The sequence below is a fragment of the Macaca nemestrina genome, chromosome 12 (genome assembly GCF_043159975.1).
Source record: "Macaca nemestrina isolate mMacNem1 chromosome 12, mMacNem.hap1, whole genome shotgun sequence".
NCBI lineage: Eukaryota > Metazoa > Chordata > Mammalia > Primates > Cercopithecidae > Macaca > Macaca nemestrina.
The window spans coordinates 103611302-103683390 of record NC_092136.1 but is presented as its reverse complement, the minus strand read 5'-3'; the positions used below and the strand labels follow the sequence as shown (position 1 = coordinate 103683390).

The 72089-nt window shown below is 38.7% G+C and overlaps 1 long non-coding RNA gene across 1 annotated transcript; it reads right to left on the bottom strand.

Annotated features, from left to right (window-relative positions):
• Positions 1-13826: 13826 nt before the first annotated feature.
• Positions 13827-49409, bottom strand: LOC139357371 (uncharacterized). The gene is made up of 3 exons (XR_011610356.1): positions 49321-49409; positions 24773-24828; positions 13827-13896 (listed from the first exon to the last, which is right to left on the bottom strand). It is a non-coding gene; the product is annotated as an uncharacterized lncRNA (long non-coding RNA).
• Between the last annotated feature and the right edge of the window lie 22680 nt (positions 49410-72089).

Genomic DNA, 72089 nt, shown 5'->3' with positions numbered 1-72089 from the left:
TAGATAGGAACTTGTAAGAACTCTATAAACTTCTAGCAACATCTACATCTAACTGTGTGTCCTTGGTGAATTTACTATTTTTTGGAGTTCTTGTTTCTTTATGAATGAAACAAAAGAAACAGGCTGATTCTAAGATTTCTGCTACTCTGACTATATGATGAGTGTGTGTATGTGTCTGTATCCATATGTGTGTTTGTGTCTATATCTATGCAGTATGTGTATTTACAATACATATTTCTACATAAATGAAACAAGTATAAAACAGAAAAGTGTCTATAATAAAAATACATACTTAAATATGTATATATTTGTATCATATATTCATATATGATACATATGTAAAATTTGTCACATACACATCCTTTAGGATTTACAATTTACTATGTGGCCAAACTAAGAACAAAGGCCCTAATTCTAGAGCTGCTATCTAGGTCACAAAGCTATTTCCTGTGACTCTCCAGTTCATGTCCCTTCCTTCCTTTGGATGACTAGTAGATAGCTGAACTGAGTCTGGTTTGTCTATGGGGGTGAATTTAATTGTTGGCCATTTGAGGCAAGCGTTGTGTTCCCTGTATCGTTTTTCAGCTCTTGGAAACTGAATAATGCAAGCACATTGAGAGACATTAACCAGCTTCATTAGTCCTCTCGCCAGGTCTCCCCTCATAAGGGTGTTTTTCTGTCACTCACTGAACTATGTCCAGCTGCCTTTAGCAACTTTGTCATGCGTCTGCTGGGGTCAACTTGACTTTGACCTTCTCATGACATTGATCCTGGAAGTCCAGTGATATTTGGAATTATAGGAAGAGAAGAATTCCATGATGCCAAGGAATACATGAAGAAAATTTTCAGGAGTCCCAGCCTGTGGCTTGTGAGAAGAAGCTTTGAAACCATTTGTTTAGGTATCTGGAATCTAAACTAACATGAGCCTCATGTTAGTTTACCTATTTGAAAACAGAACAAAACAAAGAAAAGAACTCTAGGAAGGAAGTTAGCAGACCTGAATTCCCATGCTTCTTTTGGCTGGTGCAATGTAATCTTGAGCAAGGCAGGAATAGTGATCATGAGGGAGGACTTAGGAGCCTAACAAATTGTAGTTTTAATTCTGGTTTGACCATTTCCTAGTTTTGTGATCTTAGGTGAGTTACTCAATATCTCTGAGCCTATCTTCAGAGAAAGTTTAATACATACCCTACAACATTACTGTGATAATTCTATGTGGTAATAGAATATTATAATGATATTGTGAACATTCAAAGGAAGCATTTTTAATAAAATATTAAAATTAACTCTTGAACCATAATAAGTATTTAAAATCTATATGTTCAGTTCCATTTCACCTCAACCACTGGATCAGTCTTATAGAACACTTTGTATAAAAAGTCCATGGTAATTTTACATAAAACTATATACCATCATATAAAATTTATTCCACATGTATGTGTGTATCTCTGTGTGTATTACATTTCTGAAATATATAAACAGATATAGTTTTGTAACCAGTAATTTATTGTGATACTATCATCAAAAAGTAAGATGTAGAAAAAAGTTTTGATTTTAAAAAGATAATATAAAAAAGTTATAATTCATAGTGTGCTTCAAAATCATTTGTTAAGATATTACTTTCTTCCTCTTAATAAACATTTTTGACCAGTTTACCATTGGCATGAAGACTTTCATTGTCATCAAAGATATTTGAACATCATGCAACTCTTCTTCTTCAGACAACCCCAAGGCTGCAGTGGTTTTTCAGTCAACACCTGCATGGCTTCTAATGAGAGGCAAGCCACACCCTAGCATCCTGACTAAGCCAAGGTTTTATTTGTTTGTTTCTTACTACAATATTGTTTCGGGGTAAAAAAAATAACTTTATATGCACCGCTGATTCCAATTAGCCATTTACTTTATGTGGTTACCATATGTTAATCAATAGAGGATGCCCTTGATGTAGCCTCAAGGACAAAAGTACAGTTAACAGCAGTGGTAGCATCTAAACGAAGAGGTGCCAATCTTCTCTCTAACCAAGGAAGAAATTAACATATATTATTAGTAAGTTTCTAGCTGATGAGAGGACTGAACTATTATATATTTTTCTGTTTTTTAGTTAGCAAATAATAATTGTGTATATTTATGTGGTACAATGTGATGTTTTGATATATAAATATGTTATAGAATAATTAAATCATGCTAATTAACAGATCCGTCACCTCACATGCTTACCATTTGATATGGTTTGGCTGCATCCGCACCCAAATGTTATCTTGAATTCTCACATGTTGTGTGAAGGACCTGGTGGGAGGTAACTGAATCATGGTGGCAGGTCTTTCCTGTGCTGTTCTCATGATAGTAAATAAGTCTTACAAGATCTGCTGGTATTAAAAAAGGGGAGTTTCCCCGCACAAGCTCTCTTCTGTTTTCTACCGCCACGTGAGACGTGCCTTTCACCTTCCGCCATGATTGTGAGGCCTCCCTGGCCACAAGGAACTGTAATTTCAATAAACATCTTTCTTTTGTAAATTGCCCAGTCTTGGGTATGTCTTTATCAGCAGTAAGAAAACAGACTAACATGTCATTATTTTGTGGTGCAAATATTTAAAATCTATCATCATATTAACTTTAAATATACATTACATATTATTAACTATAAGCATCATGCTGTGCAATTGATATTTAAAATGTATTCCTTTTGCCTAATTGAAACTTTGAAACCTTGACTAATATCTTCTCTTCCCATCCCCTTGCCCCACACCCTGCCTCCAGCTCCTGGCAGCCACGAATCTACCCTCTTCTACTTTTATGAGTTCAATGTTTTTAGATTCCACATATAAATGAGATCATGTGGGCCATTATATCTGATCTGAAAGAAATAAAACATCTAACTTAGCCTGCACATATGGATGACCTGTTAACAGTTTAGAGACAAGAACTGAAAGTAGGGAAAACAGCCTGGAGTTTAGTATCTAAAATCCCAGGTTGGACAATATTCTAACTATGAGACCTTAGGAAAAATTACTGTGAGGCTCTGCTGCCTCATCTGTAAAATGAGAGTAAAAACAATGCCTCCCTAAGGTGGTGATTTTGAAAAACAAAGGAGACAATTGATGAGAAATCATCATGTGAACAAAAAAAAATCACTATATATAAATATAAATTTTTGATGTACTTGAGCTTTCAGGAGACAGTTACAGGATGTGAGATCTACACCACAAGCAGAAAATAATGATGAACAAATCATAAGTATTGAGGTTCTGGGCAGTTTATTATTGTTGCAAAAAGTAGTATCCAGTCACTCAGGAGTTCTGGATGGCTACTGTGGCTATTTGGACAGTGATGCCACCCTTGTGCCCTTCCTGGCAGAGCTGGGTGGAGCTTAGAGCCATTACTAGCAAGATTCAGGGCCTAGGCAATCCCTGGAGATTTTGAAGCAGCTCATCATTCATAGCAAAGGAAATTTTAAAGAGAAAAATAAATATGGCCAAGGGTCAGGAGGTGGGGGTGGAGGGGTGTCCTAAGTGTCCATAAAGATGTCCTACCATCATTTCCTTTTACACCCATGCTTTACATGATCACCAGTCTTTTATACCTGGTTTCTTTTCTTCTTCACACTGTACCTACTATTTGGTCTATTTCATGCATTGCCATAATTACAATTGCTATCTGCATAGAGATGCTTCCAAAATCCACATCTCTGCCCTGACCTTGCCTTTCAGCCTGATATGATTTGGCTCTGTGTCCCCACCCAAATCTCATGTCGAACTGTAATCCCCACACGTTGAAGCAGAGGCTGGGTGGGAGGTGACTGAATCATGGGAGGGGACTTCCCTCTTGCTGTTGTCATGATAGTGAATGAGTTCTCACGGTATCTGATGGTTTAAATGTCTGCGGCACTTCCCTTCTCTCTCTCTCTCTCTCTCTCTCTCTCTCTCTCTCTCTCTCTCTCGCTCTCTGCCCCACCCCCACCCCCCGCTCTGCCATAGTAAGACATGTTTGCTTCCCCTTCACTTTCTGCCATGATTGTAAGTTTCCTGAGGTCTAGCAGTCATGCTTTCTGTTAAGCCTGTGGATCTTGAGTCAATTAAACCTATTTTCTTTATAAATTATCCAGTCTCAGGTAGTTCTTTACAGCAGTGTGAGATCAGACTAATACAAAGCCCAGACTATCTTTTTGCGCATCTCCATATGGATGTCCCTAGACACCGCAAGCCAGATCTGTTCAAGAACTCACTAGGTATCTTCCTTTTAATCCAACCCCTTCTCTGTGATCCAGTCTTAGTTGATCTCTTGCTCTGCTACTCAGTCACCTCAGCTGTAAACATAAGTCATCTTTGATTCCATGCTAGTGCCACTCACACACTCCCTGAGTTTTCACCTCAGAAATGTCTCTTGATGCTGCATTTTCTTTCTTTTTAGTCCCTATATTGTAAACTCTCTTCATTCAACAGGTTCTTATAAGAGTTGCCTAGATAGTCCCTCTTCCACTTGTCCTTTAGACTCCAATCAATCATCCCTGTATCTCCCCATGTGCTATCTAAATAAACCATGATGACATCACTCTGCCCTAAAATATCTGAGGTCTCATTTTATATTTTAATAGGATATTCATCCTTTGTAACATGGCATTGATGCCATGTCACCATTTGTTGCCAACCAAACTTTTGAGCCTCATCTATCACTTTATCCCATATTCTCTATAATCCAGTTTATGAGCTACTAATGCTTTCTCTCTAAACATCATACATGTTTATGGAGAAACAAAATTTCATACCACCATGCCTTTGTTCTTACTATTTCCTCAGCCTAGAATGTTCTTTCCATCCTTCTTTGAAACCTCAATCATCCTGAAAGACCCAATGTAAACTAAACTTCATCAGCAAGTCCTTCAATCCCCCCCACCACCACAAATAATTACCAACATAGAACTTTGTTTGAAATATTTCAGACTATTGCTTCTCAAACTTCTATGTGCCTATCAACTAAATAGGTATGTTGTTGAAATACAGATTCTCACCCAGAAGGCTGGGATGGGACTTGAGAGTCTGATTTTTCACCAGCTCCCAGATGATATTGATGCCACTGATCCACAGAGCATACTTTAACCAGCAAGGAATTAGACCACTTAATTGTGTCCTGATTAGCAATGTAGCTAAGTACAAGTATGTTGCTCTTGCACACAATATTTTAGGCTTTTTTTTCAGGTCAGAAATATGTCTTATTCAATTTTCAAGACCTTTTTCCTATGTTTTTTAAAAAAACGGATTGAACTGAATTGATTGGCATCACCTGAATGCTGACTAGGACATTGAAGATCCCATTTTGTCATTCATCTTTGTGAGAAAGACACTAATATGATAATGATATAACAGCCTTCATTTTTGTATGCTTAGCATATACTACGCACTCAGCAACATCATTAGTATTATCTCATTTATGATTTTTAACAACTGGAGGGTATAGGTAATTTTATCATCCCTACTTAACACGGATTGAAAAACTTCCCTAAGAGCCCAAGCTAGTAAGTTGTGGAGCTGAGCTAGATTTCAAATCCAGATCTGTCTGACTCCAAGTCAGTGTTCTGTCCTATAAGGTTCTACAGTCGCTCTCGATTAGATGGCGAGACGTTAGAAGTTACAGATGAAAATGGCTAGTCCCCAAAGTTCTATTAACTCAATAAGTGCACATAATTAGTAGGGACTTAGTTAGGAATAAAATAATGTTCACAGTCTAACAATTTCAAAGTGTGTCATCTGAAACTTACCTAGGCACTGACCTTTCCTTGCTGATGGCATTACTCCCAAGACCAGTAATTCAGGAACCCAGATAATCAATCACCCACAGCACAGCTTCCTTGTTGCCATCACCATGGCTTTTCAGAGCATCTGTCACCATGCTTTATCACACAAATAGAGAGTACAGTCTTCAACTCCATGAAAGATTATTTCTCTGCTCTTTGCTAAAAGCAGGGCTCTGTCTACTATAAAAACTCAAACAGGATTTGGATATGGTCTTGCAAAATTAAAAATAATGAGCTCAGATGAAAAGAGACAACATACAGACACATTTGATACTTCTTTGGAAACCTAGAAAGATCTAAAAAGGCTAGTCCTAATAGTTTCTGTAGTATACAGAGTCACTTAAAAGGTCACAAAAAGGTACATTTCAATCATTAGGAGATTATTCTGAGACATCTTGTTTATAGGGAAACAAACAATGCGGCCAACCTTAGTTTTTCTCCAATTGACATAAAGTCAAATCATCACCCAAAGTCTTGGCTGAATGAATGTTAAGCTTATAAAATCAGGAAAACATGATTTCCTTTCTGGTTTTTTTTTCTTTCTACTTATTTTGGATGAAGCCATTTTGTATCACAGCCATTCACTCCACAATATAGGGGTAAAATACAAAGTTAGAACACCTCTCTTTTGTTACTGATCAGATTTTTCCAAATGCCAAAGTTCAATAAGCCATGAGCAATAGTCCACTGTCAATCACTAACTCATATTTTTGGAAAGCAGTGACTCTAACATAGGCTTAGATTTCTTAAAATTATTATCATAACGTTTGAAAACTACTTTCTCTTTATGAAGTTCAATAAATGCCTACACATTCTATTTACTAAAAGAAAGAATTCTTTTTTATTTTAAAGCTGGAGTTACATTTTGACAACTCTGGCTTTAGGTCTGACTGAGAATTCATATCTCATGATCCTGTTGCTAGAAGCATTGTTCTACACGGCCCAACACTGAGAAAAGATACAGGTAATGTCTCAGTGTTTTTCACTTTAGAATGGGGACTACAGACTAGATGCTACAAATACGCATCCAAAAGCACATCTGTAGCATCCTGTCAAAAGCAAGAAATTTTTATAAAGTCAACCAATACTTGCATTCCTTACAGAGATATCAAAAGACTAAATGTATTCAATGACAACAAAGCACACAAGTTACTATTTTTTAATTTACTGGGATAATTCCAAGATGTGAATGAACCTATTAATAACAATTATATCTGGCATTCAATAAATATCTTCTGATGAATAAGTAAATAAATAAATTTAGTATGTTGTTATAAACTATCTTATTTTCTAATTGTTCATATGTATATGTCACTTCTAACCAACTATACAGTAAGCTCCTTGAGGGCATAAATTTTATTTTTCATTCATTTATTCAACAAATACTTATTGAACACACAATATTCCAAGCACGATTTCTCAGCACTGGAGACAAAGCAGATATAAACAGTCAAAAATAACTGCCTTTGACAGTTGTACAGCCCTGTAGATACATTAAAATGTATTGATTCATACACTGGCAATGGAGAATGTTATGATACTTAAATTATATTTCCATAAAGCTGTTAAAACAAAACACTACTATCATGGAGTCCGCTTTCTTGGAAATCTGTTTTAAAAGAATTTTTTTGTAGCTAGCACAGTGTGGGTATAAAATCAGGACTCAACAAACATTAGCCAATTGATTTCTTAGTTCATTCGAGATATTGGTAAATCACCATATGATTGATGTGCACCTTAGGGGCTTCTGCTGATGAGCAGCATAGGCTGAGACTCTGATGGAATTCAGGCTTTTGCTCATATCTTGGCTTTGCTATGTATTGACCTTAAAATGGGGATCATCATTCAATCTCTCAGATTCTCATTATCCCATTCTCAATGGGCCATTGATAATAACTCTCACAGAGAATTAAATAAGAGAATGTGAAGGAAAAATAACAGCAATATTGATGAAACAAGATTGACCATATTTTGCTAATTGTTGGTGATTAGTGATGGATGCGTGAAAGTTCATTGTCAGACTCTCTCTACTTTTGTGTATATTTGAATGATCTAATAAAAAGTTAAACTGTAAAAATTATATATATGATACTGTAGGTTAAACTCTGTTACACAGAAGGCATTGAACAGAAGGTAAGAATTATTATTGACCTAAGTGAATATGTAATTTTGAAAGAAGCCTTTCATTTTCCTCCTGAAAGTCAAGCCCTAGAAATTGCTTACTGCTTAAGTCTCTGCACTTTGCAGGTATTACAAATATTTTTATCACATATGATTTTCTTGTAAGATAGATGCAGAAGTGGAATCCAGTGGGTCTTTGTTCTCACAATACCATTCCAATAACTCCATTTCACCTCTCCTAGAGTGAACTCATATAAAATGGAGAGCAGTCCTTCACATTATGTCACTAAATTTGTCTCACAGTCTGTCACAGTGCTGCCACCTTTTAATTTCTTATGTGTAACAGAAAGATCCATGATAACTTCTGGTTTTTGTTTTTGTGTTTTCAAATACGTCTTCACCTTTGCCATTTGGGCTACATGTACAAAAAATACCACCGTTCCTTGATAAAATATTCAAAGAACTCCCCAGCCCCTGGAATCTGAGCCTTGCTGACCTCATTAGTTCATTGTCCATCCATTAGGTTTCAAGGAAGAAGTAAAACGCCCACATACATTTTGTTGTTTATTTCATATTTTGCAAATATTTCAGAAGAATGAAATGTAGCAATTGCCTTGGCCCTTATATGGGGGTTGGAAAATGAAAACCAGTGAAGGCTGAAACGGGCCAGGGAAGGAAGGGAACCAAAAGCAGGATGGGCTGCAGGCTGACCAGCTGTTACAGGGAAGATTAGAAGGTAAGGAAAGTAGTTCCATAGCCTGGGAACCTAGAAGGACTAGCTGGATGGATGGAGTGGAGGGTGCCAGAAACCAAAATGGATTAAACTGAAAGGGCAAGCAACATTGTCATAACCAACTGGAGGAAGGAACCAAACAGTGAAGGTGAGCAGAGCTTGCGTGGATATATGTGAGGATACAGTATGTCATCCAACAAGGCCTTGGAGCCTCTCTCAGCAAAACTGTATTAAGCACCTACTCTGTGGCTGACACTGGGACAGTGATATGCTACTGTAAAAGAATCAAATAGCTCCTGCCCTTTGGGAATTATATTCAAGCAGTTCAATTACACTATTACCCAAGCAAAGACAAAGTGTCTTAAGGACTATGAGAGCAGAGTACAAGGTAACTAACCCATACTCAGGCAATCCCCAAAAAATTACACCTAAACTCAATTCAGAAGTCAGAGTCATCATGAGAGGAGACAGTGGTGGGAATACGGTAGTCAGATGCCTTCAGTTGTAAGGAATAGAAAACCCAAACTGGCTTGAACAAGTACATTTGTCGGATGACATAAAGTCAATCCGAAGGCAGGGTGCGCCTCAGAGTTGAATGAGCTGCAGGTTGAGTGATGCCACTGAAGACACGGGTCTTCGCCTTCTCTGCTTCACTATCTACGGCATTGGTTTCTTCTTATCTCTGGCTTCCTTCATGGCTGCAGGATGGTGGCCAGAGCATTTACTACTATGTGCTTCTTTGTTCAAATTAAAGAGAGAGAAATAATAGCTTCCCATCATTCTCTCTTAACAGCAAGAAAGACCTTTCCCAGAAGCTTCAGACAAGCCTCCCCCGTATTGCATTTCTCAGAATTGTGTCATACAAACCAACCACAGGCAGTATAGATTGAATTACCCTTAGGTCAGTTCTCCCATCACACTGCTGCTTCTCATTGAGGAACAAATAGAATCTATATTGGAGAATCCAACACAAAGTCTGCCACAAAGTAGGGGGTGAAATAAAACATGCCAGGAAAAGGAATCAATATCTTCGAGCCCCTGGAGGTAAAGGAGAGCATGAGAAAGACAAACAGAAGCAAATGGTGTATGAGGAAGAGGAAGCAGTTAGCATATTATCATTCCACAGTGCAGGAAACAGGAAGAGCAAGAGCATAATGTGTGAGTGGACAATGGCCCCTATGAAATGTCCAGTTGTTTTTTGTTCCCAATAGTTCTACTGCAGATGTGTACGCAAAGTTTCTGGGACTGAATTTGAGCCAATACAGTTAGAAGGGTGAAGGTCAGAAGCTGGCAAATATGTTCCCATGAAAGGCTCTGTGGAACTGGGGACATAATTAGAGGTGGCCCTGGGCCTGGTGGCAATAACAGAGCCCTAGAAGATGGATCTCCCATCTTTCTCTGGCGCCCAGCCCCAACCTGGTGCCCCGAGACACTGCAGTGTTAGAGGCACTGCCACCCAGCATCCAAACACTTGGTGTTCTCAGGACAGGCACTGGCAGAGTAGCTGGGGTGAGGTGTTTTCAGATGACTCTGGGACAGTGTAGATCAGCAAGTGGGAGTTGCAGGAAAAGAGGAAAAGAATCTGATGAGGGCTGCCTGGTGTCCACAGTGACTCATTTGTTTGTGGACTCAGGTGGGAATAAGTATAAATGCTCCTACGGGAGCTCAGTTCTTCAACAGAGGCCTGGGGGCATTATAATTTCAGCATAAATGTGAAGCCAGGTGGCAGTATATTAGATTAGTTTAGAACAGAGGAAAGTTCATGGTGTAGAGAGCAGCAGCAAGCAATCAGACTGCCCAAAGTATGTAACTTAAAAAATGTAGCAACGCAAATGTGTAGTGATAGAATGTATTTTTGTTCCCAATTATTCACTACCCTATTCTCTCCAGGAAGATTATCCACCCCTGCTAGGATCACCAGATTTAGCAAACAAAGAGTCAGGGTGCTTATATTTCCGATATACAACAAATAACATTTGTGCTCCATGCAATATTTGAGGCATACTTATACTAAAAACTCATTTGTTGGTTACTGAAATTCAAATTCAGCTGGAGGTCCAGCATTTTATCTGGCAATCCTAACCCATGCCCCCAGCCCTGAGACTTACTGTTCCTGACATGGGAGCAGTATATGTTGCTGCCTCATTGACTTTGGACTTAAATATATGACACCCTTTGGACAAAGGAATGGAAGTGGATGTAACATACATACACCAATTCTGAGCAGAAGGTTTAAGAGGCACTAGCAGCTCTCTCCCTGTTGCTATCTGCCACAAAATAGAATGTCTCCAATAAGGACTGCTCCTTCAGTCTCAATCCTCAATACACAAAGGCACATGGACCTGCAACCAGTGGCACTTACGATGAGAGAAAAGAACGCTGAGGACTGAAAGGTTTTGGAGTCATGTGTTATCACAGCAAAATTACTGATACAGATGCCAAGAATGACTTCTAAGAAAATATATATGCTGTGAGTACATGAATGTAAAAGTAGGTTTTCCTTAACTCACAAAGTCTGTAGGTTTTTCTACTTATAATATTTTACCTATAGGACAATTATTTTTTTCTTTCAATTTTAGGGTAAACATTTCGTTCAATTCTTTTCTTGGAGAGGAGGCGTCAGTGGGAGCATATTCCTTTAAAGTTTTGTATAGGTAATCATCGCAGGAATAATTTATGTGTTGCATAATATACAGTTTAATCAAAAATATGTATTCTGTAGATACTTTCTTTATGACAGGCCTTATGTTACGTGTGAATCATTAGCCTAAGTGGCTAGTTATTTATTTTTAGCTCAGACCACAAGAAAAAATCTACATCTTTCTATTTTGAAAACACATGTTTAATTAAGACCATCACCTAAAATATGATTTTTAAAAGTAAAGGTGAGGTTATATTCAAACTGATCTTTAAACATTCTATGTAAGTATGCCCTCAGCTTTGAACATTTGCCATCTCCTCAGCAGCCACCTAGATCTCTCAGCACACAGGTGATGAAATTTCGTGCAATGGATAGAGATGCACGCACACACACATACACTCAGGTTTCTGCTTCCAAACCTTTTTTCTCTACTTCTAATACTCTACCTTCTTCTTGGTTACATCTATGGCATTTCGTTGTTGACATACAATTGCCACAATTTCCCTCAATGCATTCATTCATTCTTCACCCATCTCTGCTTCCAGGAGGTGGCATGGCTGGACCAGGTACTCAGATTAATACTAAATAATGTTCCACTGATCCTTGCAGACTTAATTTTATCATCGTTTGCCATAGCTCTGAGTGGCCTAGCCAAGAACTGGGTGTGACGTGTAAATGTGCAGTCTCAACGATTTACAACATCAAATAATAAACCTCAACCTTTTCACTCCTACCCTTGTCTGCATGGTAGCTATGTGAATGTGCAATTGCAAAGACATTTGGGAGAAAAAAAAATCATGGAAACATTTGCATCCCTTCAGTCAGAGCCATTTCTACAGTTCTTACTGGAACATTCCTCAGGCTGAGCTCGCTGAATTTTGACAACAAGAAAATGTCAGTCAGAGACTGGTATTTAACTCATTTGCACTGTACAGTTTGCAGTGCACAAGGTGCCAATTAAAAAGCCAGAGGAGAGGCAGAAGAGCATGTCTCTCAGCTTGGTTGGAGTGAGATATGATATTAATTATTAAAGGGACTCAAAATTAACAACAGCTAAGACAGAAAAATCCCTACTTTCAAGTACAACAGGAGCTGAAACGCTGCGCTGAGAATTGAGTTAAGCTGAAATGGTTTCTAGCTGCAACAAAAGGGAGTTAGAAAGCTGTCAAGAAATGTTCCCCAGCAGGATTATTAAATGCCTAAATGATTACTGATGGAGGTTGTGAAATCTTGATTTCTGGAGGTTTAAGAAACAAAAAGAATAGCCAAATACTTCATAAGGCATTTATTGTGTGTGACAGTCCTGCATTAGACACTGTGACTCAGTCATGAACTAGAAGGCAAAGGTCTGGCCAACAGAAAGCTCACATTCCAGGAGTAGCAACTTCAGTCTTTCCTCAATCACAGAGGCGTTCTTGTCCTCAGTCTGCCCACTATGCACCTATTAACTCATCAGATCTGCATCTCTAGATACATCTCCTCTATGCCAGGTACTACACCAGCCAACACTTTATATATTTCATCCTCATGACAACCCTACATGGTAACAATTATTTTATTCATTTTACCAATTAAAAACTGAAACTAAATAAGATATGCAATTTAATTAAGATTACAAAGCCATGTGGGGTAGATTTGAGATTAAGTTTTTATTTTTTATTTTTTATTTTATCATTATTTTTTTTTTGAGATAGAGTCTTGCTCTGTTGCCCAGGCTAGAGTGCAGTGGTGAGATCTCGTCTCACTGCAAGCTCCGCCTCCTGGGTTCAAGCCATTCTCCTGCCTCAGCCTCCCGAGTAGCTGCGACTACAGGTGCCAGCCACCATGCCCAGCTAATTTTCTTTTTTTTTTTTTTTTTTTTTTTGTATTTTTAGTAGAGATGGGTTTTCACTGTGTTAACCAGAATGGTCTCAATCTCCTGACCTCTTGATCCACCCGCCTCGACCTCCCAAAGTGTTGGGATTACAGGCGTGAGCCACCATGCCCGGCTGAGATTAGGTTTTTTAACTGCAAGACTAATATACTGTTTTTCTATCTCATCCTGCTACCTCTATTCCGTCTCCCCACCACTGGGGCTACCCAAGGCTTGGACATGCTATGTGTTATTCCCTCCTGCATCTATCGTCTCACAGGGAAGAAGTATTTTTAGCAATGCTTCATGGTATCGTGAATGTCTAACTGGAGCCCAGATAGTGCCCAGATCTTTGTGCTTCACCATTTAGTGACTCTAGTGGGAGGAAGTTCAATGGAGGTAAGCTGGTAAGAGATCTGAAGGTGGCAGAACCTGTCACGTCTCTCAAATTACATAGCATAGGGTGGGGTGTGGTGGTGGTAATTTCTGTGACTGTGGCCTAGCTCTGCATTATTGGAAGTGGTGAGAGAGGGATTAATTTAGGCCCTTTCCAATAGACAAATAAAAATATCCAAAAGTACATTTGTAAATTGGTTACTTGGAACTCAGAATGAGTATTTACAAATAAGTTAAGTTAGTGGGATGATATCAGTAAAAATGGCAGAGTGAAAAGCTGGGTGCCATAGTGCATACCTGTAGTCCCAGCAACTCAGGAGCACAAGCAGTTCAAAGCCAGCCTGGGCAACATAAGGAGACTCTGTCTGCAAAAAAAGAAGGAAGAAAGGAAGGAAGGAAGGAAGGAAGGAAGGAAGGAAGGAAGGAAGGAAGGAAGGAAGGAAGGAAGGAAGGAAGGAAGGAAGGAAGGAAGGAAAGGAGGGAGGGAGGGAGGGAGGGAGGGAGGGAGGGAAAGGCAGAGTGAGGTTCTCTGAAACTTTTCTCCTCCATAAAAGCAATGGAAAAACATGGCAAAAATTCTAAGAATCTACACTGGAAATTAACAAAAGGCTTCCTGCAAGCCAGAGAGATTTTATTGAAAAAATAGAGCAGAACACTAATAAGAACAGCATGCTTTGTGGCATTTTAACTCAACATATTTCCACCTTTTCCTCCCCAGCTCCATGGGAGCCTTAAAAGCCAACATCCTACAATGATGATGAAAACCAGCAGCCTGGCAGTCAGTGGAGAGGGCAGAATGAGGTTGGAGCACCTTCAAAGCCTCATTCCTGAGAATTTTCATTATGTGACCTGCTGGCAGATTCTGGAATACCAGTTATCTAGCTGGACTCAGAGATCTGCTGTATAACGTTGTGTTTATGGTTAACGATGTTATATCGTACACTTAAAAACTTAAGAGAATAGATCTCATGTTATATATTTTTTTATTACTACTATAAGTTCTAGGGTACATGTGCACAACATGCAGGTTTGTTACATATGAATACATGTGCCATGTTGCTGTACTGCACCCATTAACTTGTCATTTACATTAGGTATATCTCTTAATGCTAGCCCTCCCCCCACCCCCCTCCCCACAATAGGCCCCGGTATGTGATGTTCCCCTTCCTGTGTCCAAGTGATCTCATTGTTCAATTCCCACCTATGAGTGAGAACATGCGGTGTTTGGTTTTCTATTCTTGTGATAGTTTGCTGAGAATGATGGTTTCCAGCTGCATCCATATCCCTACAAAGGACAAAAACTCATCCTTTTTCATGGCTGCATAGTATTCCATGGTGTATTTGTATACACATTTGTATAATGTGCCACATTTTCTTAATCCAGTCTGTCACTGATGGACATTTGGGTTGATTCCAAGTCTTTGCTATTGTGAACAGTGCTGCAATAAACATACATGTGCATGTGTCTTTATAGCAGCATGATTTATAAGCCTTTGGGTATACAGCCAGTAATGGGATGGCTGGGTCAAATGGTATTTCTAGTTCTAGTGCCTTGAGGAATCACCACACCATTTTCCACAATGGTTGAACTAGTTTACAATCCCACCAACAGTGTAAAAGTGTTCCTATTTCTCCACATCCTCTCCAGCACCTGTTGTTTCCTGATTTTTTAATGAGCGCCATTCTAACTGGTGTGAGATGGTATCTCATTGTGGTTTTGATTTGCATTTCTCTGATGGCAAGTGATGATGAGCATTTTTTCATGTGTCTGTTGGCTGTATGAATGCCTTCTTTTGAGAAATGTCTGTTCATATCCTTTGCCCACTTTTTGATGGGGTTGTTTGTTTTTTTCTTGTAAATTTGATTGAGTTCTTTGTAGGTTCTGGATATTAGCCCTGTGTCAGATGAGTAGATTGCAAAAATGTTCTCCCATTCTGTAGGTTGCTTGTTCACTCTGATGGTAGTTTCTTTTGCTGTGCAGAAGCTCTTTAGTTTAATTAGATCCCATTTGTCAATTTTGGCTTTTGTTGCTGTTGCTATTGGTGTTTTAGACATGAAGTCCTTGCCCATGCCTATTCCTGAATGGTATTACCTAGGTTTTCTTCTAGGGTTTTTATGGTTTTAGGTCTAACATTTAAGTCTCTAATCCATCTTGAATTAATTTTCGTATAAGGAGTAAGGAAAGGATCCAGTTTCAGCTTTATTCTTATGGCTAGCCAAATTTCCCAGCACCATTTATTAAATAGGGAATCCTTTCCCCATTTCTTGTTTTTGTCAGGTTTGTCAAAGAGCAGATGGCTATAGATGTGTGGTATTATTTCTGAGGGATCTGTTCTGTTCCATTGTCTATATCTCTGTTTTGGTACCAGTACCATGCTGTTTTGGTTACCATAGCCTTGTGGTATAGTTTGAAGCCAGGTAGCGTGATGCCACCAGCTTTGTTCTTTTGGCTTAGGATTGTCTTGGCAATGCAGGGTCTTTTTTGGTTCCATATAAACTTTAAAGCAGTTTTTTCCAATTCTGTGAGGAAAGTCATTGATAGCTTAATGGGGATGTCATTGAATCTATAAATTACCTTGGGCAGTATGACCATTTTCACAATCTTGATTCTTCCTATCTGTGAGCATGGTATGTTCCTCCATTTGTTTGTGTCCTCTTATTTCACTGAGCAGTAGTGTGTAGTTCTCCTTGAAGAGGTCCTTTACATCCCTTGTGAGTTGGATTCCTAGGTATTTTATTCGCTTTGAAGCAATTGTGAATGGGAGTTCATTCCTGATTTGGCTCTCTGTTTGTCTGTTACTGGTGTATAAGAATGCTTGTGATTTTTGCACATTGATTTTGTATCCTGAGACTTTGCTGAAGTTGCTTATCAGCTTAAGGAGATTTTGGGCTGAGACAATGGGGTTTTCTAAATATACAATCATGTCATCTGCAAACAGGGACAATTTGACTTCTTCTTTTCCTAACTGAATACCCTTGATTTCTTTCTCTTGCCTGATTGCCCTAGCCAGAACTTCCAACACTATGTTGAATAGGAGTGGTGAGAGAGGGCATCCCTGTCTTGTGCCAGTTTTCAAAGGGAATGCTTCCAGTTTTTGCCCATTCAGTATGATATTGGCTGTGGGTTTGTCATAAATAGCTCTTATTATTTTGAGATACATTCCATCGATACCGAATTTATTGAGAGTTTTTAGCATGAAGGGCTGTTGAATTTTGTCAAAGTCCTTTTCTGCATCTATTGAGATAATCATGTGGTTTTTGTCTTTGGTTCTGTTTATATGCTGGATTATGTTTATTGATTTGCGAATGTTGAACCAGCCTTGCATCCCAGGGATGAAACCCACTTGATCATGGTGGATAAGCTTTTTGATGTGCTGCTGGATTTGGTTTGCCAGTATTTTATTGAGGATTTTTGCATCGATGTTCATCAGGGATATAGGTCTAAAATTCTCTTTATTTGTTGTTTCTCTGTCAGGCTTTGGTATCAGGATGATGCTGGCCTCATAAGATGAGTTAGGGAGGATTCCTTCTTTTTCTATTGATTGGAATAGTTTCAGAAGGAATGGTACCAGCTTCTCCTTGTACCTCTGGTAGAATTCGGCTGTGAATCCATCTGGTCCTGGACTTTTTTTGGTTGGTAGGCTATTAATTATTGCCTCAATTTCAGAGCCTGCTATTGGTCTATTCAGGGATTCAACTTCTTCCTAGTTTAGTCTTGGGAAAGTGTAAGTGTCCAGGAAATTATCCATTTCTTCTAGGTTTTCTAGTTTATTTGTGTAGAGGTGTTTATAGTATTCTCTGATGATAGTTTGTATTTCTGTGGGTTTGGTGGTGATATCCCCTTTATCATTTTTTATTGCATCTATTTGATTCTTCTCTCTTTTCTTCCTTATTGGTCTTGCTAGCGGTCTATCAATTTTGTTGATCTTTTCAAAAAACTAGCTCCTGATTTCATTGATTTTTGTAGGGTTTTTTGTGTCTCTATCTCCTTCAGTTCTGCTCTGATCTTAGTTATTTCTTGCCTTCTGCTAGCTTTTGAATGTGTTTGCTCTCGCTTCTCTCGTTCTTTTAATTGTGATGTTAGGGTGTCAATTTTAGATCTTTCCTGCTTTCTCTTGTGGGCATTTAATGCTACAGATTTCCCTCTACACACTGCTTTAAATGTGTCCCAGAGATTCTGGTAGGTTGTATCTCTGTTCTCATTGGTTTCAAAGAACATCTTTATTTCTGCCTTCATTTCGTTATGTACCCAGTAGTCATTCAGGAGCAGGTTGTTCAGTTTCCATGTAGTTGAGCGGTTTTGATTGAGTTTCTTAGTCCTGAGTTCTAGTTTGATTGCACTGTGGTCTGAGAGACAGTTTGTTATAATTTCTGTTTTTTTACATTTGCTGAGGAGTGCTTTACTTCCAACTATGTGGTCAATTTTGGAATAAGTGTGATGTGGTGCTGGGAAGAATGTATATTCTGTTGATTTGGGGTGGAGAGTTCTGTAGATGTCTATTAGGTCCGCTTGGTGCAGAGTTGAGTTCAATTTCTGGATATCCTTGTTAATGTTCTGTCTCGTTAATCTGTCTAATGTTGACAGTGGGGTGTTAAAGTCTCCCATTATTATTGTATGGGAGTCTAAGTCTCTTCGTAAGTCTCTAAGGACTTGCTTTATGAATCTGGGTGCGCCTGTATTGGGTGCATATATATTTAGGATGGTTAGCTCTTCCTGATGAATTGATCCCTTTACCATTATGTAATGGTCTTGTTTCTCTCTTTTGATCTTTGATGGTTTAAAGTCTGTTTTATCAGAGACTAGGATTACAACCTCTGCTTTTTTTTGTTTTCCGTTTGCTTGATAGATCTTCCTCCATCCCTTTATTTTGAGCCTATGTGTGTCTCTGCATGTGAGATGGGTCTCCTGAATATAACAAACTGATTGGGTCTTGACTCTTTATCCAATTTGCCAGTCTGTGTCTTTTAATTGGACCACTTAGTCCATTTACATTTAAGGTTAATATTGTTATGTGTGAACTTGATCCTGTCATTATGATATTAGCTGATTATTTTGCTTGTTAGTTGATGCAGTTTCTTCCTAGCATCAATGGACTTTACATTTTGGCATGTTTTTGCAATCGCTGGTACCTGTTGTTCCTTTCCATGTTTAGTGCTTCCTTCAGGATCTCTTATAGGGCAGGCCTGTTGGTGACAAAATCTCTAAGCATTTGCTTGTCTGTAAAGGATTTTATTTCTCCTTCACTTATGAAACTTAGTTTGGCTGGATATGAAATTCTGGGTTGAAAATTCTTTTCTTTAAGAATGTTGAATATTGGCCCCCACTCTCTTCTGGCTTAGAGAGCTAAGTAATCTGACTTGATTTTTTACAGAATGTATCAAAATATCACACTGTACCTCATAAATAAGTATAATACTATGTGTCAATTAAAAACAAAATTTTCTAAATGAAACACACTTGGAGTAAACATATTTAGTTGTATGCCTTGGTAATAAGTAGTTATTATTCATTAGTGGATAATTACATAGCTTGAATTCTCAATTAAAATTTGTGATTAGAAAAATATAGATAAAAAAATAGAAGTTAAGTGATTATTAGGTTACCAGCTTAGCCCACAGACATTGACTTTACCCATTATTAGGGGGGCAGTTGTACAACGCTTATCCTAGAATCGGACTAGGGTTAGAATTCCAATTCTATAATTTAGTTGCTGTATGAATTTGGGCAGATGGCCTACCTTGTCAGAGCATTCATTTCTTCAGCTAAACATGGGGCTAAGATTTTATGATACAGTCATTATGAAGACAATAGATAAGTTGTATATATACAAAAGCACTAGAAGTCTTGAATAAATGGTCATGAATAACATTCTTATAATGTAAGCAAAATAGTTCTTATATCAACTCTTAAATCCACAGATCACTTTAAAATGTTTGTATTGTAGATGGGTTAGATGTTTTTATCTGAGCAGCCCTAATGCTTGGAGCCAAGTCAACATCTCCCTAAAATGTCCCACATTTCTGAATCCCCAGCTCCAGCACCCTGAAATTCTGAATCCATCTGTGCACTGAGCTACTCAAATGTTGGGCTCTTCCAAGCCCTTGAACATCAAGGAAATGTGGCAGTTATCAGCAAGAGGGCAGCCCTTACAACATCATAGAGTTGGGTTTCCAGGCTCAGGGAGATGAGAAGGCCCACAGGCAACGTCAACAGCAGAAGGCTCCACTTGCAGAGAGTCTGCACCCACATGGCAGGCTGTGGTGGCCGGAGGGATGCATGGAAATGTCTGGCAATGTGCTTTGACCATTTGAGGCAAGTGTCTTTATGTCATAGCCCATCTGGATAATGAGAAGAGCTACATTTAAGGGTTAGAATGAATAGGTATTACATCCTGCACTTTGCCTTTTGTATTGCTTATTTGTTTAATCTGTGTTGTACTTTTTCTGTGAAATGGCAGAGTGACAAGGGATCTGGAACTCAAGAAAGCAGGGTAAAATTGCATGTTTCCCACTTTCTAGCAGAGAAGGTTTGGGCAAATCAACTAACCCATCTGAGCTTCTCTGTCTTCATTTGATGATAAACACATAAAGAGGCTTGTATTATACGTTGGATATAAAAAGTGCTCAATCCATTGTTAGTTCCCTTCCTCTTCCCCTCCCATTTCTACTTAGTTCCCCTTTCCTTTTCTTATGATATAATTTGCGATTGTGACTTTGGTTAAAGATGCTCTTTCTTCTCTGTCTGAAACCTAATGGTGCAAGCTAGATCTCTGATACTAGAAAACTTTCAATTGCTTAAAAAAAAGTCAATTCAATTTTAATTTTTACCATGTGACATCTGAAAGCTAGAAATGAGGCAACCAGGAAGATGTAAGGACTTTCATAGGCAGTCTCCATATGAAAGTGTTGGGATTACAGCTAGGAGAGTCTGCCCTTTCCTCCTTCATCAGCACTACAGTTTATGGTGTGCTCTGCAGTATGGGCATGGCTGGATCTCCCTGAAGTGAGAGAACTGGGAGTAAATATTCATTAGCCAGTTGATTTTGCTGAGGAGGAACAAAAATCCATACACACAGCCCACACTTCATTGTCTACTTGTTCTCAACATTCATAAAATGATAAGAGATTTCCTTACTAGGATTGCCTTGTAGGAATTAAATTCATTTAATGCCAAATGTAAGAAGCCTTAAAATTAGAAAACCCCAAGTCTGTTTCTTCTGGAAATTGCGATCTTTATTTTTATTGTTTATTCTTTCACTCCCTGGCCTCATCATACCTTTATTGCATGAATTTTAAACTTTTCTTTCCAAAATATGTTATTACTAGCTTTGTCATTGGCAATTTTTATAGTGTTTTGATTCTTCCATTGATTTTTTAATATCTAAATCCATTAAGTTGTTTCTGTTTAAATACCTTCAGTAAGGACAATGAAAGCTTCCTGAGGTGAAGTGGGTGGGGGGAAGTCCTTACAATTCTGATCTTCAGAGGTAGAAACATTTTGACCTCCTGAAATCATAATCAGACAAAGAGGAGTACTCTGTAAAATGATGCTACAGAGAGCCTCTTAATTCCCTTTGTTGTCTCCTGATACAATGAAGAGAAGACATAATGAGAGGAACAAGATACTCTCCATAGATTTTTCTCTAATCACTTAACTTTTCAAAGTAGGGAACGGGATGATTTTAATTTTTCTCTTTCTTTTGACCTCTGGCATAATTCCTTCTGAAAAAATATTCTCTTCAGGGGTCAAATTACAGAAGAGCAAGTTGTTTGGCTGTAAACTTATGGGCTATTTTATTTTAAACAATAAAATAAAAGGTCTGATGACATTGTTATACCCTAAAAAAGCTCACTTTCTATTCTAACCCAGTCATGTGTGAAACAACAGCAAAGCGAAAGAAATTAAATTAATCCAGCATCCAGACAGTTCTATCACTTCTGGATATTCTGGATAATGGGGGGAAAGTCTATGACTGCTGTCAAATAAAAAAGAGACCGTTTCTCTCCCTTTCTTGCAATGGTTCCAGCCTCACTTAAACTTTGGATTCACTTGTAGAATTTCAAAACATAGTGATACCTCTGTCTTAACCCCCAGATATTCTTATTTAGTTGGTCTGGGGAGAACCAGAGATCAGGGTTTTTTAAAATCCTCTGACAATTCTAATATAGTATAGCCAAGGTTGAGAACTCCTGGTAGACCGAATTGTGGGGTGAAGACTGGGAGCAGGGCCACAGCTTCAGACTCCACATCTTTCCCTTTCCTGCAGTTTTGGACTGAGTAGTTCTGCCTCTCTGTGTTTATATTTTGGAAGTCTGTTTATAGCTTTATTATTAAAGAAAAATGGTCATTGTTTTTAATCCTTCAAGAAAATTTGGAAACCACTATTCTACTGAAAAAGGCTAATATCTCACTCTTCCTTTCCAGGCTGGTTTTATGCCTAAGATCAAAAAAGCATTCAGCTTATTTTGTTTGTTTTATTCTTAATATAGTAGGAAAACTGAATATAAAGTTAAAAGATGAGTGCTGGCTTTATTTTATTCTAAGAGACCTTGAGAGAGACTGGAACTCTTCTGTCCTATCCTCAAGCACTGCGGAGTGATTTAAGAAAAAAGGGTCTTGGAGAAAGAATGTAGATAGATGCCTGCTCAGAAATATTAAAGATCCCTGGAACCTTCAAAAAGCTGGATTGCTTACAGATGTAAATGAAGAGCAATGGTTGAAGTCTTCATTAGAAAATGAAATGTATTAAGGCCCCTTAAGACCAGTAGTTAATGAATATTATTTGATTAATTCAAGTCCTCATCAAAATGAGAAAGTAAAAGGGTCTAGCACACAGCCTGCTAGAAGTTCCACAAACATCAGGAATTTTTTTATTCTTCTTAAAAGATAAGAAATTTGAAAATTACATGCCAACATGGTAAAAACATGTGTCTTCTAAAAATACAAAAACTAGCTGGGTGTGGTGGAGCATGCCTGTAGTCCCAACTATTGGCAATACTGAGGTGGGAGAATCACTTGAACCCGGGAGGCAGAGGTTGCAGTGAGCTGAGATCATAGCACTGTACTCCAGCCTGGGTGACAGAGTGAGAATCTGTCTCAAAAATTACATGGATGGATGTTGTTGAATGACAATGGTAAAAATTACTCTCTTACTCTCAGCTTTTTCTTCTAGGACCAATAAGGTAAGGAGCCGTGAGCCACAGTGCTGAAACCCTATGAGTCTTCAACTCACAATACACATCCTACCAAATTAGTTTTACTTAAAGGTTAAAGGTGGTTTTCTCATTAGAAAAAAAATAATACGATAAAAAATAATAATTTTGATTTGTAACAATTGTAAGCCTTTGCCTCATTTTGTTTCTTCTTTTTTTCTTTTCTTTTTTTTTTTTTTGAGCTGATAAATATGTTTATGCCAACCACAGAAACTATGAGGCATACAAAAACAAACAGCAAAATGATAGAAGCAGTTCCTTCCTTATCAGTAATTACTTCAAATAAAATTAGATTCAACTTTCTTTTTTTTTTTTTTTTTTTTTTTTTTTTGAGACGGAGTCTCGCTCTGCCGCCCAGGCTGGAGTGCAGTGGCTGGATCTCAGCTCACTGCAAGCTCCGCCTCCCGGGTTCACGCCATTCTCCTGCCTCAGCCTCCCGAGTAGTTGGGACTACAGGCGCCCGCCACCGCGCCCGGCTAGTTTTTTGTATTTTTTAGTAGAGACGGGGTTTCACCGTGTTAGCCAGGATGGTCTCGATCTCCTGACCTCGTGATCCGCCCGTCTCGGCCTCCCAAAGTGCTGGGATTACAGGCTTGAGCCACGGCGCCCGGCCTAGATTCAACTTTCAAATAAAAAGGCAGAGACTGGAAAATGGATCAGAAAATAAACCAAAACCATGATTACATTACAAGCTGTCTACAAGGTATTCACTTTAGATTCAAAAAGACAAATAGCTTGAAAGTACAGGATGGAAAAATATATTTTATGCAAATTAAAACAAAAAAAATTGGAGTGGCTATGGTAATATCCAACAAAATAGATTCTAAGCCGAAAACTGTTACAAGAGACAAAGACAGGCATTATATGGTGATAAAGGGTGAGTTCATCAAGAAGATATAACAATTATAAACATGTATACACTAAACAACAGAACCCCAAAATATATGCGCAAACATTGACAGAATTGAAGAGAGAAACAGTTCTACAATAATAGTTGGAGTTTTTAATACTATTTTCAATAATGGATAGAATATGTAGACAGAGACTAATGAGGGAATAAAAGAGTTGAACAATATAAACAAACTAAACCTAACAGAAATACAGTTGATTTTTGCTATTTGCAGTAGTAATGTTCTATAAAGTCACCATGAACTTTAGGGCAAATATTAAATTGTTACTCTTAGGCAAAATGCCGAGTTACTCTGGTAACATTTTCATCAACTGATCAATACATAAGTTTGTCTTATATTTATTTCTGTTTAAAGACACTTTATTCAATATATATTATCTATTAACACTGAACTCATAATCAATAGCAATATAACTTGCTTCTTAATAACGACTATCTAACATATATTTTCTCTGCAAGGCGTACCACAACCTTCTTGCACTTGGAAACACCAGAGAGCACTACAATAGTATGCTTAGGAGCCATTTTAAACAGAAAAATTATTAATAATAAACACAAAAATATGAAAAACATAGGACTGCATGGATAACAAAAGGACACTTGTTTATAGCATGGGAACTTAAAAAAGAAGGCAAAGCATTGCCTTGTTCAATCTGAGCTGAGAATGTGTGTCTCAGACAACTCATATTTTTCACTGCTCTGAATGTGTCCACCAATGAATGTAAAAGCTATGTGATTCCAGAATTACAAATAATTTTTAGTGGTTGGGCTAACTGGGAATTATGTAATCTATGAATAATGACGATTGACTATATGGAACACTCTACTGACAATAGCATAATGCACATTAATCGCAAGTGCACATGGAAAGTCATCAAATTAGGCCATATGTTAAGCCATGAAACAAGTCTCAATAAATTTATAAAGATTAAAATCAAGCAAAATATCTTCTCTGACCACAGTGGAATGGAACTAGAAATCAGTAACAGAAGGAAAGCTGGAAAATTCACAATTTTATGGAAATTAAACAATACAGAAACAACCAATGGGTCAAAGAAGAAATCACAAGTAAATTTAGAAAATATTTTGAGATGAATGAAAATGAAAATACAACATACCAAAACTTACAGGATGCAGCAAAAGAAGTGTTCAGAGGAAATTTATAGTATTATTCCTACAATAAAAAAGAAGAAAAAATTCATATCAATAATCAAAAACCTCTCAACAAAGAAAATTCCAGGGCCAGATAGCTTCACTAGTGAATTCTACCAAATATTTAAAGAAAACTCATCACTATTATTCCCAAAATATAAAAGAGGTGAGAATACCTTCCTATTCATTCTATAAAGCCAGCATTGCCCTGATACCAAAGCCAAAAAATATATATAAGAAGAAACCTACAAAGTTATTTCTTATAAATATAGATGTAAAACCCTTCCACAAAATACTTACAAACTGAATTCAACAGCATATTTAAAGCATATACACCAAGACCAAGCAGGAATATAAGATAGTTAGCATGAAAAGTCAATCAATTCTGTGTGAATTTCAGGATCAGCTTTCTCATTTCTGCAAAAAAGGGTGATGAAATTTTGATAGAGATTGCATTGAGTCTGTAGATTACTTTGAGTTGTACTGATATCATCCTATCCATGAACACAGAATGTTTTTCTAATAATTAGTACACTAGCTGATCCTGAAATTCACACAGAATTGAAAGGAGCCCTGAATAGTTAAAACAATACTGAGAAATGTAGTAGTCCATTCAGTCTTCTATAATGAGATACCATCAACTTAGAGGTTTATAAACAACAGAAATGTATTTCTCAGCATTCTGGAGGCAGAGAAGTCCAAAATCGAGGCACCAGCAGATTCAGTGTCTGATGGGGGCTTGCTTTTTCATAGATGGCTGTCTTTTCACTTTAACCTCACATGACAAGAGAGGCGGGGTCTCTTTTTGGCCTCTTATAAGGGCTCTAATCTCATTCATGAGGGTTCTCCTCTTGTTACCTAATCACCTTTAAAGTCGTTGCCTCCAAAAAGGAGCACTTATACACTGTTTGTGGGAGTGTAAATTAGTTCAACCATTGTGGAAGACAGAATGGTGATTCCTCAAAGACTTAAAAACGGAAACACCACTCAACCCAGCAATCCCATTACTCGGTATAACCCAAAGGAATATAGATTGTTCTGTTATAAAGACATATGCACATGTATGTTCACTGCAGCACTATTCACAATAGCAAAGACATAGAATCAGCCTAAATGCCCAACAACGAACCAATGGATAAAGCTTGGATAAAGAAAATGTGGTACATATACACCATGGAATATTCTGTAACCATTAAAAAAAAGATCATGTCCTTTGCAGAAACATGGATGGAGCTGGAGGTCATTCTTTTTAGCAAACTAATGAAGGAACAGAAAACTAAATACTGCATGTTCTCACTTATAAGTGGGAGCTAAATGATGAGAACACATGGAATACATAGAAGGGAACAACACATACTGAGGCCTTTTGGGTACAGGATGGAGGGTGGGAGGAGGGAGAGGATCAGGAAAAATAACTAGTGGGTACTAGACTTAATCCCTGGGTGATGAAATAATCTACAACAAACCCTTGTGACACAAATTTACCTATATAACAAACCTGAACATGTACACATGAACTTAAAATAAAAATTAAATGTAAAAAACAACAACAAAGTTTCCACCTCCTAATACCATCACCTTGGGGGTCAGAATTTCAACTTATGAATTTTGGGAGATACAAACATTCAGACCATGGCAAGAATGAATAACAAGTTGGAGGACTCATGCTTTCTAATTTCAAAACTTACTGCAAAATTATAATAATCAAGATTTGTGGTACTAACATAAGAATGGACATATAGACCAATGGAATAGAATTGAGAGTCTAAAATTAAACATATACATCTACGGCCAGTTGATTTTTGACAAGGATGCCAGGTCCATTCAATGGGGAGAGAATAATCTCTTCAACAGACAGTGCTGAGAAAATTGGACTTCTACTGCAAAAGAATGCAGTTTGACCCCTACCATACATGATATAAGAGAATTAACTCAGAGTGGATAAATGATCTAAATATTAGAGCTAAAACCATAAAACACTTAGAAGAAAACATAAGGGTAAATCTTTATAACCTTAGATTTGGCAACAGATTTTTACATATAACACCAAGAACAACAGCAACAAAAGAAATAGACAAAATGGACCTCATAAAAATTAAAACATTTGTGCATCAAAGTATATCAATGAGAAAGTGAAAAAGACAACCTACAGAATGGGAGAAAATACTTGGAAACTGTCTATCTGATGATAAATTAATATCCAGAATATTCAAAAACTCCTGCAACTTAACAAAAAGACAATCCAATAAAAATAGGCAAAGGATTGAATAGACATTTCTCAAAAGAATTTGTACAAATGGCTAATAAGCACATGAAAAGATGCTCAATGACATTAGTCAGTAGGGAGATGTAAATCAAAACACAGTGATATACCACTTCACACCCACCAGGATGACTATAATAAAAGAAATTATTCATTTTGGTAAGGATGTGGAGGAAGGAATTGAAACCCTCATACATTGCTAGTGATAATATAAACTGATACAGCTGCTATGAAAAATACTTTGGCAATTCTACAAAAAAGCTTAAATGGAAGTACCATATGACCTAGAAATTCTACTCTTAGGTATATAATGCAAAATAATTGAGGCCAGGCTCAGTGGCTCAAGCCTGTAATCCCAGCGCTTTGGGAGGCTGAGACGGGTGGAACACAAGGTCAGGAGATCGAGACCATCCTGGCTAACACAGTGAAACCCTGTCTCTACTAAAAAAATACAAAAACCTAGCCGGGCGTGGTGGCGGACACCTGTAGTCCCAGCTACTCCAGAGGCTGAGGCAGGAGAATGGCGTAAACCCGGGAGGCAGAGCTTGCAGTGAGCCGAGATCCGTCCACTGTACTCCAGCCTGGGTGACAGAGCGAGACTCTGTCTCAAAAAAAAAAAAAAAAAGGAATTGAAAACAGGATATGGGTGAGGTGGCTCAGGCCTGTAATTTCAGCACTCTTGGAGGCCAAGGCAGGCAGATCACAAGGTCAGGAGTTTGAGACCAGCCTGGCCAACATGGTGAAACCCTGTCTCTACAAAAAGACACAAAAACTAGCCAGGCATAGTGGTGCGGGTCTGTAATCCCAGCTACTTGGGAGGCTGAGGCAAGAGAATAGCTTGAGCCTGGGAGGCAGTGGTTGCAGTGAGCTGAGATTGCACCACTGCACTCCAACCTGGGTGACAGAGCGAGACTCCATCTCAAAACAAACAAACAAACATAAAAACTAAAATGAGTCAGAAGATGGAGACTTACAAAAGATAACTAGAATCTATAAAAATAATTTGTTAAAAGAAAACAGGGACACAGCAGAGATACTTGTAAGCTAATGTTCATTGCAGCATCATGCACAATAGCCAAAAGGTGGCAATAACCCATGTGTCTATCAACAGATGGCTAGTTAAACAATATGTGGGTGGTGTGTGTGTACATACAATGGAATATTGTTCAGGTATAAAAAGGAATATAGTTCTAATACATACTACAACGCGGATGAACCTTGAAAGTATACGTTGCTAAGTGAAATAAACCAGACAAAAAAGGACAAATACTGTATCTGCCACTAACATAAAATATCTGGAATAGGCAAATGCATAAAGAAAGTAGGTTAGAAGTTACCAAGGGATAGGGTAAGAGGGTAATGGGGAGCTATTGCTTAATGCCTTACAGAGTTACCATTTGGGGTGATGAAAATGTTTTGGAGCTAGACAGTGGTGATAGTTGAACAACCCCATGGATGTAATTAATGCCACTGAATCGTACATTTTAAAATGGTAAAATAACAAATCTTATGTTTTATAGATATGTTTTTACCACAATAAAAAACAGGTGTCACCCATAAAAGACAGAAGCTGGTCTTCTTTTGTAATTGTAGTTGTTCTAGTAGCTGTTAATAAAATCATATATGAAAAAGCAACATACCGAAATCAGTGGTAAGTTTGTAAGTACATATGTTGCCTCATAACGGTGATACTTTCAAGGCTAACACTTCTTAGCCACCCTGTTCTTGAAAAAATTATCACGTCTCCCCACTTTACCCCTCCTTTTCATGGGAATAAAATGCGTAATGCATGGCTGACCGTTTCTGACACTCCAGCCGCCTTCCTAGAATGACAAGTGTTATTTCAGAATCAGCGCTGCTGTAGGCCCCACTGAAGACACATTTTCAAGTGAATGCTGCTCTTTATGAATCATTCGGCTGAATTTTCAAGCAGGACTATGAAAGCTCACAAGAAATGTAAAGTTCTAAAAATGAATTAACAACTTGTACATTTGAATTCCTTCATCTTTTTTTCACCTCTAAACCTTGGAATGCTCCAGAACTCCATGTCTGGTGATTTTACCTTCTCCATCTGCACTCACTCCCTGGATGACCTCATCCAGTCCCATGGCTGAAATAGCAACTTTGCTCTGATGACTCCAGCTTGCTACATACAGCCCAGACCTCTGTTCTGAATGCCGACTCATACATTAATCTATTCAATATTTTAACATTGTGTAATGCTTGTAACATTAGTGTAATGCTTACTTTGTGCATTGCACAGTCCCAAGCACTTTACATGCATTAACTTATTTAATCCTCATAGCAATTTATTATTATCCCTATTCTACAGATAAAGACACTGAGAACAGACAGGTAAAGTAGGTATTCCAAGGTCATACAACAAGCAGGTGATGAAACTGGGATTTGAACCAGGCACTTGGGCTTTACAATCCATGCTCTTAATGAATAAATACACTATGTGATTCCCTGCTAAGATAAAGAATAGACATTACAGACTTAATATATCCAAAACTCAACACTGGCATTATCCCTAAAAAACTCTTTCTTTCTTAATCTTTGCCATATCATTAAGGGACATCTTCAGGCTTTCAGTTATGTATTCCAGAAACCATAGATAATCCTTGAGTCTTCTCTTTCTCTTGTAATCCACATCCAACCCATCAGCACATCCTTCTGGGAGAATGCAACATTTTCTAACCACCTCCACTACTACTTGGGCCAAGTCATGGTCACCTCTCCTCTGACCTCTCACCTGGCCTGTAAACTTACGCTCTTGCGTCTTCAGCCTGTTCACCATATAGCAGCCAGGATGATCCTTTTCAAACCTAATTCAGATCATGTTACTCCTCTGCTCAAGACTCTCCATCTCTACATCAAATCCAAAGCCCATCCTGTGATCTACACAGCCCCAGGCCATCTTGTCCTTGCTGCCTCCGAGACGGGAAACGCCTCTTGTTCCATGCTTCTTTTGCTTACTCCCTTCTCCCCTCACTGACTTCCTTGATATTCCTGGAGCACATGAAATGTGCACCTGCCTTTTTCTTTTTGCCTTTCTGGCTCTTCCTGGAGCTATCCTATGACTGGTTCCCTTTCTAACTTGGAGTCTTCACTCAGAAATACTCTTATAGAGAACGCTTTCTGATATCCCATGTAAATTAATTTCTTCATGCCCTACTTTTGTTGTTGTCATTATTGTTTGTTTGATTTTTATTTCAATAGGTTTTGGGGGAGCAGATGGCTTTTGGTTACTTGGATAAGTTGTTTAGTGGTGATATCTGAGATTTTGGTGCTACCGTCACCTGAGCAGTGCACACTGTACCCAATGTTTAGTCTTTAATCACTCTTCTCCCAAGAGTCCATTGTATCATTCTTATGCCTTTGCATCCTCATAGCTTAGCTCCCACTTATAAGCGAGTACATATGATGTTTGGTTTTCCACTCCCTGGTTACTTCACTTAGAATAATGGTCTCCAGTTCCATCCAGGTTGCTGCATATGCCATTATTTTGTTCCTTTTTATGACTGGGTAGTATTCCATATATATTTGAAATATATGTGTATATTCCATATATATGTATTTACACATATTTTCTTTTTCCACTCAATTCATGGGCATTTGAGATGGTTCCATATTTTTGCAATCGTGAATTGTGCTGATATGAAAATGTGTGTGCAAGTGTCTTTTTCATATAATGACTTCTTTTCCTCTTGGTGGATACCCAATACTAGGATTGCTGGATTGAATTGGTAGTTTTACTTTTAGTTCTGTAAGGAATCTCCATACTGTTTTCCATAGTGATTGTATTCATTTAAATTTCCACCAGCAGCATAAAAGTGTTCCCTTTTCACCGCATCCATGCCAACATCTATTATCTTTTGACTTTTTGATTATGGCCATTCTTGCAGGAGTAAGGTGGTATTGCATTGTGGTTTTGATTTGCATTTCCCTGATAATTAGTAATGTTGTGCATTTTTTTGTATGTTTGTTGGCCATTTGTATATCTTCTTTTGAGAATTGTCTATCCAAGTCCTTAGCCCACTTTTTTGATGTGATTGTTTTTCTCTTGCTAATTTGTTTGAGCTCCTTGTGGATTCTGATATTAGTCCTTTGTCAGATGTATAGACTGCAAAGATTTTCTCCCACTCCATGGGTTGCCCATTCACTCTGCCAATTGTTTCTTTTGCTGTGTTTGTTTTTGGGTTCTTCGTCATGAATTCTTTGCCTAAGCCAATGTCTAGAAGTTTTTTCTAACATTATCTTCTATATTTTTTATGGTTTCAGGTCTGGGATTTAAGTCCCTGAACCATCTTGAGTTGATTTTTGTATAAGGTGAGAGATGAAGATCCAGTTTCATTCTCCTACATGTTACTTGCCAATTATCCCAGCACCAATTGTCCAATAGGGTGTCCTTTCCCCACTGTATGTTTTTTGTTTGCTTTGTTGAATATCAGTTGGCTGTAATTATTTGGCTTTATTTCTAGGTTCTCCATTCCATTCCATTGGTCTATGTACCTATTTTTTGGCAATACCATGCTGTTTTGGTGACTATGGCCTTATAGTATAGTTGGAAATCAGGTAATGTGATCCCTCTAGATTTGTCCTTTTTGCTTAGTCTTGATTTTGCTATGCAGGTGTTTTTTTGGTTTCATATGAATTTTAAAATTGTTTTTGCTAGTTCTGTGACTAATTATGTTGGCATTTTGAAGGGAATTGTATTGAATTTGTAGATGGATTTTGGCAGTGTGATCATTTTCACAATATTGATTCTACCCATCCATGAGCATGGAATATGTTTTCATCTGTTTATGTCATCTATAATTTCTCCAGCAGTGTTTTATAGTTTTCCTTCTAGGGGTTTTTCACCTCTTTGGTTAGGTATATTCCTAAGTATTTTATTATTTTTTCCCAGCTATTGTAAAGGGGGTTGGTGTATAGTAGTGCTACTGATTTGTGTACATTGATTTTATATCCTGAAACTTATTACTGTCAGTTCTAGGAGTTTTTGGATAAGTCTTTTGGGTTCTCTAGGTATAACTGCGATCAGCAAAGAGTGACAGTTTGACTTCCTCTTTACTGAATTGGATACCCTCTTTCTCTTGTCTGATTGCACTGGCTAGGACTTCCAGTACTATGTTGAACAGAAGTGGTAAAAGTCGGCCTCCTTGTATTATTCCAGTTCTCAGGGGGAATGCTTTCAACTTTTCCCCATTCAGTATGATGTTGGCTGTGAGTTTGTCATAGATGGCTTTTATTATCTTAAGGTATGTACCTTCTATGCTGATTTTACTGAGAGTTTTAATCATAAAGAGATTCTGGATTTTGCCAAATTCTTTTCCTGCATCTATTGAGATGATTGTGTGATTTTTGTTTTCAAATATGTTTATGTGGTGTGTCACATTGATTGACTTGCACATGTAAACCATCTCTGCATGCCTGCTATGAAACCCACTTGATCATGGTGGATTATCTTTTTGATATGCTGTTGGATTCAGTTAGCTAGTATTTTGTTGAGGATTTTTGCATCTATGCTCACCAGAGATATTGGTCTATAGTTTTCTTTTTTGGTTATGTCCTTTCCTAGTTTGGGTATTAGGATGATACTCGCTTCATAGCTATCCTCCTTACTCTGCATTTCCTGGGTTTTTCCTCATTATCATATATTTGTTTCATTATTTCTTAATGATCCAAATTCTCACCCCTGGAATATAAGCTCCTTGAAAGCAGGAACTTTGATTTATACACTGCTGTTTCTTACTACTTAAAACAGTGCTTCCCCTATAATGGCACTCAGTAAGTATTTGTTGAACTAATTCCCTGAGAGCGCACGTAAAACAGTGAAAGCCTCCCTCTGTCTCTGTGGAATTCCGGATTTTCCCAGAAGAGAAATAGGAATTTCAGAGTATGCAGGGCCCAGAGTACTATCAGAGAAGGTAGAGGAGCTGGCTCTCAGACATTCTTTCATCCATCTAACCTTCTAATGCTTTAAGAATTGCACTGCTATAGGGTCACCTCTGTGGGGTCCCCTCTTTTGGAAAATCTTAGTTAGGGAAGTCAGATGTGTAAGATAGCTAAAATAGTTGTTATCCCCTAAATACCTGTAATATTACAGCTACTAAATAGGATTTTATATAAGAATCCTAAAATATAAGTAGTATTATCCCTATCTTATAAATGAACAAATAGACAATGTCAGAAATGGAACTGAATTATTTAAGGTCACAAAGCAAGAAAGAGGCAAATTTAAGAGTTTAGGTTGAGATTCTCTCAAAAGCAGATCCTTAGTTTAGGTTCTATCAAAAGCAGACCCTGATCAAAGATTTGAGTACAAGCAGGTTTTTGAGGAGGAGAACCCAGGCAGTACGATGAAGAAGCAGAGAGGAGAGGCTTGGAAGAAAGGAAAGCCAAAGAAGGAGATTTAATGTGTAGGTGACTGGGGCTTCAACCCAGTAGGAACTGCTGAGAAAGTGTGTGGAGCACACCTCATCACATGGATGAGGGAGCGAGGCAGTTATCCACCAAAAACTACCCTTGTTGGTCAGGAATTGCTTCTGTAGTTTTAACTTTTCCACACTTCTGACCTGTCCCACTTGTGGACTAAGACACTCAGATGTCCATAAAATTCCCTGAAGCAGAAAGACACAGGAAACATTTCAGCCTGAAAGAGAACTCACCAGAGGTGACCTCCAGGATGGACTGAGGGAATGAGGACAGGGCAGCGAACGTGTCTGTCACACATGGTCCAAGAGGAAAACCCACTGCTGTCCGCATGTTATTACACCACTCGTCTAATTATCTCCACTTTCGACCTCAAACTTATGCAGGATTTGTAGACTCACCTATTCCCCACATCCTACAATCCAGCTAGGCTTCTTCATGGGTTTATTTTTATATACATAGTTTTACTCACTCATTGTTTCAGCGAATAGTTGTGAAGCCTCTTATTTGTGTCCATTCAAGGGATAGGAACCCAAAGATGAATAGGGCAGTTTTGTCCTCAAGAATTCTGCTCACAGGTTATAGGAGAGACATAAGTAGGCCAACAATTTTGATAAAGTTTGGGGAGACTATGCAATGGAAATGGGTAGAAAGAGAAGCAACGGTCAACATTTGTCTCAACCCATTGAATTTCACGTTAAAAATGTCTTTTGCTGTATGTAAATCATACCTTAATACAGCTGATAAGTATATTTTAAAGGTTAGGGATGAAGGAAAGAAGCAATTAGGTCTCATCACCACTATTCTAATGTAACACTTTACAACCCAGGAAACATAGAACACAGTTGCAATTTTGAGGCTAAACAGTGGACACTAAGAAAAAAGTTTCTAAAGCTCTAGTGTGTGTCTGAATCACCAGGAAGCTTTGCGAAAACACCAATAGCTGAGCCCAGCACCAGAATTTCTGAGGCAGTAGGTTAGGGGTGAGGTCCGAGAATTCACAGTTTTGATAGAGTCTCCAGTGATGCTGACACTCTTGTTCACAGCTCCACACCTTTAGAAATACCATATGACGGCCGGGTGCGGTGGCTCACGCCTGTAATCCCAGCACTTTGGGAGGCCGAGGCGGGCGGATCACAAGGTCAGGAGATCGAGACCACGGTGAAACCCCGTCTCTACTAAAAATACAAAAAATTAGCCGGGCGAGGTGGCGGGCGCCTGTAGTCCCAGCTACTCGGGAGGCTGAGGCAGGAGAATGGCGTGAACCCGGGAGGCGGAGCTTGCAGTGAGCCGAGATCGCGCCACTGCACTCCAGCCTGGGCGACAGAGCGAGACTCCGTCTCAAAAAAAAAAAAAAAAAGAAAAAAGAAATAACATATGACTGTACTAAGGAAATGTGTTCAAACCATAGTGTGATGTAGACTGAAGAATGCAACCTTTTCCCATAAATAATAAGGGAATTGTAAATTTACACTGCAGCCCAAGACTGCTGGGGTGCTGGTCTGTTTCTTAATGTAGGTAGTGGTTATACAGGTGTGTTCACTTTATGAAATTTCAGAGATGTACACTCATGATTTGTACACATTTCAGTATGTATCAAAATGGAACAAAAAGTTTACTTAAAAAAAAAAGGAAAAAGAGGAATGTATGGTTCATTTCCATCCCAGTAGCCCCCTTGAATGAAGTGCTTTTGGAGACATATGTCTGCTTTATTTAGGGCTTCTTTAACCTAATATAAAAAGAAATCAACTTTCACGAACTTTCACTGAAAATATTGAGCCATATGTCTTTGCCTCTAACGCTATTCTATGATCCTAGAACATGTGATGTACTCGATGGTTTGCAGATGAAGGAGAAACAGAAAACTAGCCAAAACACATTTGTTTCAGACTCTTAGAGGAGTAGGAGGAGGGAGATTAGTGTTTTCTAATGGAAAAATACAACCTCAAAGGAGCAGCCACTTGCATCTTGAACATTAAAAAGCAATCACAAACAGTGCTTCATGTAGCCACTGAGCAGTTTCTGGAGAATTGAACTGAATTTCCTCCTCTCACATTTCTTTTAAGAGGTGCTTTGCCATGAGAGTATTTCCAAGAATTGGAGAGTCACAATAGTTACAAATACCGTTGGCCTGAAGAATTCTTGGCACTTGAGGAGCTGTAGGGATTTATACATTAGTAGAGCACAGAAGTTGGTGTGTGAGGCTGCATGCCACCAGGACAGGAACATCCATCGGGTTTCAATGGCACCTTTAAATCACCCAGCACTGTGGGGCAACAGGCAGGACAACTCTCTGCGTTCGGCTTCCTATGCAATTATTTAGTCATGAGATGGTGTGTTCTCTCCTTTTGCATTAAACAGCAGCTCCACTGAGGTTGTAATAATCGTAGTGAACGTTTATACCATGCAATGCCACTAAAAAGCCTCTTTGCACGTTGTGCCTTCTACTGACTAGAGTTTCTGTGACCCCAGCTCCTTCCGTGCTTCTTGCTCAGGGTGCACTGCCTGAGGTTTAGCACTCAGCTTTGTCTGGCAGCGGTAATTAGTGTGATGTGCTGTGATCACCCCCTGGTGTTCAGTCTGTGCAATAACAATAACATCTGACCTTGGTGTCAACTTCAAAGCAAATCGGCAGAAGCTAAAAGGTGACTTGATCGACCTGGACTGCTGCGCATAAGAGTTTCAAAAGATAACACTACCACATAAATAGTCTGTCAGGGATGGAGGAGGGGTGAAAAGGGTCTCCGACATCAGAGGGTTTTTCTATAGGAATGTTCTACAATCGTTTCAGCATTACACAGCAACTCTGTTGGTGGAGATTATAATCCCCACTGAGATTATAATAATCATACTGAACATTTGTGTGGTGCAATGCCATTAGAAAGGCTCTTTCCATGTTACAGTCATTTCCCATGACTTGGCAGTCTAAAGATAAAGAACCATCAAATGCTTAGTGCTCAGTACTGTGCTACTCGTGCTAAACGGGACACATGTGAGTGCACGAGGGGTGGTATCTTCCAGGCCGCCCGGTCGGAGCACCTGGTGGGATGGTCACAGTCCTATGACTGTGTGCGCCTCTCAGGCCTCACTCACACTGCTGAAAAGATTGATTGAGCAGAATTAATCCCACCTATAAAATAAACTTGAAGTCATTTACTAAATGTCACTAGGTCATACATCTGTCTATATGTCAAGTTAAAGGTTTAAGCAGAAAATTAGCACCAGTGTCTAGGCCTAGTTTTAACCACCAGTTTCCCCTCACTTGAGTACTGGGAGTTGCCTTAGCTAGGAATGTCTTGGTAATGCCTTCATCCTGGTATCATTCCAGAATCTCTTTGCCATACTGGCTTTATGTCTTGATTCAAGTTTTCTTTGTCTATTTCGCACATTAATGTGGCTGTTTGCTGAGATTCTTAATACTCAAATTGTAAAGAGTCTCCGGTTGCTTCTAGCCTGAAATAAACAGAGCTGAAAAGGTAATTTCTGTTTTCCACTGTTACTCTTATCTCTGTTTCTAATTCCAATTGCACAAAGACACACAGCACAGAAAGTACAAAATGTGGAACTCCTAACTAGAACTACCAGATTTTCCCTGAGGGATGGGACCCACCCAGCTCAGAGCATGGATGCAGTTAATTGGCTGCACTTTCAGAGTCAAAGACCAGACCTCTTTGGTTTGGTGAGGTCATCTATTCATTTATCCACACACACATATAAACGTATATACATATACATACCCATGCACACATAATGTACATATGTGTATCACCTCAAGATGCTATGTGAGGATTACATGGCAATACCTATAAACCACTTAGAATGATATCGGGCACGTAGTAAAGCTGAATAAATGTCAGCTATTATTATTTATTCTTTATATATCAGTTCACGTGTCATTTCCTCATGGAAGCCTCCTCTGATCCTTGGCTAAGGTTAGCTTCCTTGATTGTGTGTTCTTTGAAGACTTCTGCCTATCTTTTAAAGCACTGATATAATCTGAAACTTAGATCTGTAGTTTCACAGATGTCTCCTCATTCTACAATGCCAGCTCTGTTTTTTTCTATCACTGTATCTCTGGAGCCCAACCTCTATTAGGTGGCCAGTAAATACTTGTCAGTTATTTTAGCTGAATGAATCTCTGAATCCCACTGAAAATCTTCTGCTTAGCAGGGAATGGGGGAAAGGAAGGGAAGATCTCCAACTAGAGGCTGAGAAGAGAACACAGTCTAGACTCACACACTCTTCCTCTCTGATTATTTCCAGCCTCCTAATCTGCAGCAGCCAAGCTCAAGAGCTGCTACCTCAGGACTAAAAACCCATAGCAGGGCGTGGTGGCATGCACATGTAGTCCCCTGCTCGGGAGGCTGAGCCAAGAGTACTGCTTGAGCCTGGGAGTTTGATCACTGAGCTATGATCGCACCACTGCACTCCAGTCTGGACAGCAGAATAAAACCTTTTCTCTAAAAATAAGTAAATAATAATTTTTTTAAGTGCCTTGCTTGGGGGTTGTAAGACCATTATTATTTTATTATTTGGGGTTCAATACACGTGAGCCACAAATGTCCTCCAGAAACCCAGGTTCTGGGGCAGCCTGACCTTGAAGATGTGGGACAGGACTAAAACTGTCCAGTGTGTGGGTTTGGCTTTTGGGATCCCTTTTCATACTCATATCATCTCTTTTAACCATAAGCAATCATTGTCTTCTATCCAAAGGTCAGATCAACGGGTCAGTTGGTTCTTCCTCCCTGTGTCCCCCAAACCATCCAGGAGCAGGGGCTTGAAAGATTTACAACACTTACACTACTTCAACAGCTATTTTAGGTGAGTTTTGGCTCTGGACTTTTAATTGCATTCATTTATTCCTTCATTCATGCTGAATGGCCCAGCTTAGGTATGAAAATTGCCTCTAAGGCCGTGCGCGGTGGCTCACGCCTGTAATCCCAGCACTTTGGGAGGCCGAGGCGGGCGGATCACAAGGTCAGGAGATAGAGACCACGGTGAAACCCCATCTCTAAAAATACAAAAAATTAGCCGGGCGCGGTGGCGGGCACCTGTAGTCCCAGCTATTCAGGAGGCTGAGGCAGGAGAATGGCGTGAACCCGGGAGGCGGAGCTTGCAGTGAGCCGAGATCGCGCCACTGCACTCCAGCCTGGGCAACAGAGCGAGACTCCCTCTCAAAAAAAAAAAAAAAAGAAAAGAAAGAAAGAAAATTGCCTCTAAATGTGATTGGTATTGATGAAATTCCTATTTGGAATACGTAATATGTAGACTACACAGGGAAAGCGATGATGGATAAAACAAATTCAGGTTACAGTATGAAGACTCTCAGTTTCCTCTGAGCTATCTATACACTGCCCTAAAAGTTCCCCATGGGAAATCACTTATGGTCTTATATGGAACAAAGACAAATTCTGAAGCCTTTGTAGCACCAGAGCATAGTCCTGAGATGAAAGAATCTGAGTGCTTTTAGTCATCCATGACTAGAAAGGAACTGGGACATAGTAGGTACCAATAAATATTTGATTAATTAATGAAAGTCCTTTAGACTAAAATCTTGTATATATTTGCTGTATGCTGATATACATTTTACAGTTAGGTAATCATCTTCATCTTCATAACATGCATGAAATGATTGCTCTGTGTCCTGAGCTAGGCCTGCACAGGCATCCACCAATCTAATTTTTGCCATAGTTCTATGACATAGCTGCTATTAGTATCCTCATCTTACAGGTGAGCAGATTGAGGCTCACAAAAATTAAGTCACTTGCCCAGGCTTGCACTAGCACTAGTGAGACTCAGATCTATGCGATTCCAAAGCCCAGGTTCCTGACTACTCTGACTACTACATAAGTAGCCTATGAATTAAGGAAACTCACATAAAACATTAGGATTCATAACTTAATAAATATGATCTTACTGCTGAATTTGTATTTGCTTTCATAATGCTCAAATTGGCATTTTTTTAAAGATAAAGCTGGGCACGGTGGCTCATGCCTGTAATCCCAGCACTTTGGGAGGCCAGAGCAGGTGGATCAAGAGGTCAGGAGTTCGAGACCAGCCTGGCCAATGTGGTGAAACCCCGTCTCTACTAAAAAAAATGCAAAACTTAACTGGGCGTGGTGGCACACGCCTATATTCCCAGCTACTAGGGAGGCTGAGGCAGAAGAATCGCTTGAACTCAGGAGGCAGAGGTTGTAGTGAGCTGAGATTGCACCACTGCACTCCAGTGGCACTCCAGCCTGGGCGACAGAGCAAAACTCTGTCTCAAAAATAAATAAATAAATAAATAAGGCTTTTCCAGTTAGTGGTTATTATTCCCTCTTAAAATTAGCAGGGTGATTTTAGAAATTATAATCAACCATCATTCTTTGCTTCTAACATAAAGAAGCATCTTTACATCTACAGAGTAAAACATAAGAGGCTGTACTAAGGTCTCTGTCAATTCTATCTTCACATGCTCGGCATCATCCCATTTTCTATTAAATGTCCTTTGAGAGAAGTCACCTGCATAATGACCATAGGACCCCTGTCAACAATGAAAAGGATAAAACTCATTGTCTGGAACTTCTGTGGCAGAGAGAGGCAAATTATTATGACATTATGTATAACAGTGTCATTATTTGATTTGTGGCAAATTAAAAAAACACATGACAAAGTAACGTAATTTAGAAAATCAAAGATGCTGGAACCAGCATACAATACCAACTTTCCAATTCTAAGAATATGAGGGAGGTGCTAAAAAGGAGGTCCCTGCTATAAATGGGCATGGGAAACTTCGGGGGTAACAGATGTGTAGTGATGGTGCAATGATTTAATGGATGCATCTATGTCTCAAAAGTTAGCAAATTGCATACTTTACAGCAAATATGTATGGTTTATTGTATGCTAATTACACCTCAATAAAATTATACGTTTAAAAAATCATATGAAATCAATCTCAGTTGGCTGAAGTTTTTGAGGCCATATATTAGAAAGAGATATTTAAACCAATTAAGATAGCCCATGTATAACTCTATACTGGCGTAGAACTTCACAGAATATGTTCAAATACTTTTTAAATTTTATTTCACACCAATCCTGTACACTGGAAACTGAAACTTGGAAAGAATAAGTTACTAATTCAAGGTCTCGAACAAAGATTTTAGATCATCTGACTCCAAATCTAATGTTCTCTTCTTTATAAAAAAGCAGACTCCTATGCTACTGTGGCCTTCTTTTCAACAGCAATGCTTTTAAAAGCATAATTTTTTGTCAATGTAAGCCTGGTCAGAGTAAGACCCATAGCTTCACTACACTATATTTGCACCATTGTCATTTCCAAATGGAGTTATTTACCTTGAAGTAAACAATAAAATGAAGCATTGAAGTTCATTTCTCAATATTCCCTTTCCATGAGGAGAGAGCACAATTGCCAATAAATGTCTGTAAAAAAAAAAATTGTGGCTATTTTCAAATAATTTGGAGAGTTTGCTATTTCATACAAGTCTAAAAGCAGGAGGCCAATATCGGGGAGCCATCTGATAAAGGCGGTATCTGCAACCACAGTGCCCAGGACCAAATCTTTGACTCTAAGTAGACTTCAATGTTCTGTTCCTTTAGAGGGGAAAATAGAAGGAAAAATGAAATGAAACAAATGTATGTAATATGAGACCCTGTGGCCATTCAAACAGTATTAAAATGTTCTATTAAAGAAATGTATAACCTAAACATATGTTATGAATAGCAATTTTTGTTAAAAGGTCTACAATATGCTAAAGATTAGTCAGTAGAACAGAAAGGGCTGCCGATACAACCCCTTGGGTTGTCCTTGGGCTATGTTATGTGGCACCAGAACTGCTGCAGCAGATGCAGTTTTGCACAGTGAGTGGGCCACCCATAAAACCAGACCCTGAGAGAGTGGTATGGCAGTGAAGGCTTCGAGTCTACTCCAGACCTATGCCATTGGCTCACAAATCTTACTTCATGAAATGGGTTTCACAATTCCCCCAAAGAACTTACTATCTAGGTCATTGTGGTCACTCCAAACTTTGATGGCAAGAATTACCTTACTCCTCCTCCTCCCCTTCCCCTAGAAGCTCTATTTCAGGTGTCTTCCACTCAATAGGAGTTCAAAAGGTTATTTTTAATGGAACCATTCCTGTCTTATCAAAAGCACACAGCACTTGTCTCCTCATCTGGGACTCATTTAACAGAAAACAGATGGATAAACCTGTGGTTGTCCCATTTTGAGAAGAGGAGAATTACTGAACTGTAGAGAACAAGCACTCTGCTTTAAGTCACAAAATCTACCCAGAATTGCAAATTTCCCCATTGAGTGACATGTATAAATAAATATCTAAATGGCTAAAAGCATTAACAGAATTCACAATTGCAAGTTTTAGAAATGGAATCCATTTCTTTTTCTGCAAAAAGCTTCCCAATTAATAAGACTAGCTATGATAGATAATAAACCCCACATCACTGATAACAAAGCCTGTTGGTTGCGAATTTAACACTCTGCTATTTTATAGTCCCTCTAATGAATACACAGTTATGACTTTCTTTCAAACATTGTGTGCAGAGACCGATTCAAGGATTCAAGTCACTCATGCCACAAAGCTATTTTCTATTCATGCTTCCTTAAAACTGCCCAAGAGAATAATTGGTGTGTTCCTTTCCTCTTGTGGTTAAACATAACTCTGCTATAAGTTAATAAAAGTGCAGATACTTTATTCATATTCAGAAGGCAGGCAGCAGCAGAAAAGCTCCTGCCACTGTGACTACAAGTCAGAACAAGTTAATCTAACATCAAATATGTATTACTGGGGCTGCTTCAAATGCATGTCTGGCCCAAAGCATTACATTGTAATCCAGTAGCAGTCACTGAAAGACGAAAGGAACCAGGATCAGCATCTCCTGACCAGCAAACGAATATGCCAGAGGAAGAGTGATAAAAGATTCCAAGGAACTTTTGGTGAAGAAACTCTTCTGGTCTTTTGAGTCAAAGACAGAAAGTAATTTCTTGAGAGAGCTGCACATTCATTAACTCAACCATATTTCTCAAATGCCAAGAGTGTACTGAGCACAGTCCTTAGTGGGTGGAGTAAACTTGAGAAGAACAAGTAAACCAAGGTATCTGCATGACTGGAACTTATATTTAGTTTGGAGAAATAAGAAAACAAAGCACATGAGAAACCTGGCTCTTTAAATCTTCTTCTTTATTTTCATGAGTCCTCAGATATTATTGCCCCAACCATGATCTCCTGGAACAGATTGAATCTGGATCCGGAAGTGGCTGGTGAGGGAGAAGGTAGACCAAGAGCAACTAAGTTAGGAAAGCATTTCAAGGATGGTAGACCAACAGCAACTATGTTAGGAAAGCATTTCAAGGATGGTAGACCAACAGCAACTAAGTTAGAAAAGCATTTCAAGGATGGTAGACCAACAGCAACTAAGTTAGGAAAGCCTTTCAAGGACGGAGTGGGCCAAATGACACTGAGAGATTAAGAAAAGGTGTAATTCACATTAGACTGGTGGTATGATGGTTATTCAGGGAAAGGTCAAGACGATTATTATGAAAGGTTTGGGAATTTTTATTTTTTACTTTAAGTTCTGCGATACATGTGCAGAATGTGCAGGTTTGTTACACAAGTATACATGTGCCTTGATGGTTTGCTGCACCTATCAACCCATCATCTAGGTTTTAAGCCCCACATGCATTAGCTATTTAACCTAATGCTATCCCTCCCCTTGCCCTCCATCCCCCAACAGGCCCTGGTGTGTGATGTTCCCTTCCCTTTGTCCATGTGTTCTCATTATTCAGCTCCCACTTATGAGTGAGAACATGCAGCATTTGGTTTTCTGTTCCTGTGTTAGTTTGCTGAGAATGATGGTTTCCAGCTTCATCCATGTCCCTGCAAAGGACATGAACTCTTTCCTATTTATGGCTGCATAGTACTGCATGGTGTGTATGTACCACATTTTTCTTTATCCAGTCTATCATTGATGGGCATTTGGGTTGATTCCATAACTAAAGGAAAAGTGGACTCATAAGAGAAGTTAGTTTTAAAATAGAAAACTAGAATGTTTGCCTGCTGATGGGAGTGATCCAATAGAGAAAATTAGTGCAAAAAATTTTGGATAAACAAAAGCATTTATACATCAGGTATACAAGATTGTTCTGTTCAATGATGTTTTGCTATAACCTTGCTGAGAAAAAAAATCAACTCCCAGCCATGGCCACTGTTTTTGTGAAGTTTGCGTGTTCTCTCCATGTCTGCATTGGTTCCCTCCCACATCCCAAAGCCATGCCCCGTTAATTGGCATGTCTGAATTTTCCCAGTATGAGTGGCTGTGTGTGAGTGTTCTCTGTGATGAGATGGCCTCCTGTTCAGGACTGGTTCTCACCTGAACCGCCGGGATAGGCTCCGTGATAGGTCACCACCTACAACCTTGAACTGGAACAATTGGGCAAGTAATTATCTTACTTGTTTGTATTTATCTTTCTTAAAAGTGTAGCTCACATTTATTTCATTGTTTAATATTGGAAGTGTTTTGGTCTTTATTTTGAAGGTTTGGTGATGATTTTGTGACCAGAAATATGCTGTAGGAACTTAACTCTAGTTTATTTCAATTAGCCTCTGTTAAGTTGATTTCCTTTCACATCGTTTCACTTATAATCGCAGCTTCCAAGAACCTATCAATGACATTAAGTGAGGACTAGTTGTATATGCCGAGTTGTCAATCTCTGCCAATAGAATAGTGGAAGCAAGTTAAGGAATGAAGCCCACAAATTCCCTCTTCCTCTCTCAAACTTGAGAAAGGGCTGGCCATTAGTCCTCCTTGATCAACTGAGTTTGAACTCTCTGCCAATATCCTTGCCCTGTTTGACCCCCAGTATGAACTAAGTGGATATGTAAGACCTTACCTACTTTTTCTGTGCCTGTTCATTTTGTCTCAAAACAAAAACAAAGTGAAGGCTCATTAATGAGAAATCAGTGAAACAATAATTGATCACACACTTTTAACAGCTGCCTCCTCTAACAAATCATCATATATCTAACCCCAAGCCCAAACCACCACCACTGCACATGGCTCTGCTCTCCCTGTGTAGGCTCCTAGGCTATAGGTCTCGGGTCTCCTAAGTCCAACCCATTCTATTATGACCTTTTCTTTTCCACTGATGTGACAGTATAGAGTAGGTGCCTCTATTCCCAACTTGTAAATAAAGACAATCCCAAAATGACAGAATTGATAAGAGAGATACGATAAAAGCGATTTACAGCAAAATTTCAGAAGAAGAGAAAACAAGAACTTGGCTAAAACCTAATTAGTAGTTTCAACATTATTTCAAAAAAGAATGTGATACAATTCCCAGACTGTGTGTGCCATGGCACCCTGGGTAGGCACAGCAAACTCATACAGGTGCAGTGGGATATTTTAAATTTTAGAGGAAACCAGCAAGTTGTCAGAAACAATGGCAACTCCTAGTTCCGGGACATCCACACTTTCAACATTAAACTGTGCTACATTCCTTTCGATGATGTCATATCTTTGCAAAGTTGGTTTTTAGGCAGTAGTTCTGATAAAAAGCAATTACTTTGTGAAAATCACTGTGGGACAGAAAACGAGAGTAGCAGTGTCCAATCTGATTCTGAGGTTTGAGGAAGTGCACAGTGTCCAACAGATACACACATTCTATTAGCATGTAATTGAGGTCATTTGAAAATGAAATACATTTTTTATTCAAAAAAAATGTATGTCATCATCAAAAAGAGGGTTACTGTCTCTGGGGCACAGAACCATGGAATTCAATGGGTAAATATTAGTGTTTGTTCCATAATGGGACCAAGGAATCCAGCCATTCAGTCCTGACAGCTGGTATATCCCAAAGGTAGAGCTGAGCATTTAGCCATCTTAGCCTGACATCATTAAAGACTTGAGCCACACTCTGTACCCAATAAATACATCATAAATCCCATCATAAATCAGCTTCTCATGTTAATTTATCTGCAGAAGACAATACTGTTCTCAGAGTAAGATAGGATTTTCTACTATTGGCGTTATGAATTACCTGTCATTCTTATTTATATGTCCATACCCCATGGGCTGGATTAGTGTGAGATTTGCCCCATGGGATGGTACACTGCACCCCAGAGCATTGACATAATCAGTTGGCTATATTTACTCAGGGTCAAGGAACAGAACTTCTGGGCTTGGGAAAGTAATATACTACATATATATATATACACACACACACATAGGTATGTGTGTGAATACATATGTTGTTATATGTATATGTTGTTACATATGTGTGTATGTATATATGTTGTTACGCATATATGTGTATGTATGTGTGTGTATATATGTGTTGTTACGTATAAGAGACCACCTGAGCAGGCTTAGTGTGAGCAGAAAGGCTGTTTATTCACTTGGCTGCAAGTGGGCTGAGTCCAAGAAAGGAGTCATCGAAGGGTGGTGGGATTATTATTGGTTCTTACAGTTTGGGGATAGGCGTTGGAGTTAGGAGCAATTTTTGGGGGGGGCAGGGGATGGATGTTACAAAGTACATTCTCAAGGGTGGGGAGGATATATTGTCACAAAGGCAGGGAGGAGGAATGTTACACAGTACATTCACAAGTGCGTGGGAATGTCATAATGGCTTGACCATGGTGTGGCCAGCTCAGAGGACCTTACATATGTGTGTGAGTGTATGTATATACATGTGCATGTATATGTGTGTTTTGTGCGTATTTATATGTGTGTGTATACACACACATAAAACCCACATGCTAAACACACACATACCTGTAACACACACAAAAATACATATATACATATATATACATATAAATATATACACACATATTAAAGTGCCTGATACTTCTACACAGTCTGAGAGATAGTTTTTTCCCAAATATACCAGTGTCAGGGACTGTTTGATAATCTGTACTTTGCACAGTGGTCCATTTAATCTTCATGTAATTCTGTAAAGTGGGCACCAGATACATTTTACAGATGTGACAGAGAAGTTTTGCAATTTGCACAAAATTATAAGGTGTATATATGATATGCCCAGTTTTTCTGGCTACCATTTCCTTTGTAAATGAAATAAATCGTTTAGCCCATGAGGATTCAGTTTCAAGCCTGTGTTTCCTTAGAACACACGCATACACACTCTAGCAAATAAAGAAATTAAATAAAATTCCAGCCTCTGTTCACTTGAATAATATTAAAGGAAATCTAATTTATGATTCATGGAGACACTACTTAAATATAAAGCTCTTTCCTCTTCTAACCAATTCTCTCACACTCCGGTTTTCTCCCTAACTTTCCTCTTCCTCAGTTCTCATACTCTGCACCGCAGCTATGGCTTTTCCACCTTCCCTAGTCTATAGCCACTTTCCCCCTGGAAGTGGCCCCTTGCAATTCTGCTCTTACTCACCAGCCATGCTGAGTCCCTCTGGAAGCTCCAAGCCCGGTCCCCACTCACTCCTCACAGACAGAAGACCTCTGAACAGCCTCGGCAGACTAGTTCTCTCAAGCTGACCACTTTTCTACCAGAAATCCTCGTGGAGAATTTTCAATAAGTAATCATGTCTACCTTGTTACACATTTGATCATTCACATAGGTTTTCATTCATTCATCCGTAGCATGGAGAAAAATAAAAGTTGCTTTAAAAAACAAAAACAGATTTCATTTTAAAGGAAAAGCAAATGAACTTTGTTTAGGAAAAAAACAGTATGTTGGGTCATTTTGGTTGAAGGAAAATAGTCCTGATATGGGCCTCACATTAGCTGCAGTTACCACAATGCTTTGCACAATGACGAAGGGCAAATTTTGAGCTTCCACATGACATTTCCCCATGGAAGAAAGAAACAGTATTTACCGGGTGGTTGCTGGAGTTGAGAAATACCACAGAGTATTGTCTGAGCTCTGTGCAAAGGGAGCATCAGATCAGGAATGGCCAAGACACTTTTAAGGACAGATGTGGCTAATATTCAAGTCTCTGGCTGTGCTGTAATACCTGTCGCCACCTCTACAAGTGCACAAATTCCTGTATGGTCCCAAATCATCTATATAAACATTTCGATACACACAGACTGGAGTTGGTGATACTCAGGGGAGTGTGGGGATGGGGGGCTTCATACAGTGGGGCAAAGGCCAGACACTGGGAAGTGCATCAGCCTTCCCAGAGCAGGTGTTGCCTGTGCCAGGTCTTCAAAAAGAAGAAGTGTTTCAGAGAAAGAGAACATCAGCTTACATAAGTCAGGGAAACACTAAACAGCTGCACCATTTTGGGAACAAGACTTTCATAGCAATATAATATAGAGGACACAGGCTGGTGGTTAACAACTCCCACCCTGTTAATCTGAAGACCTGGGTTCGAATCCTGGCGACATCAGTTGTGCTAGCTGAATAAACTTAGGTAAGTTACCTAAGCACACTCTGACTTCATTTCCTTCTCTGGAAAATAGAACAATGGTAGAGTCTACCTTGTAGTACTGTTATGAAGAATAAATGTGGCAACATATGTTACAAGTACCTGGACCATGAAAACTCATAGTGGTTAAGACAATCATAGGTCACTCATAGTGGTCACTCATAGTGATTAAGGTCATTCACAGTGGTTAAGACAATCACAGGCTGATTGTGACACCTCTAAGGGAGCTTTCATAACAGAGCACAAAAGTATGGCTTTGGGCATTCTCTTTCCACTTTTATTAGAAAAAGCTGGACCTAGCAGCTCTGAAGTGTGGTGTGAGGTTATTCAGGGACACAGTGTGCCTCATATTCTTTGTACCTTGTTGTGGATGTTCCTTTCCATCTTGCTTTTCCCCAATGTTGTCGCAGCCAGAGTATATTGAAGCCAAATGGAATGAATGAACAGAAAAATCAGAATGTCCTCTCTCTCTCTCTCCCCATAGCCAGTGCAGGGTCCCAGAAAACAGCCTAGGTTGTTACCCATCTCCACCCTTTTATGGGATCTAAGATCAGTATACTGAAGCACTGCCAAAAGTTTGTGAAGAAAATGAGGGCATGTTTGGAATGGCTCGTAGTATACAGGAGAAAACTCCAAGTGCCATCTTTACTGGGAGCAGAACATTATATTAGGTCTTAGCTCAGGTCCTCTAGAAGACAGAGCCCGAGGCAGGGTTAAGGCAACAATATGCTTTATGTGGGAGAACCAAGCCACAGGCAGTGAGGATGAAGGAAAACAGAAAGCAAAGATGCAAAGCAATACGATGTGCCGTATGACAACACTGGCTTCTGCTTTACAACAAGCTGCTGACATAGCCAGCCACTCTGCAGGTATGTATTCTTGGCATGCAGAATACGCAGGGAAGAAATACACATTGTATTGGTCCACGAAAGAGAGGAGGGAAGCGAGTTTATCTGCCCGAACTCCTCTCATACCCTGTTTTCCCTTGATCAAGATTCCCCACAGGAGGAATTAACTTGCCGGAGCTTCTGAGTTGCATCATCTGGCCCCCAGGATATCAGAGTCAGTGTACAGTGACCCCACCAGGGCATTTTATTCAAGTCCAAAAGTTACTTGGCACTGATGAGATGCAACCAAAAGTATGGAGGGGTCAAAGACTAACAGTGTATCACTTTACATTCTTTCCACTGGCTTGAAACCTATTAAAAGTACCCTTTCAAATTGCTTATATTGTTAATAGAATTATTATACATAAGAAACAATTATATAGGCTCATATAGACTAAAGGTTTCTATTAATATCACATCATACCTTCCTTATGCCACATTTGTCACACACATACACACACCCCACCTCAAAATGCATTCCTTTGAATAAAGGACTACTGTACCTCTAGGCGGGTACCTATGATGTTACATTTATCATCCAGTAGGTGCAGAATCAATCTCTCTCTTTTTTTCTCTCTCTCTCTTCTCCTTCTCTCTCTCTTCTTGTAGGCTATCTAGGCAGTCTCTGTGGACTAGATCTAGTATAAGGATCTTATTAAAGCAAGATCCAAGCAAGCAAGCAGAAGATTCTAGCTTCAAACATGAGGAGATCCAAGAAACAGCCTGCACTACATCAGTGGAAGGCAATACCATTGAGCTATGAATATTCAGCGTTCTTGTTCTCCATAGGGGAAACTCCTTTTCTAGATTGGTATCCTTAGAGGAATTTGATGCACACCCTTGCTAGGATAGTCTATATGCCAGTGAGTCACCTCCCATATGTTCAGCCCATATATGATTCACGCACATGAGAGCTTTGCTATTCCATCCATTTATCTGTAGGTTTTAGGAGAAAATAAGCAATCCTAAATTATGGGTGCTCACATGTGGTGGCTTTCTCTGAGAGCTGGGCAGTCTACATAAGAAGGGCTAATAAGGGCTGTGTCTAGGATTGGGACTGAGAGTCATTTGTTTACTCATACAATCTGCATACAGTGAAGACACAGGAGAAAGCAGGTCAAGGACTCTGAGAAGTTGTACAGGTTTATGTCTCAATAGCAGAACTAGGCAAGGAGCAGAGTCCGCCTGGTTTTCCATTTTATATGCCTACTCTAAGACCATTCTGCCAATGATAGTGTTGGACCTGTAAGTCCTGCTGATAAATATACATCAGGGTAGCAAATGATAAGGGCATGAGATTTGAGGAAAGAGATGATATTATTTACAGAGTCATCCTCTGGTTTTATTCATACATTTTGTGAAATAGTCACCTGGATCAGAACTTTTTCTGAGAGACTCACTTGACTATTCCTTTTGGTTAGCAAGATACAACCCTTCTTCTTTATCTTGACTAAGACTCTTAACTAATAAGTAACAAAATTGAGTCTTGAGTCCAGCCCAGTCTGACTCTAGAACCTATACTTTTAACCATTAATGTCAACTTATATGAGTCCTGACAAATAGATGTTAAATGAACACCGAATGCAATTAAATGGTGCCTTCTAATTGTCTTCTTTGAGACAGCATAGCATAGTGGTTCAATATTAATTCAATAGCTATTTATTAACTATTTATTAGATAAGAGCAAGGGTTCTTTTTTTTGAGACAAGCTCTCACTCTGTTTCTCAGGCTAAGTGCAGTGGCACAATCCTAGGTCACTGCAACCTCAATTTCCTTGGCTCAAGAGATCCTTCTGCCTCAGTTTCCTGAGTAAATAGGACAACAGATGTGTTCCATTATGCCCAATTAATTTTTTCAATTTTTTGTAGAGATGGAGCCTTGTTATGTTGCCCAGGCTGGAGGAGCAGGGGTTCTCGATGAAGACCACCTATGTCTGTGCTGTCTAATATGGGAGCCACTACTAAAATGGGACTGTTGAACACTTCAATTATAGCTAGTGTGACTGGGGAGCTGCATTTTTAATTTTATTTAATTTAATTACACATAAAATTTTAAAGATAATTCAATTATTAGAAACATTCAAGTATGTTTGAAAAAACAGGGGTATGTGAATCTACATCTTCAATAATAAATTTTACGAAATCAAAATATATCAAGTATTTCAAGGGATAAGTGAGTGCCCACAATGAGATATCCAATAAATGTAAAATACATACCAGATTTCAAAGACTCATTACAAAAAAAAGGAAAGTAAGGCTGGGCATGATGGCTCATGCTTGTAATCCCAGCACTTTGGGAGGCCGAGGCAGGTGGATCACCTGCGGTCAAGAGTTTGAGACCAGCCTGGCCAACATGGTGAAATCCCGTCTCTACTAAAAATACAAAAATTAGCCAGGCGTAGTGGTGCACACTTGTAATCCTAGCTACTCGGGAGGCTGAGGCAGGAGAATCACTTGAACCCGGGAGACGGAGGTTGCAGTGAGCCAAGATCACACCATTGCACTCCATCCTGGGTGACAGAGGGAGACTCTGCCTCAAAGAAAAAGGGGAAAAAAATCTTATTAATAATTTGTATTGTTTATATGTTAAATTAATAATATTTTGGTTATATTGACTTGAATAAAATATCACAATTAATATCACCTCCCATTTCTTTTTCATCTAATGTGGATACTATAAAATTTAAAACTACATGATTGGCTAATACTGGCCTAGATTCAACTCCTAACTTTATCACATATAAGTCATGTGCCTTAGCAAGTTATGGCAAGTTTTACCTTTTTTTGCCTCTATCTCTAAGTCTATGAAATGGGGCATAGTATCAGTACATATGTAATGAGTTGTAGTCGTTAAGTCAGTTAGGGCCTGACACATGGTAATTTCTCAATAAGGGTTAAGTATTATTACTACTAATGCTAATTGTATAAACATGCTATATATAATCTCAAAACTGATTTTATTATTTTAATGGAATTTCATTGAGAATAGACCTACAGGATTCAGAACATATATAAGTATGAAGAGTGCTTTGCTTAATGTTTTAAGCATTAAAACAATCTTTATTTGGGCAAGGATTTTCAAGGGAGGTTGTAGTTGTCATGTAGATTAATAGCTAGAGAGACTTGGACTTTTTTTTTTCTGGCAGTGCCAGTGTCCCTCTGACATTGTGGGGATTTTTGTGCTGCTGCTACTTGTTTGCAATTTTTATTATATTTCGACAAAGAGCTTTGCTTGCTCGGAGCTATTGAAATTGTAAAGCAGCAAACATGATGGGGTGACTTATTTCATCCAATTCTCAATAGCCATTGCAGGTGTTTTGTCTCTTTATGAAAAATGCCTGTTGAATTATAAGGTATTATTCACATTATCATTGTCTGAATAGTTCCTTGAGGGAGAAAATTTGCAAGTTGAGAAAAAATAGCACAAGGACAGAGGATAGAGGGTAATGGGTATCTTCTTCCGGAGTGACCTGCCTCATAAAGGGTTACATACAATTCTCTTCCTAGAAACTGCCTACGCCACTTTTCCAAGCAATTCTCTAAATTAAGATAGCATTATTTTAGGCTTTTCGAAGACTTCCTAAATAACCACAAAATAAACGTTCTTGGCTATAGAAATATGGGGATTCATGTGCTATGGCAAACAAAGGCTTTCAGATGTGGTTTCTGTGAGCAGACAGTCTACAGTTGGGTGGATAACACAAATACCTAAGCGTCATGTTAAGCCACAGAGGGATGCCAGGTCCAGCGTCTGGCGTAGAAGGTGCTGCAGGAGCACAAAGGAGAGAGGCAGAATGCTGCAAGCAGGCAGAGGGAGCAGAGGATCTCCCCTGTCAATGAGAACTTTGGGCAGGTCATTTTACCACAGTGAGACTCAGATTTAGCACCTGTAAAAGAAAAGGTATAGACTAAGGTATCTCCAAGTTGTGACACTCCAGGAATCTTTTAAAGGAAGTCGGAACTGCCATAGATCATAGCCACTAGTTTCCCTTTTGTCTTTAAATTCCTTACTGATTTAAAAAAAAAAAAAAAAGACATTACATAATGATAAAGGGTGCAATTCAACAAGAAGACCTAGCTGTCCTAAAGATATATGCACCTAGTGTTAGAGCATCCAAATTCATAAAACAAGTTCTCAGAGACTTATGAAGTAACTTAGATAATCACAATAATAGTGGGAGACTTAACACCACACTGATAGTATTAGACAGATCATCAAGGCAGAAAACCAACAAATATATTCTGTACCTAAACTTAACACTTGACCCAAAGGACCTAAGAGACATCTACAGGACACTCCACCCAACAACAACAGAATATACACTCTTCTCATGTGCACATGACACATACTCTAACATTGACTGCACATTCAACCATAAAGCACTTCTCAGCAAATTCAAATTAAAAAACAACAACAACAACAACAACAAAAATTGAAGTCATACTAACTGTGATCTTGGACTATAGCACAATAAAAATGGAAATCAATGATAAGAAGATTGCTCAAAACCACATGATTACAAGGAACTTAAGCAACCTACTCCTGGCCGGGCACAGTGGCTCACACCTGTAATCCCAGCGCTTTGGGAGGCTGAGGAGGGTGGATCACCTGAGGTCAGGAGTTCAAGACCAGCCTGGCCAACATGGTGAAATCTCGTCTCTACTAAAAATACAAAAATTAACCTGGTGTGGTAGAGCCTGTAATCCCAGCTACTCAGGAGGCTGAGGCAGGGGAATCGCTTGAACCCAGGAGGTGGAGGTTGCAGTGAGCTGAGATCGTGCCACTGCATTCCAGGCTGGGTGACAGAGTGGAATTTTGTCTCAAAAAAAAAAAAAAAAAAAAAAAAAAAAAAGATCTGCTCCTGAATGACTTTTGGGTAAGCAATGAGATTCAGGCAGAAATCAAAAAAATTACTTGAAATTAATGAAAACAAAGACACAACATATCAGAATCTCTGGAACACAGCTAAAGCAGTGGTAAGAGAAAAGCTTACAGTACTAAATGCTTTCATCAAAATGTCAGAAAGATCTCAACTTACTGAACTATTACAACATCACACTTATGGGAACTAGAAAAAAGAAAGCACAAACCAACCCCAAAGCTAACAGAAAAAATTTGCTTTTAAATTACCAGCACTCATAAGAACTCACTCACTATCCTGAGGACAGCATCAAGGAGATGATGCTAAACCATTCATGAGAAACCACCTCCACAATCCAATCACCTCCCACCAGGCCACACCTCCAACATTGAGGATTACAATTGAACATGAGATTTGAGTGGAGACACAGATCCAAATCATATCAGAAGGTAATGAAGAGACCTTCAGAGATAGGTCATTTTTCAGATAGCAGGCCTGAATGGGGTGCCTGTAGGTAGGGAAAGGGAATCAAAGTATGACAGGCTCCTTAAAGCCCACTTTCAAATTGATCCAGCTTGAAATGGCAGGCAGATACAGGAAGATGCACAAATTTTGACTCCCCACAATTTGGAAAAAGAATAATTAACGGGATCAGACTTTCCTGAGAATGAAGTTCTTGACTACATTTATCTTAGTTTCTATATACCTGGTGCCTGATATAATACTTGGCTCATGATTGATGAGCGTGAAGGAGGTCTTGAATTATTCTTGGATAAAAACATAAACTTTCCTCTAGGCCAGAATGAATCATATGTAATTGACATTGTCCCTCCTAAATCTCCCAAAACCTGTTTAATATAGTATGCAGTCATTGCTGCTTCCAGTGGTGCCCTTTATTTAAATGCATAGAACTTTATATTCAGTAACAAACTTAAAAAGGCAATCAGGTTCTCAGAACTAAAAATCAAGACGTAGTATTGACCCATGATTTGACAATGGAATGAAATTTTTATAATATAATAATAGTTATTATTTTGAATATAAAGAAGTAGAGTGTATGGGTACAAAGGTGTGGTACCTTTTCTCGCCCATCATAAGGGTCACAGCTGGCACTTCTGTCATAAAAGACAGGAGAGAAACATAGTAAATTTACTTAACCAAAGTTTTGTGTGACACAGGAACCTTCAGAAATGAAGACCCAAAGACCTAGAGAAAACTGTCTGCTTTTATGCTTAGTTTCAACGAAGAATGGACAACCATGCAGCAATGTGATTGACAAAAGGATCTGATCTGATGGTAATAGACTGAGAAACCCAGCAAGGCCTGTACGTTCAGATTCTTCTTGGGCTCTCTGCATAGCATTCCTTCCTCCTAGGTATAGGGCAGAACCCCTGTGGAATGAGGGTCTTAAAGGGAGAAGGGAGAGAGTGACCTTGCTAGGTTTTATGTCTTGCTTTGGGGGAGAGGAGTTCTAGTATCTATGACCCGCCTTGGAGGAGAGGAATTCTGATTTCTACGACTCACTTTAGGGGAGGTGGAGGGATGGGAAAATGGAGGGCAGGAGAAAGTCAGAGAGAGACTTTGTTTCTGAGGCTGCTTCTGGGCCTTCCAATCTCCTTTTGTTTAATGTACTCAGCATGCCAAAGTGTCATACTTTGGAGTATCATTTTCTGAGCCCCAGAAAGAGAAAAGCTAAAATGGCTCATAATCCCACCAAGCAGATGTGAAAGGTTTACACATTCAAGTTGAGGGGATTTGAACAGTGGAAATGGTTCAAACACAAAAGTAAAAGCTTCCTTTCACATCTCTGTTACTTATATCAAATATTATTTTGTATAATTGTTAATAGGATAAAACGGTTAAAATAGAGACTGCTCAGGATAATCTGTGGGCCATAGTCAGTCAAAATTCGTAAGTTCAGTCATGCACAGTCACTATTCAAGAGTGGTCAAAGCACAGTCCAAGGAATTTACAGCTTCAGGATAATTCTCATTCAAAAAGTAAACTGAATAATGTAACATTCCTATAAACTGAATTGAGCTTTAATTATGTTTAACTATGTTATCATCTACTCTAAATATCATGAAGTCTCAGCTGGTAAGTCTTCAGACTGGTACCACCGTCTCCCTCCCTGCACCCAGCCACACACACATACACTCACATCTCTGCAGCTGGCCCGGGGGAAGCTCTACTTCCTCCTGTTCTCTATATAATGACTTTACTGGAGCCACTTTCACTTTCCCTGGTGATATTAGGGAAGTTAGGACAATAAAACCATCTCCTTGTGATCATAGGGTTGTGTAAGTATCCCAGATTTCATCTGGACACTTTGTATTATAAATGAGACACTTGAGGCCCTGAGAGGTTATGTAACTATCTCTTTACAGTCACCCAGCTAGTTAGTTAGAACCTTGCCTTGACCTAACCCTGACTACCAGCCCAGTGCTCTTTCTATCAGATCACACTAGAAAAACATTCAGCTGTTTCTGTTAACACAGTATACCCATGCTTGCTGGAAATAGTGCAGACCGACAGCTACATTACTTTTCTAATAGCTAATGCAGTTTCTCGTGAAAGCATATTCCTCTCTCTAAAAGTAAATTAAATAGCATAATCTTTCCATAAACTGGATTTAGTAACATATTCTCTATGATAAACAACATTCAAATTGGAATCACCTCCTCTGTCATGTGAAATTGAAGTTTATTTTTGATGTGTTATCTGTTGATGACGATTGACTATAAATGTAGGACCATTTAGTAAGCAAATAAACCACTCAGTTAGGAAGTAACATAATACACAACAATTTTATGAATCTCTTTTCATCTTGCCTTTCCACTGGTTTGGGAGAATTAAAGAGGACATTGAAAATACATTAGGTAAATTGTGATATTAACAATGCCATTTAAATTGTTGCCAAGATTTGTGAAAACACAAAGAATAAAACACACCTTGGGACTGCAAATAAAAGTCTAAGAAGATGGTTTTCCAACAGGGCTTCCAAGTGCATAAACATCTAAAGGGTTAGCAGGGGGAGTGTTGTTGTAGGTATTTTGGCCAGACCCCTACACAGTCAGAGCAGCTCCATTTGGGGTGTCTGCATTTTGTGTTTGAATCCTATAGGTTTCATCTGAAGAAAGGGCTCCAAGGCAGGCAAGTAGGCAGGCAGGAAGAAGTGAAAAAAGAAAGGAAAAGATTGAAAAGCTGTGTCTTTATTTTTGCCTTTCAGGTAGAAAAGCATACTATTTGTCTAACTTCAGCCCAGTCCTCATCTTTATTTCATTGTAGTAGCATAAACATTTTCAAACTGATTTGGACAAGCACTACTAGATATTAAACATCTATCAAGTGACCATAATTAAATAACATATTACTGATAAAGTTATAGACAGACACATATTAATGGAAGAGAATATGAATCTGTGAATCAAGTCAAAATACAGGTGAGTATTTAGTCAATATTAAAAGAGGATTTTAGGCTGGGTGTGGTGGCTCACACCTGTAATCCCCGCACTTTGGGAGGCTAAGGCAGGAAGATCACCTGAGGGCAGGAGTTTGAGACCAGCCTGGCCAACATGGTGAAACCCTGTCTCTACTAACAATACAAAACTTATCTGGGAGTGGTGACATGCACCTGTAATCCCAACCATTCAGGAGGCCGAGGCACGAGAATTGTTTGAACCTGGGAGGCAGAGGTTGCAGTGAGCCAAGATCGTGCTACTGTGCTCTAGCTTGGGTGGCAGACTGGGTCACTGTTTCAAAAAAAAAAAAAATTTTCATAATGTTGAAACAATTGACTAAATCATGGGGTAGGGTGCACAATTAGATATCTATTAATTATTATATACACACACACTGACAGAGAGAGATAATAAGGAATTGACTCGCACAATTATGGAGGCTAAAAAGTTTCAAGATCTGCGGTTGGCATGCTGAAGACCTATGAAAGGCAGTGGTGCAGTTTCAGTCCAAAGGCCAGTGGATCCAGGAAAAGTTGATGTTTCAGTTGGAGTCCAAAGGCAGGATAAACCAATGTCCCAGCCATAATGCAATCAAGTAAAAGGAAATTCCCTCTCATGTAAGGGAGGTTCAGACTTTTTGTCCTTTTCAGGCCCTCCACTGATTGGATGAGGCCTACTCACATTAGGAAGGACAACCTGTTTTACTCATTCTACAGATTCAAATGTTAATCTCATCCAAAACACCCTCACATACATACTAAGATAATCTTTGACCAAATATTTGGGCACTTTGTGATCTGTCAAGCTGACATGTAAAATTAACCATCATGACTGTCAACATGAATTTCAGGTTAATTAAAGATTTGAAAGTAAAAAGGAAAGTAAAACACAAAGGAATTAATCTAGATGAATATTCCTCTATTTCTTGGTATTCTCAGGCCTCTTAAGTTTAGATATATACAAAATACTATAAAGAATAATATTAAGAAATTTAGTTACATAAACATTGAACTATAGGAATAATTTACACCTTTTAATTTGCTTTATTGGTATTCAAACGTTTTAGAGTCAAGGAATTCTGGAGAAGAAAGTATTACATTCAGCTTCTAGCAATTATTTTTTCAGCTTTTCTGTCAAGCATGAGCCAACCAACTCCAATCCCTTATTCCTGATATTCTAAAATGACTGGATTGGGAAGGAGGTATGTAGGGTATCAAAAGAGTCATTCCTGCTTTTAAGGTGAATGATCAACTCCTTAGCTATGTTGATGTGAACAAAAAGAACAGTATCAAACATTCTAGAACTTGTCCTAACCTAAGCTTATGTGTGATTCCTTTCATTTTCATGTTCCCTGCAACATATGGTATGTAATTATTTCCTAATCAGTACATAAATTTTAAGTTCATCCTAAAGTCTACAAATTCTTGCCAGAAAACAAATCTATAAACAAGGCGTTATGCAGCATGTAAACTGAGTTATAAAGTTGTGGGCGGGCTTAATGACAGGCCTGCTATAACCACTTGCTCCTAATGCCTGAACATAATTTGTATGGTATCTTAAACTGAGTGACCATTTTTGCAAGCAAATGACGAAATTTTGAACTTGATCCATAGAAATTTATTTTATGGAGCATTTATATACAGTGATATAATTTGCAATGTGCTTTAATGGCCATTCTAGTAGCCATATAAACTGCCATCAAAATTTGCAAAAATTGCACCTAATTTGAGTGGCATTCCTCTTCATTTTAGATGTTATTACTTCATGAGAAAAGAAAACATTTTTTCTCTTTCTTTTTTCTTCTTTTTGCTCTTTTGGTATTTGATCAAGCAGCACTATTCCTAGTAGATCTGCCACAGACGGCTATGCAAATTAAGACATGAGTCACACAGATACGATATAAATGGCACCTTAGTCTAAACTTATGCAAAGTACTGTCTTCAAAACTGATTATGGCAACCAGCCCTCTTCATCAACAATACATTGTGTAATGTGAGAAGCTTTAATCCAAATTTCTCCTCAGTGTCTATTTGCAGAAGGGAGGGACTATTTGGTGGTGTGCTGGAGCCAACTCAAACTGGCTTGTGCCAAACGTGCACCTCTTTTCCCAGCTTTATGTTCCATGATATTTTGTGAATAGCTTCTGATAGACCGTGGAAGATATATATGCGCCATGGAAATTTGCAATTGCTACAAATTAAGGCTTTTAAAATGTTTCCTCCCTGACTGCTGATTATTAAACACTTACCAGCAGACCCCTGGACTCTGTAATGGAGGCCTGGACAAACACCTCCTGGTCCCTCCCATGTGTCTATTTTTGCCAATGTTATAGTGGGCAGAACCACTAGGTGGGAGAAGCCTCACTCTTAATGACTACATGGAACAAACCTTCTGCCCCAGTGACCTGCACTGGCTGTGACCTGAATAAGATATAAACCATTATTATATTTAGCCATAAAAGCTTGGAGATTACATTATAGCAATTAGCATCCTTGGACTAATGCAGTCAGTTAGCAATAACACTGATAATGGAACTTTGGAAAAAACTGTCTAAAGTAATTCATGTCTAAAATAATAAGGATTTTTCTATTATGAGAAGTGTCTAGACTCAATGCCTCAGAAGAGCAAGATAATTTTACATTGAATATAACTAAATCAAATATATAAATCTTGGTTATCCCTATCAAGCCTTCTTGATGACTCTCAGGATGTCATTAAGCAGAGTCTTTAAGTATGTAAGACAGTGTTGATCTCCTATCCCAAAGCTAACTCTTACTTTTCCCTCTCCTAGAAAAAAATGCAACAGGAATTCAGCACAAGTTTACAATAGAAGAGTAATATTCAAATGAAATTTAAAATATGATGAAAATTAGCACCTGTTATTTTGAATCAAAATCACAGGTACATTTTTGGAATAACACACCATCGTTGCTTGTTGAATGTTTCCCTTTTATCTCAAAAAAGATTTTAAAAAATATCATCCATAAAATGATTTAATTTTAATAGAATAAGCAATTTTATTCAATAAAATGTTTCTGTGGCATAAACTCTGATATGCAATTGTCTTTAAATATATAATTCATAAGTGTTTAAAGGCAATTAAACCTCAAAGAACTGCTCCCCTAGGAGCACAAGGAGAACAAGAGAAATTCAAATATATTCAACCACTACTTTCTGACACTTTCAAATTACATTCTTTTATTTGCATTTAGTACATTTCCTTGTGGCTCATGTAACTGTATTTATTTTATTTTAAGAACACTTTTTTTTTTTATTTTAGAAGTGTTTTAAATTTACAGAAAAGTGGCAACGTTTGTACAAAGTATTTATATATAGCCCTACACAGTTTCCCCTATTGTTATTGTTCTAGGCCACCAGGACCCCTTTGTCACAAGTAAGAAATCAACATTAGTACATTACTATTAACTTAACAGTTTATTCAGATGTCATCATACTATTAACAGTGTATTCAGATGTCATCAATTTTTTCCTCAATGATATTTTTTATGGTCCAGGTTCTCATCCAGGGTACCAGGTTACATTGAGTCAATATCTCCCTAGCCTCCTCTGATCTGTGAGAGTTTCTCAGAAACAACAAGTTTTCTTGTTATTGACGACCTGACAGTTTTAAGGAGCACTGATCAAAGTTTTTGCAGAATGGCACTCAATTTAGGTTTGATCAATATCTTTCTCATAGCTATCCTGGAGTCATGAGTTTTGGGAGAAAGAACACGAAATGAAGTGCCATTCTCAGTATAGCATGTCAAGAATGTGCACTATCAATATGACTTATTGCTGATTATAACTTTGATCACCTTGATGACACAGTATTTGCCAGGTCTCACTACTGTGATTTTACCCTATGACCTAGCTCTTCCCACGTTCTACTCTTTGAAAGCAAGTTAGATTCTCCTCACTCGGGGGGCAGAGCAAGATGGCCGAATAGGAACAGCTCCAGTCTCCAACTCCCAGCGCAAGCGACACAGAAGACCGGTGATTTCTGCATTTTCAACTGAGGTACTGGGTTCATCTCATGGGGAGTGCCGGACGATCGGTGCTGGTCAGCTGCTGCAGCCCGACCAGTGAGAGCTGAAGCAGGGCGAGGCATTGCCTCACCTGGGAAGCGCAAGGGGGAAGGGAATCCCTTTTCCTAGCCAGGGGAACTGAGACACACAACACCTGGAAAATCGGGTAACTCCCACCCCAATACTGCGCTTTAAGCAAACAGGCACACCAGGAGATCATAACCCACACCTGGCCGGGAGGGTCCCACACCCACGGAGCCTCCCTCATTGCTAGCACAGCAGTCTGTGATCTACCGGCAAGGCAGCAGCGAGGCTGGGGAAGGGGCGCCCGCCATTGCTGAGGCTTAAGTAGGTAAACAAAGCTGCTGGGAAGCTCGAACTGGGTGGAGCTCACAGCAGCTCAAGGAAACCTGCCTGTCTCTGTAGACTCCACCTCTGGGGACAGGGAAATAACAAACACAGCCGAAACCTCTGCAGACGCAAACGACTCTGTCTGACAGCTTTGAAGAGAGCAGTGGATCTCCCAACACGGAGGTTGAGATCTGAGAAGGGACAGACTCCCTGCTCAAGTGTGTCCCTGACCCCTGAGTAGCCTAACTGGGAGACATCCCCCACTAGGGGCAGTCTGACACCCCACACCTCACAGGGTGGAGTACACCCCTGAGAGGAAGCTTCCAAAGCAAGAATCAGACAGGTACACTCGCTGTTCAGAAATATTCTATCTTCTGCAGCGTCTGCTGCTGATACCCAGGCAAACAGGGTCTGGAGTGGACCTCAAGCAATCTCCAACAGACCTACAGCTGAGGGTCCTGATGTTAGAAGGAAAACTATCAAACAGGAAGGACACCTACACCAAAACCCCATCAGTACATCACCATCATCAAAGACCAGAGGCAGATAAAACCACAAAGATGGGGAAAAAGCAGGGCAGAAAAGCTGGAAATTCAAAAAATAAGAGCGCATCTCCCCCGGCAAAGGAGCACAGCTCATCGCCAGCAACGGATCAAAGCTGGACAGAGAATGACTTTGACGAGATGAGAGAAGAAGGCTTCAGTCCATCAAATTTTTCAGAGCTAAAGGAGGAATTATATACCCAGGGCAAAGAAACTAAAAATCTTGAAAAAAAAGTGGAAGAATTGATGGCTAGAGTAATTAATGCAGAGAAGGTCATAAACGAAATGAAAGAGATGAAAACCATGACACGAGAAATACGTGACAAATGCACAAGCTTCAGTAACCGACTCAATCAACTGGAAGACAGAGTATCTGCGATTGAGGATCAAATGAATGAAATGAAGCGAGAAGAGAAACCAAAAGAAAAAAGAAGAAAAAGAAATGAACAAAGCCTGCAAGAAGTATGGGATTATGTAAAAAGACCAAATCTACGTCTGCTTGGGGTGCCTGAAAATGAGGGGGAAAATGGAACGAAGTTGGAAAACACTCTTCAGGATATCATCCAGGAGAACTTCCCCAACCTAGTAGTGCAGGCCAACATTCAAATCCAGGAAATACAGAGAACGCCACAAAGATACTCCTCGAGAAGAGCAACTCCAAGACACATAATTGCCAGATTCACCAAAGTTGAAATGAAGGAAAAAATCTTAAGGGCAGCCAGAGAGAAAGGTCGGGTTACCCACAAAGGGAAGCCCATCAGACTAACAGCAGATCTCTCGGCAGAAACTCTCCAAGCCAGAAGAGAGTGGGGGCCAATATTCAACATTCTTAAAGAAAAGAATTTTAAACCCAGAATTTCATATCCAGCCAAACTAAGTTTCATAAGTGAAGGAGAAATAAAATCCTTTACAGATAAGCAAATGCTTAGAGATTTTGTCACCACTAGGCCTGCCTTACAAGAGACCCTGAAGGAAGCACTAAACATGGAAAGGAACAACCAGTACCAGCCATTGCAAAAACATGCCAAAATGTAAACACCATCGAGGCTAGGAAGAAACTGCATCAACTAACAAGCAAAATAACCAGTTAATATCATAATGGCAGGATCAAGTTCACACATAACAATCTTAACCTTAAATGTAAATGGACTAAATGCTCCAATTAAAAGACACAGACTGGCAAACTGGATAAAGAGTCAAGACCCATCAGTCTGCTGTATTCAGGAGACCCATCTCACACGCAGAGACATACATAGGCTCAAAATAAAGGGATGGAGGAAGATTTACCAAGCAAATGGAGAACAAAAAAAAAGCGGGGGTTGCAATACTAGTCTCTGATAAAACAGACTTTAAACCATCAAAGATCAAAAGAGACAAAGAAGGCCATTACATCATGGTAAAGGGATCAATTCAACAGGAAGAGCTAACTATCCTAAATACATATGCACCCAATACAGGAGCACCCAGATTCATAAAGCAAGTCCTTAGAGACTTACAAAGAGACTTAGACTCCCATACAATAATAATGGGAGACTTCAACACTCCACTGTCAACATTAGACAGATCAACGAGACAGAAAGTTAACAAGGATATCCAGGAATTGAACTCATCTCTGCAGCAAGCAGACCTAATAGACATCTATAGAACTCTCCACCCCAAATCAACAGAATATACATTCTTCTCAGCACCACATCGTACTTACTCCAAAATCGACCACGTAATTGGAAGTAAAGCACTCCTCAGCAAATGTACAAGAACAGAAATTATAACAAACTGTCTCTCAGACCACAGTGCAATCAAACTAGAACTCAGGACTAAGAAACTCAATCAAAACCGCTCAACTACATGGAAACTGAACAACCTGCTCCTGAATGACTACTGGGTACCTAACGAAATGAAGGCAGAAATAAAGATGTTCTTGGAAACCAATGAGAACAAATACAACATACCAGAATCTCTGGGACACATTTAAAGCAGTGTGTAGAGGGAAATTTATAGCACTAAATGCCCACAAGAGAAAGGAGGAAAGATCTAAAATTGACACTCTAACATCGCAATTAAAAGAACTAGAGAAGCAAGAGCAAACACATTCGAAAGCTAGCGGAAGGCAAGAAATAACTAAGATCAGAGCAGAACTGAAGGAGATAGAGACACAAAAAACTCTCCAAAAAATCAATGAATCCAGGAGTTGGTTTTTTGAAAAGATCAACAAAATTGACAGACCACTAGCAAGACTAATAAAGAAGAAAAGAGAGAAGAATCAAATCGACGCAATTAAAAATGATAAAGGGGATATCACCACCGACCCCACAGAAATACTAACTACCATCAGAGAATACTATAAACACCTCTATGCAAATAAACTGGAAAATCTAGAAGAAATGGATAATTTCCTGGACACTTACACTCCTCCAAGACTAAACCAGGAAGAAGTTGAATCCCTGAATAGACCAATAGCAGGCTCTGAAATTGAGGCAATAATTAATAGCCTACCAACCAAAAAAAGTCCAGGACCAGATGGATTCACAGCTGAATTCTACCAGAGGTACAAGGAGGAGTTGGTACCATTCCTTCTGAAACTATTCCAATCAATAGAAAAAGAGGGAATCCTCCCTAACTCATTTTATGAGGCCAACATCATCCTGATACCAAAGCCTGGCAGAGACACAACAAAAAAAGAGAATTTTAGACCAATATCCCTGATGAACATCGATGCAAAAATCCTCACTAAAATACTGGCAAACCGGATTCAGCAACACATCAAAAAGCTTATCCACCATGATCAAGTGGGCTTCATCCCTGGGATGCAAGGCTGGTTCAACATTCGCAAATCAATAAACATAATCCAGCATATAAACAGAACCAAAGACAAGAACCACATGATTATCTCAATAGATGCAGAAAAGGCTTTTGACAAAATTCAACAGCCCTTCATGCTAAAAACGCTCAATAAATTCGGTATTGATGGAACGTACCTCAAAATAATAAGAGCTATTTATGACAAACCCACAGCCAATATCATACTGAATGGGCAAAAACTGGAAAAATTCCCTTTGAAAACTGGCACAAGACAGGGATGCCCTCTCTCACCACTCCTATTCAACATAGTGTTGGAAGTTCTGGCTAGGGCAATTAGGCAAGAGAAAGAAATCAAGGGTATTCAGTTAGGAAAAGAAGAAGTCAAATTGTCCCTCTTTGCAGATGACATGATTGTATATTTAGAAAACCCCATTGTCTCAGCCCAAAATCTCCTTAAGCTGATAAGCAACTTCAGCAAAGTCTCAGGATACAAAATTAATGTGCAAAAATCACAAGCATTCTTATCCACCAGTAACAGACAAACAGAGAGCCAAATCATGAATGAACTTCCATTCACAATTGCTTCAAAGAGAATAAAATACCTAGGAATCCAACTTACAAGGGATGTAAAGGACCTCTTCAACGAGAACTACAAACCACTGCTCAGTGAAATAAAAGAGGACACAAACAAATGGAAGAACATACCATGCTCATGGATAGGAAGAATCAATATAGTGAAAATGGCCATACTGCCCAAGGTTATTTATAGATTCAATGTCATCCCCATCAAGCTACCAATGAGTTTCTTCACAGAATTGGAAAAAACTGCTTTAAAGTTCATATGGAACCAAAAAAGAGCCCGCATCTCCAAGACAATCCTAAGTCAAAAGAACAAAGCTGCAGGCATCACGCTACCTGACTTCAAACTATACTACAAGGCTACAGTAACCAAAACAGCATGGTACTGGTACCAAAACAGAGATATAGACCAATGGAACAGAACAGAGTCCTCAGAAATAATACCACACATCTACAGCCATCAGATCTTTGACAAACCTGAGAGGGACAAGAAATGGGGAAAGGATTCCCTATTTAATAAATGGTGCTGGGAAAATTGGCTAGCCATAAGTAGAAAGCTGAAACTGGATCCTTTCCTTACACCTTATACGAAAATTAATTCAAGATGGATTAGAGACTTAAATGTTAGACCTAAAACCATAAAAATCCTAGAGGAAAACCTAGGTAGTACCATTCAGGACATAGGCATGGGCAAAGACTTCATGTCTAAAACACCAAAAGCAATGGCAGCAAAAGCCGAAATTGACCAATGGGATCTCATTAAACTAAAGAGCTTCTGCACAGCAAAAGAAACTACCATCAGAGTGAACAAGCAACCTACAGAATGGGAGAACATTTTTGCAATCTACTCATCTGACAAAGGGCTAATATCCAGAACCTACAAAGAACTCAAACAAATTTACAAGAAAAAAACAAACAACCCCATCAAAAAGTGGGCAAAGGATATGAACAGACATTTCTCAAAAGAAGACATTCATACAGCCAACAGACACATGAAAAAATGCTCATCATCACTGGCCATCAGAGAAATGCAAATCAAAACCACAATGAGATACCATCTCACACCAGTTAGAATGGCGATCATTAAAAAATCAGGAAACAACAGGTGCTGGAGAGGATGTGGAGAAATAGGAACACTTTTACACTGTTGGTGGGATTGTAAACTAGTTCAACCATTATGGAAAACAGTATGGCGATTCCTCAAGGATCTAGAACTAGATGTACCATATGACCCAGCCATCCCATTACTGGGTATATGCCCAAAGGATTATAAATTATGCTGCTATAAAGACACATGCACACGTATGTTTATTGCAGCACTATTCACAATAGCAAAGACTTGGAATCAACCCAAATGTCCATCAGTGACAGATTGGATTAAGAAAATGTGGCACATATACACCATGGAATACTATGCAGCCATCAAAAAGGATGAGTTCATGTCCTTTGTAGGGACATGGATGCAGCTGGAAACCATCATTCTTAGCAAACTATCACAAGAACAGAAAACCAAACACCGCATGTTCTCACTCATAGGTGGGAACTGAACAATGAGATCACTTGGACTCAGGAAGGGGAACATCACACACCAGGGCCTGTCATGGGGAGGGGGGTGGGGGGAGGGATTGCATTGGGAGTTATACCTGATGTAAATGATGAGTTGATGGGTGCAGCACACCAACATGGCACAAGTATACATATGTAACAAACCTGCACGTTATGCACATGTACCCTACAACTTAAAGTATAATAATAATAAATAAATTAAAAAAAAAAAAAAGAAAAGAAAGCAAGTTAGTAAGTGCAGCCCACACTCAATGGGGGCTGAAGAGAGGGGTAAGAAGAGGTGAAGAGGAACTAAGCTCTACTTCCTGATAAATTATTATACATAAATTATTTGGAATTCATTTGTAAAGAAGATTAATCTCTTCTCTCTCATTTATGTATATATCCAATCATTTTTATAGCATCGTGGACTCATGGCTATTTATTTTGTGCTTTAAATTATAGCCCAATACACTCACTTTGTTGCTAAAATCATTCCAGCTTTGGCCATTGGGAGTACAATAATCCCTCAATATCCACAAGGAATTGGTTCTAGAACCACTGCAGATACCAAAATCTATGAATGCTAAAATCCCTTATATAAAATGGTGTGGCATTTCTATATAACTTACACACATTATCCCATATAATCTAAATCACCTTTAGATATTATAATACCTACTACAATGTAAATGATATGTAAGTAGTTGTTATATTGCATTGTTTAGGGAATAATGACCAACAAAAGTTCTATATACATGTTCAGTACAGATGAAACTATCCCTTTTTCTCCTGAAAATTTTTGATCCATGGTTTATGGAATCCATGGATGTGGAACCCATAGATACAGAAAGCTAATTGTACTCACTTTACTTTTCAAATGTACATTTCTATTAATGAATACTTTTGAAGGCTAGAAATGTCCCAATGTTTCGCTTTGAGAAGTAACAAAAAAATGGAAAATTTTTGCTTTATTGGAAATGCAACTTATGGCGTCATCAGGACCAAGAGATAAAACCAGGGTAATTTATTTTTTAGCTTTATGTTTCCATAATTAATAAGCAGAGTCAAATGAACCCTTGGCTATTTTATCTGTGATAATTATTCAAATTGGGACAAAGTTATAATAAAACTTCTGGGGATATGTTGCACATTTTTCTAGAATTATTTATTCAAAGTAGTAGATTAAAACTGTATTTTATGGCACTAAGAATAAAATGCAACAAAATTGGGGTGGGAAGTAGGCATAATATTTAAATGGAAAGGCATCATTTTTCAAAGTGTTTTTCCGCACTGCAAGTCACATCCTATTAGTGGATCATAAAACCCAAATTTAGTGGATCTCAATCAGCAATTATTTTTCAAAAAAATTTTAATAAGTTAGGATACAAAATATCAAAGTACATGTATAGGTCACACACACATAGATATGGATATATGGAAATACGTATCTATCTCTAGATGAATAGATAGAGATTCATTTTAAGGAACTGGCTCATGTGACTATAGAGGCTGGCAAGTCCAAAACTTGCAGGATAGACCACAGACATGGGGAAGAGTTGATGTCATAGTCTTCTGGCCAAATTTCTTCTTGCCCGAGGACAATTTCATAGACAGAAATAAGAATGGCTGTCATTTTTTTTTGAGTGACTCCAATCATTGGCATTATATGTAGACTGTTTCATATTCTTATAACAACTCTGCAGATCAGGAATTACTATTTCCTAAATCAGAAACTGATACTCAAAGAAGCTGGGCACCTTGCCTGGAATAAACAGCCAGTAAACTACAGGAATTTGAACCTAAGCCTCTGTCTTGGTTCAGAGCACATTTCTTTACTGTATATCATGAATAGAAAATAAGGCCTGATGCCTGTGCCAACTCCAGTCCATTTTGTTGATAAGCAATGTTTGCACTTCTGTCTCTGAGAAGAGAGCCATGCCGTGGAGGAGAATGAGGCATGCACCTTTGAAATCTGGACTCCACATTATATTGTGTTTCAAAAATGAACTGTGAGATGCAATTTATCCAAGGTCATTGTTACAATGATAAGGAGAGAATTTAAAATTCACCAATTTTTGGCACTGACTATGAAATTGCACTGTTTATTTCTTTCAGGATCTCATTAGCGTTTCATGTAAGTCATCTAGTTGGATGTGGACAGACAAGATTGAGAAATATAACCTTGTCTGGTGAAAGACAAGGGAGATAAAATGACATTTTTGTGTGTTTTTCAAATCCATCACAATGTCTTTGGCACAACCCCTTCTTTATACACAGTGGTTAAATCTAATGCTTTCTTTGGACTCTGTGCTTCAAGGCCAACTTACAAAAAATTATTTTAGTAGTTCAGAAAAATAATAACACCTGTGCATGGGATCTGAGACACACTCACCTTATCTCAGATCCAATTCCACAGTAAGTTACTGGGATATTTCTTTCAAGCCCTATGAGACTTTTTTCCTCTCTTTGTTACAGCATAAGAATTAATAATTATTTCATCCTGCATATCTCCTCCTAAGATGGCTTATAAATACGAGAGAACCATAGTAGTTTCCCAGGAAAAGGGGGTTACCTGCAGCCACACTTTTGTATCATTTTCTTCTTCATTTCTATTCTGCGCTGTGAAAGAGTTTGTCGTTTTCTTGTCTACAAAATGTGGGATTCACACTGCATGTTCTCTGTGATAAACACAGAATGTTTTAGGCAAATTCATTCACTTCCTGAAATCTATGAAGGGAAAGGTTTTAAACACAAACTTATAGTCCATGTAATGCATTATTTTTATTGATATAGCAATAGCCAAGCAGAGAATGTTGGTTGAATTGTTCAAAGATCCCCAAATTTTCAAATATAGGTCATTGTAGTGGCTGCTTGCACACTTTGAGAGTTTAACAATTTTGGCATCTCAGGTGATCACTATAGAAAGCACTTTTATATAAACTACTGATTATTTTATTTCTTCATCTACACTGATTGATGATATGAAAATATTATTAAAGTTAAAGTCATTATCACTTGGGAATCTTACCTTACTATTTTCCATTTCATTTTCTTTAGAAAATCTTACAGAAAAAAAAAAAAAGTTTCAATGAACAACGAAGAAAAAATGTGGATGCCAATTAAGTCAGTAACAATGCGATTAACTGGCAGAGAAAAGGCGGTGTTTCCCCAAGTATATCTGTTTACACAGGTTCCTGATGCAGCAGTCTTCACAGAGGGCTAAGAGGTGATGAGTCATTTTGGAACCTCACTCTGTGCCTCCAAAATTGTCACATCTCCTGCGTACTGTCCTTCACAAACATGTAAAAGGAAAAGGGGAGGATTTTGTCAACTTCACTGAATTTGTTCATAAAACAAAAATATAAAAGTGATGTCCTCCTCCGTGCAGTTAATATTCCTCTGAGATGACCCTCACACACAAGTGATGGGGGAATTATTACCTGAGGTATTTGAAACAAGATTGCACAGAGCACTTCTGAAATAATTTGTAATAAAGGAAGACACGATAGGTAGAGCGGAATGTGCAGAGTATTCTATTTGTTCTTTTGTTCATCTGCAGCCGCCTACTTTATAATTTAGATTCATCCCTTCAAAGTCAAGATCTGAAAATAATAGTCATGATAATCAGGAATGGCTCCCAATTATCTTAAAATTTTCTTAAAGTTATACTCACAAGCCATGTGTATATTATCTCATTTAAAAAATTACAGCTGTATTGTAAAATAGCTAAAGATAAGGTTACCATTTTTGTTCCCATTTTATAGTGTCCAAAGAAGTTAAATGAAATTAGTTCAAGGTTACAAAGTTGGTTCTAGTGGTAAAACTGGGCTTAGTGTTTAACCTTCACTTCTTCCAATAGGGCACTCTATCATACCTCAAGGCCACTCAAAGCCTATGTACAAGATGGTCTAACCCTGAAAGGTCTTGGTACTTGTGTCACCCTGGGTGAACGCTCAGCACTTTTACTTTGTAGGGTTTCCAAAACCATTGTGGGAATGCAGAAAGGAGCAACTAATCCAGATTGAAGAGTGCCTCCCTGAAAGACATAACCTCTGAACTGAGTCTCAAAGCACATGTAGGGGTTACTAAAGGAAAAAAGCATGGGGAAGGGAGAAGAGGACTAGTAGAAGACACAGTGTAAGTAGAGGTAATGACATATTTAAAGGTCTATGTACATGAAAGATGATGTTTTATTTGGAGACTTAAAACTTTCAAAAGAGAAAAAGAATAACAAAGAATAAGCTTTCTTTCCATGGCATCCATCTGTCACGTAGAGCGTATACTGTGTGTGCCTCACTTCTTGCCATTAGACTACAAGCTCCAAGGGGACAAAAGCCCCACCTCTCCTATCTTCATATTCCACAGAGCACTTCACAGATTAGGTACTCAATAAATTTGATGAATAGGACACCGAGCAGTGTGATTTAAACAAGTCTTAACTTCACTAAGTCTGTTTCTCATCCATTAGATAGGGATAATAATAGTGTTTTCTAGGTGTCTCTATATGAGGATTAAATGAGGAAATTCCTGTAGAGATATTGGAATAGTGCACAGAACACAATAAGAACTCAATTTATCTAAGCTAGTGTTTATTGTAATATTGGTGCATGTGCTTGTGTTTAAGGTAAGATTCAATATGAACTGAAAAAAGTCACTACTCAAAATTGAAATCAATATGGAAGCCTCTGTATGAATCAGTGAGAGTCTCCTTTAATCTCTCTTCCCATATCTATAACTTTGGAAGATGCTATTTTTGTACATCTTTTCAGCATAAGTACACAATCAAATAAGGGGCCAGACACATGCTGTCATCTGACCTCTTGACACACTATACCTAGGTCGATAACAAAGAGAAGCTTTTAGTTCTTCTAGAAGAATATTCTATAGTGAAGGTGGTTGAGAAGTATGTATTCTCTCTTCTGTAGAACAAAGAGATCATTTGGTATTCTTTTAGGCAGAAGTAAGGAAATACTTCATTTGTGGTGAAAAACTAAGTTTTATTTAGGGGTGGTGTATTATACATATGTGTGTATGTATGTATGTGTGTGTGTGTATGTGTGTATGTGTGTTTATGTTTACTTTTAAGCTTCAAAGCCCTAATCTTGT